The 67,731-nt window shown below is 49.7% G+C and overlaps 6 protein-coding genes across 16 annotated transcripts; 5 read left to right on the top strand and 1 right to left on the bottom strand.

Moving 5' to 3' along the window:
* The first annotated feature begins 12,302 nt into the window (after positions 1-12,302).
* Alox12 (arachidonate 12-lipoxygenase, 12S type) lies at positions 12,303-25,203 on the top strand. The gene is made up of 14 exons (XM_057775038.1): positions 12,303-12,477; positions 12,991-13,192; positions 14,243-14,324; positions 14,420-14,542; positions 14,657-14,760; positions 15,006-15,166; positions 15,969-16,112; positions 17,255-17,464; positions 20,077-20,163; positions 20,391-20,560; positions 21,041-21,162; positions 24,093-24,193; positions 24,303-24,473; positions 24,578-25,203. Exons 1-14 carry the CDS (start codon positions 12,343-12,345, stop codon positions 24,755-24,757), a joined length of 1,992 nt encoding a protein of 663 aa, XP_057631021.1. The 5' UTR covers positions 12,303-12,342; the 3' UTR covers positions 24,758-25,203.
* Positions 25,204-27,651: 2,448 nt separating this feature from the next.
* On the top strand, positions 27,652-29,441 carry Rnasek (ribonuclease K). Its single transcript, XM_057775046.1, has 3 exons — positions 27,652-27,979; positions 28,620-28,696; positions 29,154-29,441. Exons 1-3 carry the CDS (start codon positions 27,902-27,904, stop codon positions 29,293-29,295), a joined length of 297 nt encoding a protein of 98 aa, XP_057631029.1. The 5' UTR covers positions 27,652-27,901; the 3' UTR covers positions 29,296-29,441.
* A 170-nt stretch (positions 29,442-29,611) lies between these two features.
* On the top strand, positions 29,612-32,317 carry C7H17orf49 (chromosome 7 C17orf49 homolog). 6 transcript variants are annotated; one of them, XM_057775040.1, is made up of 6 exons: positions 29,612-29,784; positions 29,943-30,037; positions 30,582-30,683; positions 31,332-31,519; positions 31,732-31,836; positions 32,062-32,317. In XM_057775040.1, exons 1-6 carry the CDS (start codon positions 29,764-29,766, stop codon positions 32,064-32,066), a joined length of 516 nt encoding a protein of 171 aa, XP_057631023.1. In that variant the 5' UTR covers positions 29,612-29,763; the 3' UTR covers positions 32,067-32,317. The 6 variants fall into 6 exon arrangements, with proteins under 6 accessions (XP_057631023.1, XP_057631022.1, XP_057631024.1 ...); XM_057775039.1 differs by having other exon boundaries at positions 32,058-32,317; XM_057775041.1 differs by lacking the exon at positions 30,582-30,683 and having other exon boundaries at positions 32,058-32,317.
* A 5,351-nt stretch (positions 32,318-37,668) lies between these two features.
* Bcl6b (BCL6B transcription repressor) lies at positions 37,669-43,268 on the top strand. The gene is made up of 9 exons (XM_057775268.1): positions 37,669-37,719; positions 38,260-38,450; positions 38,740-38,961; positions 39,070-39,414; positions 39,697-39,821; positions 40,395-40,559; positions 40,633-40,763; positions 40,851-40,988; positions 41,347-43,268. The coding sequence occupies exons 2-9, from the start codon at positions 38,272-38,274 to the stop codon at positions 41,461-41,463; spliced, it is 1,422 nt and encodes a 473-aa protein (XP_057631251.1). The 5' UTR covers positions 37,669-37,719; positions 38,260-38,271; the 3' UTR covers positions 41,464-43,268.
* A 3,119-nt stretch (positions 43,269-46,387) lies between these two features.
* Positions 46,388-50,533, top strand: Slc16a13 (solute carrier family 16 member 13). 2 transcript variants are annotated; one of them, XM_057775842.1, is made up of 4 exons: positions 46,388-46,894; positions 47,039-47,182; positions 48,045-48,782; positions 49,445-50,533. In XM_057775842.1, exons 1-4 carry the CDS (start codon positions 46,696-46,698, stop codon positions 49,648-49,650), a joined length of 1,287 nt encoding a protein of 428 aa, XP_057631825.1. In that variant the 5' UTR covers positions 46,388-46,695; the 3' UTR covers positions 49,651-50,533. The 2 variants fall into 2 exon arrangements, with proteins under 2 accessions (XP_057631825.1, XP_057631826.1); XM_057775843.1 differs by lacking the exon at positions 47,039-47,182.
* Positions 50,534-50,943: 410 nt separating this feature from the next.
* Positions 50,944-53,642, bottom strand: Slc16a11 (solute carrier family 16 member 11). Of its 5 annotated transcripts, XM_057774925.1 has the most exons (6): positions 53,508-53,642; positions 53,335-53,434; positions 52,681-52,891; positions 52,296-52,439; positions 51,304-52,071; positions 50,944-51,221 (listed from the first exon to the last, which is right to left on the bottom strand). In XM_057774925.1, the coding sequence occupies exons 3-6, from the start codon at positions 52,880-52,882 to the stop codon at positions 50,992-50,994; spliced, it is 1,344 nt and encodes a 447-aa protein (XP_057630908.1). In that variant the 5' UTR covers positions 52,883-52,891; positions 53,335-53,434; positions 53,508-53,642; the 3' UTR covers positions 50,944-50,991. The 5 variants fall into 5 exon arrangements, with proteins under 5 accessions (XP_057630908.1, XP_057630905.1, XP_057630910.1 ...); XM_057774922.1 differs by lacking the exons at positions 53,335-53,434; positions 53,508-53,642 and adding an exon at positions 53,128-53,325 and having other exon boundaries at positions 52,681-53,041; XM_057774927.1 differs by lacking the exons at positions 53,335-53,434; positions 53,508-53,642 and adding an exon at positions 53,128-53,325 and having other exon boundaries at positions 52,681-53,027.
* Between the last annotated feature and the right edge of the window lie 14,089 nt (positions 53,643-67,731).

Genomic DNA, 67,731 nt, shown 5'->3' with positions numbered 1-67,731 from the left:
AGAATTACTGGCAATTACTGACTGCTGGGAGAGGAAGAATTAGCCTCTTCCAGGGGTGAGCCCCCTTATTGATTATCCAATACAAAGTGGTCAGCCCTGAAATCAAATACATGCAAACAACAAAATCGGACTCAGAAGGTTGTAGTTAAATATTTCGGAAAACATATACACACATACATACATGTAAGTAACAGTAAAAATCAAAGAGATTATTAATTTAAGAGAGGGACATGAAAAGGGATGGAGGGAGAGGATAGGGGAGGGGTTGGAGGGAGGAAAGGGAAGGGGTGCTGTATACTCCCATGGCAGCTAAGTGAGGGGCCAGCCTCCAGTCAGCACCAGGGTCTACAAAAAAACAAAAAACAAAACAAAAAAAAAAAAACAAAACCAAAACCAAACAAACAAACAAAAAAAACCCCACAAATGCAGCTAAGGCTAGACTTTTCTACCTGAGGGGTAAATAAGCAAACACAGACTTCTGACTTCTTTTACTTTATCTTAAATATGCTCTCTAAGGCTGGGCAGTGGTGGTGCATGCCTTTAATCCCAGCACTCAGGAGGCAGAGGCAGGAGTATCTCTGTGAGTTTGACGCCAGCCTGGTCTACAAGAGTGAGTTCCAGGACAGGCTCCAAAGCTACAGCAAAATCCTGCCTCAAAAAACAAAAAAACGAACAAACAACCAAACAAACGGCTCTCTAAGAATCTGTCTCTGCCCAGCTACCTTCTTTACACACAGCTACATATCTCTCTTTACACACATCGTCTCTCTCCTACACGATCGTACATCTCTACACACAGCTACATCTATTTTCACCAGGCTGCATTCTTTCCCTTACATGCCCTTCTCTTCTGAGTCTCTTCTCTGTGCACCTGCATCCTCCTTGCCTCCCCAGTTTCCAATCTCCACACAGCACAGCTGTGCATCTCATTCACACAGCACAGCTGTGCATCTCCACCACACAGCACAGCTGTGCATCTCATTCACACAGCACAGCTGTGCCTCTCATTCACACAGCACAGCTGTGCATCTCCACCACACAGCACAGCTGTGCATCTCATTCACACAGCACAGCTGTGCCTCTCATTCACACAGCTATGCATCTCATTCACACAGCTGTGCATCTCATTCACACAGCTGTGCATCTCATTCACACAGCTATGCATCTCATTCACACAGCTGTGCATCTCATTCACACAGCTGTGCATCTCATTCACACAGCTATGCATCTCATTCACACAGCTATGCATCTCATTCACACAGCTCTCCACCACACAGCACAGCTGTGCATCTCATTCACACAGCTGTGCATCTCATTCACACAGCTGTGCATCTCATTCACACAGCTCTCCACCACACAGCACTATACACCGTTCCTAGGCACAGTTCCTCTACGGAGCAGCAGCTCTCTCACACAGCTCCCTCTCTCACACTCGCACACACTCACTCTCTCACATGGTGCACGCACACACACACTCATTCTTTACTGACTCTTTCACTCATTCACTTTCTCACAATTCTTCTTCATCTTTCAAGCCTTCTCTCTCTGCCCATTCAGCTACATCCCTCACTCGGCACACACACACACACACACACACACACACACACACACTCACTCACACCTCTGCCCAGCTCTTTCAACAGCAGCCCTCTACATAGCTCTACATACCACTCCTCTCACAGCCAAACTCTGGACAATTACATGTTACATGTTCAGGGCCTGACCCATTCTCATAGCACAAGATAAGTCACGTAGTTTCTCTTAGGTTAGCGATGTCACATTGGCAGGCCAATGAATAGAGCTTGGTCATGCACATAGCTCACAGTTGACGAAGGTTCCAGACAGAAAATGACATTGGAATTTAAGACTTAACAATAACAATTAGATTGGTAAGGAGTATGTGCAGAAAGTCCATTACTGCATGAGGCTTATGTCTACCAAAGTGACCTCAAGCCTGACCTTGAGTTAGCAACAAACACCTCAAAAATGACCTCATGTAGCTGTCTCTATGGGCAACCAGATATTTGTCTCCTGGGTCAACCAGTTTGTTTTTGAATATGTTCTGAAGTCCAAAACTACTTATCTTTGTGACTGAGAAAACTATTACTTTCCTATGTCAGTCTGAATAATGAAAAATACCCTAGTGTTATTTCTATTCATCAGAATTATACAGATTAAGCAGAAATCATCTTCCTGACTACCCAGAGTTATATATGTGCTCAATAGATGGAATATTTATATGAGATAAACACACATGCAGTGGGAAAACACCCATAGCTGTTATTAGGGAAGGAATGCAGTTCTTAGGGAAGAAATGAAGTGACACATGAGAGAAATTACAGACAGGAGCAAGCGGCCATTTATAGCCAGTGACCCATGGCTTTGTCTAGTAGGGCTCCACAACAGGGAGTTTAAAGTCTGGTGGGTTGACTTGTTAAATATCAGTTGTCACCTGCTGTATACTTCCACGGCAGCACTCAGCAAAGGAGTAAAGTGATACAATTCTATTTTATTTTAAAATGCACCCAAATAATAAATAAAAAAATAATGGTGGACAATGCAATCGTGACAGGAACTGGAATTCACTAAACGAAACAATTAGAGGCCTTGGAAGTGGAAGATGACAACTGGTGGAACAGGAAGGTGGGCAAAGCTGAAGAGTCAGCTGTTGCCCTAGAAGACCTGGCTGCCAAATTCTCTAAAACTGCGACACCCAGAGATAAAGGTTTATAAATGGAGGGAGGAAATACTGAAGAAATATGAAAAGTATGTCTAAGAATTCTAACATTAATCTAAAAGTTCAAAAAGAAAAGATGAAAAACAATAGGAGGCAAGACACTCTTTTAAGAAAGAATGTTCTTCTGGACATGGTGGTTCATGCCTATAATCCCAGAACTTGAGAAGGTAGGGTTGGGAATTCAAGGTCATCACTGGATACCTCTGAGCCAACTTTCCATTGAGAGGTCACAAGTAACTTACTTGATAACCATAGGCAAGCAGATGATACTTAGCATTGCACATGCTTCTGTGACTGCAATACCTCCTAGTAAAGGAGCACAGGATGATCCAGATGGAGCGGCCTCTTCAAATTGGTCCAGGATGTCTCCTGCAGTTTTAGTTGCATCAAAATCTAAATCTGCTTTTTTAGTTGCACTGAATTCAAGGATTCATTAACATCATGCCAAATCCCTCTCAGATGAGTTCTAACCTTTTTTCCATCCATTAATACTTTTAATGTGAACAGAAGTGGTTACAAATAGTAACTGGTCAATACCATAATTCTAGTATGATAATTAACAATGGACACACAATTGGTTGAATTGCAACCCTTATAACTTAGTTCTAATCAAAGGAAATGTTTTATGGTGAGGTTCTGAGTCTTTTTCCTCTCCTAAAGTCTAATGCATTGCAGCTACCAGCTTCCAAAGATATGTTTGAGCTGCTTCAGTTCCCCAGTACCGAATGCCAACAGTAAAGCTTTTATTCCACTCCTCGTATACCGGAGGGACTTTAGTCACACATCACCTTCATAATAGTGTTTGATTGGATGATGTGAATCAAACTCTCGACAGTGTCTAAGCTATTCTACTCTTGTATTGTACGATTTTGACAGAATCCCTTCTTTGAGCTTTAGTGTCTGAGTATAAACCTGGAATAATAACTTCTCAGAAATTTGTAGGAGTAAATTAGACACATTGATTTTCTTAGTTCAAACACACCTTAGTTCAAATAAAACCTGTATGGTTTCATTTGCTTGTTTTTCAGACATGATCTCAAGCCCAGGCTGGCCTTGAACTCCTGATTTTCCTGCCTCTGCCTCTCAAACCTGGAGATTATAGGCAAGCCCCACTACCCCCTGTCTTGTTCAGTTATAGACACTGGAAGAAAACAGTTAACACCAGAGAATTTGATCTTGGAAAATCATTGGTTTAGTTGTTGTAGATGCCTTATATTTAACTTACCTTGAAGGCCATCTTGGTTTTGGAAACATGGGAAGCAAGGCAGACCTTAAAAAAGAAATAAGATTGTTTAAAAGGTAAGTTTTTTAACATAATAAAATAATATTAGGACTTACTTGGGTATAGTTCAGTGGCAGAGTACATGCTTAGGTTTATGAGGCCATGGGTTTGGTTCCTAGCACAGAGAGAGAGAGAGAGAGAGAGAGAGAGAGAGAGAGAGAGAGAGAATATTAACTGCCTTCAATTATGCCATTACTGAGGAGAAGGCCTGCAAATAAGACAAAGCAAAGCATTTTCAGGACACGGCATCTACGGTGTGGGGAATGTGGGTGTTGTAAATCAAATCAGCCAGAGGGACATTTCTGATTACAGGAATGATTAAAAACATTTTAAGAATATAAATGGCAACTGGGCATGGTGTCACTTCCTTGCTGTCAATTTCACAGGAGCACACACACACACGCACACACACACACACACACACACACGCACATGCACGCACACCACCAGACAGCTTACAAGGGCTCATCCCTGATTTTCTATCTACTGCCACTGTTGGGTATTCCCTTTGCTTCCCTGTCACGGGGAGGTGCCGTCTCCCTGCTATTTAGAGCCGCGTTTCTCTGCTCCTGGAGTCTTTAAGACATTATTTTCTAATTGCTACCTGTTCCACCTCATAAAAATTTAACACCTTCAACACGTTTACCTACTGTGCTCTTTGGGGGGGCACAAACTACGGGAATAGCTAAGATGTGTTGTCCTGCTTCCCTAATGAGAATTCATCACTGTGAGCCCATTCTTCTTCCACACATTCTCAGAATTTTCTCTCCGCCTACAGCAGTGGTTCTCAACCTGCGAGTCGCAACCCCTTTGGTGCTGAACAATCCTTTTACGGGTATCAGCCACCCTATATATCATATGTGCATCGTGGTTCATAACAATAGCAAAATTACAGTTAGAAGAAGCATCAGTGAAAATTATTTTATGGTTGGGGGTCACCACAACATGAGGAACTATATTAAAAGGTCCCAGCAATCGGAAGGTTGAGAACTGTTGTGCTACAGGGTCTTCCACCGCTTCCTACAGGGTCTTCCGTCCCTTCTGCCTCTTGCTCGTCCTCCTGATCGCCCTCTCCAGCTCTCCTCCCGTCTTCATCGTGGACTTACTTCCTGGAAGACTCACTGTGCGTCTGCCTGTCCTTTGCCTCTGTCTCCAATGAACTCTCCTTCTCCATGAACGGAAGAGCCCAGATCTCTGCATCACCCTCAGAGAGTCATCCATCTGCGCTCCCAGGTGAGAGAATGTTAGCTGTGATAGCCCGGTGAAAGCAAAACCAGGTGCCGAATGAAACTTTGCCCCTGCTCTGTGGAGGCATGATGTTGGAAAGTGAGAGTTGTATATTTTAATAGGGCATGTGTGATGGTTATGTATACCATAACCAAAATAATTAATACATCTACATATCATCTAGCAGACATTTTATTCTTTGTATACCTGGTATTGTTTATATTATGCTTATTTTAAAATGAATACTGATTCCTTATGAGAACACCTGAATTCTCGTAGTAAAATTCAGGCATACGTTATTATGTTCTGTGCAGATTTATGCATCTTATAAGTGAGGTCTTGTATACTGTGACCAATATTTCCCCTTTTCTTCTAACCCCGAGTGCTGCTGCTGCTTCTTCTTCTTCTTCTTCTTCTTCTTCTTCTTCTTCTTCTTCTTCTTCTTCTTCTTCTTCTTCTTCTTCTTCTTCCTCTTCCTCTTCCTCTTCCTCTTCCTCTCCTTCCCCTCCTCCTCCTCCTCCTCCTCCTCCTCCTCCTCCTCCTCCTCCTCCTCCTTCTCCTCCTCCTTCTCTTTTGGATTGTTGAGTCAGGGTCTCTCTGTGTAGTCCTGGCTGTCCTGAGACTCAATCTGTAGACCAGGTTAGTCTCAAATTCACAGAGATCCACCTGTCTCTGGGGCATTTTCTTTGATTGCAAACTTTGATGTAGGAGGGCTCAGTCCACTCTAGGCAGTGCTGCCCCTAGGCAGGTGAACCTGGGGTCTACACAAACGAGCTGAGTAAGGCACAGAAAGCGACCCAGTGAGCAGCTTGCCTCCATGGTTTCTGCCTCTGCTCCTGCTTGAGTTCCAGCTCTGCCTCCCCTCAGTGCCGACTATGATCAGGGTAAAGAAGCAACAAATAAATAGAAAACCAAAAAAGAAAAAAGTCCCTTTCTTCCTCAAGTTGCGTTGGGTCAGTGTTCCATGACAGCAATGTAAATCAGATGAGGACATGCTAGCTCCCAGGAACCATTTGACTGTTAGTTCAACTTTTCTTTTCTTTAGGTTCCATATAAGGTGGAAAGCAGCTAAGGAAGTCACCAGTGTCTGTCTCTGCCCCCCACATACACACAAACACACACCACCAACAAACCGATTAACAAAAATAAATAAATAAATAAATACATGAATCATATATATATAACTACAGAGCTCCAAAGATTTCTGTAAGATGAGTCAGGCCACACACACAGAGCCCTTTGTCTCTGAGACAAGGTTTTACTATACAGCCTAGCCTGGCCCTGAACTCATAGAGATATGCCTGCCTCTGCCTCCGAGGTACTGGAATTAAAAGTGTGAACCAACCACGCTCTCTAAGAAAGCTATAGGAAAAAAGGGTGGGGGGGACAGTATAGCATGGGTTTTTTTCTTTTCTTTCCTTTCTCTTTCTTTTTTCTTCCATGTTCACTATTTTATTTATTTCTCTCTCATATATTACATCCTGACCACAGTTTCCCCTTCCTCTTCTCCTCCTAGTCCTCCCTCATGCACTCCTCCTCCATTTCCCCTCAGAAAAGGACAGGTCTCCCAGGGATATCAACCAAACATGTCTTAACTAGGCTTTTTCTTTTGGGCCACAAACCAGCTCTCAAATCATGACACAGAAACTCATTAATAGCTGTTACTGTTTGGCCTAGCTTAGGCACATTTCCAGCTAGCTCTTTTAACTTAAATTAACCTGTTTCTCTTTACCTTTTACTCGGAGCTTATTACCTTTCTTATTTCTGTATATCTTACACTGCATCTCTATGCCTGGCTGGCTGGCAGTTGCCTAGCTTCTTGACCCAGGCGTGTCTGGCGTGTCCAGCATGTCCCTCGTTCTCTCTTTCTTTTCTCGTTCTTCCTCTTCTCTCTTCTTCGGAGCCTAGATTTCTCCTATTTATTCTCTCTGCCTAGCAGCCCTGCCTATCCCTCTTCTGCCTACTTATTTGCTGTCCAGCTTTTTATTAGAGCAATTGGATGTTTTATATAATTAAACAAATGCAGCATAAACAAAAGTAACACACCTTTACACTTAAAGTAATAGAACACAGCTTTGCCTAGGTAAAGTGATAGTCTACGACACGTGGCATATCAAGCTGCAATAAGATTAGGCACCTTCTCTCGAATTAAGGGTAGGTGAGTTAACCCAATGGGAGGACAAGTGTCCCAAAAGCAGGCAAAAGAGTCAGAGACCACCCCACTCCCACTGTCAGGAGTCCCACAGGAGCCAGGCTAAACAAATGAATAAAATAATTTAAAACAACCCACCAAATAAAAACAACCCTCCTGGTCTCTTCCCTGGGACTTGAGTCCCCCATGTATACTCTCCAAAGGCACACAGTGCTCTCCTTCCTGGTCCTTCCTTTTCCATGCCCTCTTCTCCACTCCAACACTCCCATCATACAGAGTTGAGGGTGAAGGAAAAGGGAAGAAATCTTCTACATCGTTCAATATTAAGTCCTCTCCGAAAGACTGAGACGTCTCAGGAGAGGGCTGCATCAGCAGAAGAGCACCCATGATCCCAAGGGAGAACCCTCCGCAACTAGACTCAACTCCAGCTCAGGACACTGTCGGAAACCAGCCGACCTGTTCAAACGTGGATGAGGAGTTCGTCCTGAAAGGTGGAGTAAGGATTGAGGAAAGAAATAGACAAGAGACAGAAGACAGAGTTGGGAGGGCATCCACTGAATACTGTATCTGCCCAAATTTATTTCTTATAGCTGGAATATACCCCAAGCCAAAGGGGGAGGGCAAAAGACCTTCCTAACAGGACACAAGGAACAAACGAGTGTTAGCTAATTTCTTAATCCTCAGAACGGCTAATAACCACACCCTAAATTAAACATTCTGTTATCTGGCCTTGAGGATCAAGGTACCTAGCAACCACACCTTAGATCAAATATCCAGTTATCTGACCTTAAGGATCAAGAATAGGTTTGAACTCTCTAACCTTAAGTCAAGATGGAACCAAGTCAAATCTGTGGGCTCCCACAACACTGTGGATGGATGGAAAGAGCCTTGACACAGCCACCTAGTGCCACAGTCACGCTTGGGGACCCTGTCCAAACTCGTGTGAACCCGGAGTTTGGAAGCTCTAGTTTGTGTCTCTGCTGTGGCCTATTCAAGGCATCCCAGAAGCACTAGGGAATGACGCTATTAGATTTCACAGGACAAAGTTTCCCTTGCCACACCACCAGACACCAGATACCAATGACCACACTCAGAGAGGGAAATTATGGTTGTCCTACAAGTAGAGACAGGTGGGTATCCAAATTAGTAATTAGAAAAGTAAATATTACATTATCTGCTTTGAAATCATATCCTATGGTCACACGCTTAAAATTACATGGTTAATAATGACTTTCTTATGAGCAAATGCCTCAAGAAACTAATATGAGTTAATATAGCCCATTGCCATACATGAACTCCAAGGAATAACACAGCAAAGACACTAGAGGCATCACCCCAAGAACTGACTGCAAAGTGAGGCACACTGGCCTGGGAGAGAGAACAAGGATGGGACTCTTGTGTTTGGAAAAAGTTTTAAGAAGCATCTTTGGCTATGGATTCAAGGGTCACCCTGCTCGTCCACATTCCCGGGGCATAACCCAGTGAAAGAAGCTTTGATCAAGAAGTTAAAAGTTGCAGAGACAGGTCATGGGAATGTAGGAGTTGGCTTTTGGCGCAGACAGCAGGCACTGGAAGTCTGGACCAAGAGTTTAAGCTTTGAAGTGTACACCTGTGCCAACGTGAACTTCCCACTGCAAAGGGCCAGACCAAACCAAGGCCTTGATCCTTCTTGTGCCAAATGTAGGTAGATCATAGCATCAGAGGACAGATTTCAAATATGATGCTGAATTCTCTTGATTAAAAAGTAAGGAAAGGAGCTAAGCATGGTGGCACACACCTTTAAGCCCAGCACTCCGAAGGCAGAGGCAGACAGATCTCTGTGAGTTCTAAGCCAGTCTGGTCTACAGAGTAAAACTCTCTCAAATAAATAAATAATAAACAAACAAATAAATAGGATGGGCGGGAGAGAGGAAGGGAGGGAGGGAAGCATCTGAGAGGATGTATTGGAAAGTTCTTTTCTATTTCTGAGGAAGTTGTGTGAATCTACAGACCTCTACAAGCCTGGAGCCAGCTTTATTACTCAGGAATGTGCGTCTCAAGGACTTGGTAGATTTGCAGTATGCATGCAAAGGGAGACAGGGCCTCTGTGTCTAAGCTTTGTTTGAGGGGGTGAGATCCTACCTAACTCAGACAGGCACTTCCTTTGCTCTGTGAACTAGTCTCCTCTCAGAAAAATACAGGAGGAGTTTGTTTTCTCACTAATCCATCTAGGCAGACACAGATGCTCACTCCAGTTCCCAAGTGGGTCTAGGATGTGCTGTGTATGACACAGGGCACCATCAAGTCCTCGTACCTGAGGCTTGAAGGAGGGGCTCATCTGTTTTATTTAGAATTTGTTATTTGTTTGTTTATTTTAAACTTTGTTTTTATTTTATGTGCATGAGTATTTTGCTTACGTGAATATCTGTGTACCACGTGCATGCCTGGTGTCCACAGAAGCCAGAAGAGGGCATCAGATCCCCTAGGAGTAGAGTTGTAGATGATTATGAACCATCCTGGGGGTGATGGGAATCGAACCCAGGTCCTCTGCAAGAACATCCAGTGCTTCCAACCTCTGAGCCATCTCTCCAGCACCTGTAACCCAGACCAGCCTGGAATTCCCTATGTAACATGAGCTGTCTTTGAAATGTTGACGGCCCTCCTGCCTTAGCCTTTCAGACACTGGCATTCTATGTGGGGTACCTGCCTTGAGGTTAGTTGTCATTTACTCTGGGGACTGCAGTGGGCTGTACCTGTGTGTCTGTATGACGTTCCTCTCATCTTCGCAATTTCTTCACCTGTGATGTACATCACACTCCTATTTAAGGCTCGCTCTGTAAAGAAAGTTGTCTTCTTCCTCTGCTACTGTTATGGAGAGGTTTCCAGGGTTGGGAGAAGATTTTAATATATATGCTCCCCGACTTGAGGCGTAGCTCAGTGGTAGAATGTTTGCGTAGCATACATGAGGTTCTGAGTTCAGTACTCAGCACTAGATAAACAATTACAACTTGAACGTATCTTCCCAGTCTACCACATTGCTTGAAAACCAGTGAAAAATGAAGGAGGGAGCAGGACTTGGGAAATGAGATCCTAGTGGGAGGCAGGGCCAGTGGAGGAAGCAGTGGGTATAAGAACTGGAAGGGACTTCCCGGAGGGATGCTGACGACCCATAGTGAACAACAGTAAGTTAGTACAGAGGGCTGTGTGTCAAACACTGTGCTAAGTGTTTGAACATACTAACTCATCACGCCTATGCAGCATCTCAGGTTCTCTCGCTCTGCATGTGACCTCATAGCACACAGAAGCAGCAGAGAACTGGTCCCAAGACGCTAGAGAAGCAGTTTTGAATTAAGGAATCATTTAGTAGATGTGAACCAAACTCTTCGAGAAGGCAAAACGGGATCAATGAAAACGTCCGAGGAAGAGGACCACATCCTGCGGGTATGAACCATGGGGAATGTACAGAAAACGTGACACCAAGACATTGAAAGAAGGGGGTCTGTCACTTGACAGACACCCAGTCCAGAACACAGAACGTATAAACAGAAACGGGCCTAGATGTAAAACAGTAATCTACCAAGGACCAAACATGCTTTAAGGTCTGGAGGCTAGAAACCCTGAAGACTGTCCCTACCAACAATCAGCATGCCAGGTCCAGGAAACGGATCTGCCTGGCCCTAGCCTATCCCAAGCCAACAAACTATAGCAAAGAATCCCTAGCAGCATCCCTCTAAGTTCACGGCTTTCTGAGACCCAAGACCAGGACATAGCTTGGGAAGAAAATCCAACCTGCCATCCACTGAAGAAGACTCACTTTTCTTACCTGAGAGGAATAAATTCACGGGACCCACCCATACCTGCTGGATGCCAGGCTGCGGTTCTTGGGTGCCTGTCCTTTTCTGCACCCACTGTCTGAATGTAGACATTCATTGTCTCTGGTCTCCCTTGAGATGTCTGGCCCATGATATCTAGCCTATTTGAAATCTTAAAGTCTTGATTGATATTCAGGTGAGTGGGGGAGAAGCTGAGGGTGGGGGAAGAAGGGAGGGGTGGGATTTTAAGTCTGAAAATGCTGTCTTTTCAGGCTCAAGGCAGCCTGGGGATCCCTGGGGATTTATTGAAGGGCAGATTTCAAAAGCAGTAGAGAGCAGGAACAGGGTTGGGGAGAACTGCAGCTGGTCTAGCAACTGGGGCATCCTCCCCGGTTCACCTTCTAGAAGCAGTCCTCTGGTTTCAGCCCAGAAAAGAGACATTTCCCCCCTCCATTTGAAAACTGGGTTCAACCCCTCTACAAGTCCTCCTAAAGACCCAGAGGCCTTGGGAAAGCTCCTAAGCCCTCTTGGCTCCAGCCAGGATGCTCCAGCCCTGAGAAACCCCTATAAGTAATTCTAGGGCAGCGGTTCTTAACTTGAGTCGCGACCCCCCTGAAGACACTTTCACAGGCATTGCCTAAGACCATTGGAAAACAAGATATTTACATTACAGTTCATAACAGTAGCAAACTTAGAGTTATGAAGTAGCAACAAAAATTATTTTATGGTTGGTGGTCACCACAACATGAGGAACTGTATTAACGGGTCGCAGTATTGGGAAAGTTGAGAAACGCTGATCTAGAGAGTCCCCTGTCATAGTTAACTGTACCCGCCCAACACGCGCGCGCGCGCGCGCGCACACACACACACACACACACACACACACACACACACACACACACACGGCTAGAGCACCTTCAGTTTCCCTCACACCAAAGCTAACTCAAAGGCACAGCCCTTCCCCAAAGCCGGCTAGACTAGCAGGTTCAGGCTAGTCTAGGGCGGGGACTAGGGAGGAGTGCCTAGAATTGTGAGGGCGGGGACACAAACCCATCTTTTAAAGCCTCGGAACTGGCCCTGAGGCCACGGTGGCCCTGGGCGGTCTTCGAATTGAGCTTCACTTGGGTTGCCTCCGGAGAGGCCAGAGAGCGCCATGGGCCGCTACCGCGTCCGTGTGGTCACTGGGGCCTGGCTCTTCTCCGGATCCCTCAACCGAGTGGAGCTGTGGCTGGTTGGGGCGCATCGGGAGGTGAAGCTGGAGCTACCGCTGAGGCCCGCGCGGGGCAAGGTTAGCGGGCAAGAGCTGGGTCCCCCAGTGTCCGGGCTGGGCGTGGGAGGTTGGCAAGGGACAGGAGGCTGTGACCTCACGACCGCAGTGGAGTTTTGTGGAGGTAGAACACCGGGAGTGAGGTCAACAACTGGCATGGGCTGGTCTCCTTTTCCCGGACCCCAGCCCAAGCAGCCTCTGATTCCTCCTGAATAAAGTGCCCCAAAGCCGATGTAAATACAGGACTTGTGGTCAGTCGTGAAGCTCTTCAGAGCTCCAATGTAGTGGGAGCTCAGCGAACAAGAGACAGGTGATGATGATGCTCCCTGGTCAGCGCGCTGTCGGCTCTGGTCTCCCCACAGAAACGGAATTCCTTAGACCCACCAGACAGGTTAGGGGTGGAAGAGGGAGGGAGAGTGGGAGTGAGAGGTGTTTGACGGTTGCGGTAAACTGAGGCTCCACAAAGGGCGGTTCCGTCTCTGAAAGGCTTCTCCCAATTCCTGCTACTAAGTCTGGCGAATCTGGTCCCCACAGGAGGAAGAGTTTGACTTCGATGTTCCTGAGGACTTGGGGCCACTGCAGTTTGTGAGGCTGCACAAACAGCACACAGTGGTGGACGACGCCTGGTTCTGCAACCTCATTACAGTTCAGGGGCCCGGAACAAGTGCAGAGGTGGTGTTCCCCTGCTACCGCTGGGTGCAGGGAGACGGAGAACTGAGTCTGCCGGAGGGGACTGGTGAGCAGGCAGCAATTCACCTTGGGCAAGTGGGCGAGCATCTGAGGGAAAGGAGGTGGGCAGGGGCAAGGTAAGGAGGGATAAGGGGGAAGTGGGGAGAAGAACCTCAAGAAAGGATGGACAGGCGCTGGCTGGTACAGTGAGTTTCCGGGATGCAAGTGAGGAAATGGGAAGAAGTTATGAATTCCCCAAGGGTCTCCAGAATAAGTGATGTTGCACTTGAATTAAAGAGGGTACTAAGCGATCTGGAGACCCTGTTTTCCTAAATAGGAAGTAGGTCACACAAAGAGAAGCAAAGAGCAGGATGAGTTCTGTGATCCAGAACAAGTTAGGACAGGGACAGGTGAAGAGCTCACAGAACAGGAGATTGACAGCGAGCAACAGACAGACAGACAGCTAGGAAGGGATGACGGGCAGTTGGTTTGATTGGAGTAGTGGGGACCACCTGGCAGCAGAGGGCATGCGTAAGAGTCACAAAACTTCAAATATTTACCATGGGAAACAAGAGAAAGAGAGGAAGGAAACCCAGGGTGGTACAGGTGGAAACCGGAAACAGCACGTTGAGACAGGTGGACCTAATCAAGGTGGCAGCAGGGACAAGTCAGTAACTGGAGAGTGGAGATCTACTCCGAAAAGTGAAGCCAGGCGAAGAGAGCAAGGGTGAGGGTGTCCGGATGCTTACGATGTGCGGTCAGCCAGCCAGAGCAACAGGCAGCAATAGATCGCTGCAGTGTCAGGGACCAAGATTTTATCACCTAATTAGGGTGAGATCCCCCAATTCTAGACATCAATGAAATAAGGTCAGGAAGGAGATTGTGAGCTTAAGGTACAAGGAAGCATGGCAGATATGTGGTCTGGGAGGAAGGTGTGGGGTGAGCCCAGGCAAGACCCGGATGAGTGCCTGGGGATCAGTCAAATGAGGCAAAGCCAGAGATAAAGACAACAGAGCCAAACAGAAAACATGGACTGGCTACAAAAAAGAGGACAGGAGACAAGCGGAAGCGTGCTCAGAACCAGACAAGAAGCATGGCTAATTTTGACTTTCCCTAGCCCGCCTGGCAGGAGACAATGCCTTGGATGTCTTCCAGAAGCATCGAGAAAAGGAACTGAAGGAAAGACAACAGGCCTACTGGTGACTCTCAGCCCACAGCCTCCCAACTGCCCCCACCGCTCCCTGCCCCACCCCCACCGCTCATCTCAAGCTGAAGCGTTGTTCCCAACTTCTAGCTGGGCCACCTGGAAGGAAGGCTTACCCCAGACCATAGCCGCAGACTGTAAGGACGACCTACCTCTGAATGTGAGATTCCATGAGGAGAAGAGACTGGACTTTGAATGGTCATTGAAGGCAGGGTAAGGAAAGGGCTAGGAAGCTTCGGGCATGGGAGCAGGGGGACCAAAGCGCGGTGGTATTTAGTGAGAAGCTAAGGGTCAGATGATGGGGTCATGTCTTAACACCTGTCCTAGGGTTCTGGAAATGGGTCTCAAACGTGTTTACACCCTCCTGAGAAGCTGGAACCGTCTGGAAGACTTTGATCAGATCTTCTGGGGCCAGAAGAGTGCCTTGGCTGGTGGGTGGCTTCCCCAGATCTCCATAATCTCCCAGTGGTCCCTTTTCATTACGAGGCATGATTCCTGGAGCTCCTTGGCAAATTAAAATATATTACGATGATATTCTCACAGAAGCCCCCAAAATGACAAAAATAAAAATGGCTGAGCGTAGGATATTCTAAATCCCCGAGGTCCAATGGGAAGAACAGAGACATCTAGGCTGCAGTAAATTCCCTCCTTTCTGTGCCCCACCCTTGCACCACAGAGAAGGTTCACCGGTGCTGGCAGGACGATGAGCTTTTTGGCTACCAGTTCCTCAATGGTGCCAACCCCATGCTGTTGAGACGCTCTACCTCTCTGCCCTCCAGGCTGGTACTGCCCTCTGGGGCAGAGGAGCTCCAAGCGCAGTTGGAAAAAGAACTCCAGGTATCTTCTCCCTGCCTGGCACTGCCCTCTCATTACTAGTGTGTAAGACCTAGTGAGGTTGAGATGCCAACATCAGATGGCAGAAAAGAAGGGACCCCTTGGTGCATGCCTTTTGCTAGGAAAAAAAAGTGTCTGAACAATGGTGACGTCATATAAAAGCCACAAGGACTCCTGTATGAATGGGGGAGAGAGATGGATCCCTAGGACACAGACTGGGTGCAGAGATGTTAAAAGGAATAATGATACACTTGCTGCTGAAATTTTTCTGGATTCCAGTGATCTTGGCAGGGAAAAGGCAATGCCTGCCTGCGCTGTGGAATGGGGAGGTTTGGGAGGTTTTCTGAAAAATTTAGGAGTTGAGTTTGGGAAGGATGGACTGGTCACTGGAGGATAAGCTGCAATGTGCTCATTGGCAAAGAAAGCTCAGGAGGCTCTCTGGAATCTTCCTCATAGAGCGGAAGAGGGATTGTTGAGCTGATGGGAGCCAAGAACAGAAGGCCACCTGGGACTGATAGGACAGGGGACTGACCACCTGCACAGGGAGTCAGGGTGCTAGTGCTTGGGAGACAGACTGGACTGGGCAGGCCTACCCCGAACCCAGATCTGCTACACATATCCCCACACAAGGCGTCTACCCTCATCTGGGTGGTTTGTGTTCTGGGCTGTTACCTTAAGATTAGAAGAACCAGACCAACCAGACACTGTAGCTATGACAATGGGACTCTGGAACCGATGGACAACAACGACAAGAAGCTGGTGTGTGACCTCTGAACTCTAAGAATGCATGCATTCCTTTCTCCAGAATGGTTCCCTGTTTGAAGTTGACTTCATTCTGCTGGATGGGATTCCAGCCAATGTGATCCGGGGAGAGCAGCAGTACCTGGCTGCCCCTCTTGTCGTGTTGAGGATGGACCCCAATGGGAAGCTGCTGCCCATGGTGATCCAGGTAAGCTCCCTGAGTACTTCATTCCTAATGCTGGTCTCGGTCACTTAAACCTCTGCATCCAGAAACCCGATGTCCAGGTGCTTGGCTCCCCGGTCCTGTCTCTTCTGAGAGCTACCCTCCTTTCACAGCCTAGTCCCCCCAACTCATCCAAATGGAAGTGCTTGTTCATGAATCACAGAAGCTGCGGGGTGTGGTGATGTATACCCATAATCCCAATACTCTGGAGGCAGAAGGATCATGAATTCAAGACTGCCCAAAGATAAATGACAAGTTTTGGGCCAGCCTGAGCTACATAGTAAGATCTTCAAACAAACAAATGGCCTCTTGAGTCCTCACCCTATCACTAACAATACTCAAATATCAGTGTGCATCTCATTCATCTCAGGTACTCGTGAAAAGCACAGGTTTCTGGGTTGGTGTAGCTCAGTGCACAGCACTTACTGCACGCGGCATCTAGGTGGGGCAGAAGGGGGTCGGAAGTTTGTTAAATCCCACCCCCAGACTTTCTGGTTCAGTGTATCAGAAATGGATGTAAAAAGTGCTTTTCTCACAGGTTCCAAATTAATGCTAAGATTAAGTAGCTGAGGACCACACTGAGAACCATTCTTTAATCTCAGTGTTCCGTGCTTCTAAGTATCCATTGTTGCTTGACTCTTTCGCCTACTGCCATCAATCATTGATCAACACTGCCAATAATCTTCACATCCACCTGTCCAGGTGTGCTGGTCTCTGAGACAGTAGTTGGCTGGCCTGGACTTTCCCATGTAAACCAGACTTGAAACTACAGAGATCCACCTGCCGCTGCTTCCTGAGTGCAGGAGATTAAAGAGGAACCACCACACCTTGCTCCCATCCTCGCAGCTTCCGCTCTCCTTCATCACCTGCTCTCTGAGCCTCTTGTTTACCCCCACACCACCACTAGGACCTCCTTTCTGGACCCCTGCTTCCTGTCTGTCCTGCATTCAGCCTGCCCATCTTGGCACTCCAGCTAGGAGAGCAGAATGACAGGTTTCTCATTCCTTCCAATTGAGTGTGAGGCACTGGAAGGAACCAGTTTAGCTTAGTCACGGGTCTCTCCAGGAACTGTGGCCGTGTCGTACAGAGGGGGAGTTCCACCAATGCTCAATTTCTATTTCTCCCAGATTCAGCCTCCCAGTCCCAGCTCCCCAGTCCCAACATTGTTCCTGCCCTCAGATCCTCCACTGGCCTGGCTCTTGGCTAAGATTTGGGTCCGAAGTTCAGATTTCCAGCTGCAGGAGCTCCAGTTCCACTTGCTGAACACCCATCTGGTGGCCGAGGTCATCGCTGTCGCCACCATGAGGTGCCTCCCGGGACTGCACCCTATCTTCAAGGTACAGACTCCACCCTCTGTCCCATCTCCCTTAGAACCTAAGTAAGATGTTCTGAGACAAAGTCTCTAGCTGGAACTGAAGCTCACCATTGTGGCTCGGCTGGCTGGTCAGCAAGTCCAGGGGATCTTCCTGTCTCCACTCTCCACAACTCAAAAGAGGTAGATACAACAGCAAAACTCTTCATAGGAATCGCTGAGTGAAAAGCGGGGGACAGAAACTGTACCAACACCTTGGAACTTACTTTAATCAAGCTGAGTCATTTAACACCTCTTAAGGACCATGATGAGGGCGATCCCTGAAATTCTCAAACATCTGGCAGTGTCACTGTGGCTTACAACACAGCGGAGACTCCGTCAGCTGGGAGTGGAGGGAGCCAGGTGGGGGTGGGGGAGACGGCCAGTGGATAAAAGGTTTGCTGCTCAAGCCTGAGGACCTGAGTTTGAATCCTCAGCACCCACGGAAAACCCAAGCATGGTGGTTCACCTATAGCCCGAGCAGCCGGTGGTGTGAGGACAAAGGAAACCAATTCCAAAGGTTGTCCTCCAACCTCCACAGGGGCACAGTGACACACATGGGCCCATACACACAGTCTCAGGCAAATAAAATAATGTAATGAAAATAAAAAGATTTGAAAAATCTTGATAACATTTCACATAAAAAGATCACAAAACTGCAAGCACGCCGGGTGGTGGTGGCACACACCTTTAATCCCAGAGGCAGAGGCAGGCGGATTTCTGTGAGTTCAAGGCCAGCCTGGTCTACCAGAGCTAGTTCCAGGACAGGCTCCAAAGCTACAGAGAAACCCTGACTCAAAAAAAAAAAAAAAAAAAAAAAAACCTGCAAGTATATAAAAGGGGGCGATTGTCAGGCTAGGGTAAAGGAAAACGGGGTGTCTGTTTTAGCTACATGGTGTAAGGGGATGATTGTCAGGCTAGGGTAAAGGAAAACGGGGTGTCTGTTTTAGCTACATGATGTAAGGGGGTGATTGTCAGGCTAGGGTAAAGGGCTACATGGCGTATAAAGCACTGTTGGAGTATTCAAGGTGGGAACGTGGTAAGGAAGACAATTAAGTCCCAAGCCTGGCCAGTCTAGCTGTGACCCCTTCGGGTAACACAGGCTGATTAATAGAATCCTGGATTTCATTTCCTCCATGATACACCTGTACCTGCATCTTCTATTCCGTGTGTACAGTTAAAACCTATACTCACACTTGACACTTTCCCCTCTGGCTCAGTCTCCTTCAGTCTCCATCCGCCCTAACGATTACATCCCATGGCAAACTGCTGTTTGTCACAGGACACACAGTAGGGCTAAATGCGCCGATGTCCCAGAGGTACCTTACTTTGACAGTCAGGGTCTAAGTCCTAAATCATACCTTGATATTTTCCAAACGTCCACTTTCTTATTTTGTTTTGATTTTGAGATGGGGGTCTCACACAACCCAGGCTGGCCTCCAGCTCTCTCTATCCAAAGACCTCCTCTGTCCTCCTCCGTCCACCTCCCTCACGCTAGGATCAGAGGCATGCACACCATACCCAGATTATGGAGTGCCAGGAATTGAACCCACAGGCTTTGTTCGCACTGCTCAGGCATTTTGCCAACCAGGTTACATCTGCAACCTAGCTGTTAGGTTGTTAAAGGACAAATGGCATAGGCTGTAATGTGACACATGCTAAATGCTATCTAAAAGTCCTTGAAATTTTTGTTTGGGGTTGTTCCCAGTCATCTTTTCTTCTCCTGTGACTTGGGGCATTCTGTGACACTCAGAATCTTGTGTGAGTTGTCCAAAAATATCTCAGACTAATGTGAGTTGCTTTGATATCTCAAAATCAAAGAGATCACTTGAGCCATTCCTGTGTTTGGCTTGAGCAATTCAGATAAATACAAAATTAGATGAAATATGAATATTAGCTGTGTAAAAAAAGAAGACAAAAAAGGATGTATGAGAATGAGGTGGAGTTTTATGAGAGCCGAGGAAAACAAGAGAGGAGACCCAACAGTACCATCAAGGCAGGGGACAGAATGGATGCTGAGACTTCTGCTGTGCAAGCAGACAGCTTCATATACCCTCCCCACAAGCCACTCCTGAAGAAACCCAAGTGTCAATAGCCGAAGAATAAAGGTGCAGTTTTGATAAGGAATAGACAGGGCTAATTTAAGCTATGAGGATATAAATGACAGAATATAAGAAAATCAAAAGGCGCTGAGAGCTCCTAAAAGACACCCACACTCAGGGTGGAAACAAAGAGAATGAATAACAGCTACTATTAGGTATTACAAACACACCACCTACATAGTCACACATGGGAGCAGCTCCCTCAGGTAAGAGCCTACTGTTGCCCCCTGTTGGCAGGTTGGAATATTGCATGCTAAGTAGTAATTAACTTGGTACCAGAGTGGTAAGGTGTGGTTTGAAATCCTAGTCACCACGGCTCTAGAGGACAACTCCTGAGGAATTTAGAGAATGTGAATAAGTGACCAGAGAAGGAAGAGTCCAGTCTGTCAAGGCCTCGGCATGAACGAAAGCACCAAGAGGACAGGAGGACCTTACACTTGGTGTCAGGTCCTACAAGGAAGGTCTCAAGCACAGCCCCCTTTAATCTCCACCCCAGCTCCTAGTTCCCCACATCCGTTACACTATGGAAATCAACACACGAAGCCGGACCCAGCTCATCTCAGATGGGGGAATATTTGATCAGGTAAGGGTCGGGGGGGTATGGTGCCACCTCATCGCCCGGCTTCCGTTGATGGTCTGAACACTTGGGGATGCCAGACCAACTTCTGTGAAATCTCAGTCTTAACCTATGAGTCCTGTCCATTCATATGTGTGACTTCAAACCTGAAAACTCCATGCCTGAGCGCCGTACAGCCCTTGGCTTTCTATCCCCGCTTCATCCATCAAGACTTGTCAACTTTCTTGTCCCAGGTAGTGAGCACAGGTGGAGGGGGCCATGTTCAGTTGCTCACTCGGGCAATGGCTCAAATGACTTACTGCTCCCTCTGTCCTCCTGATGACCTGGCCAACCGAGGCCTGCTGAGAATCCCAAATGCTCTCTATGCTCAGGACGCATTACAGCTCTGGAAAGTCACTTCCAGGTGAGTGAGATCTGGCTTGCGACAAAAAGTGTCTCTCCAGAGGTGGGGGGAAGGAACAGGTGGGGTCAGTTGTCAGGTTTAAAAGGAGAGACTAGACTAGGGGCAGGACACAGGCGAGGACGGCTGTCAGAGTGGAGGCTGGGGATCTGGAAGAACCAGGGTTTTGTCCGGAGTGACTAGCAGTCATGGGCAGTTAGAATGACTAACTTTTACCGCTTCTCCTTACATCAGTATATCCAAGTCCTGGGGTGTTAATCACGGGATGCTTGTTTAGCACGAGCAAACCCTTCATTTTGATCCCTAATGCTGCAATAAATTAATTACTTGAATTTTTAAATGAAAATTAAAACTTCAAAACACAAATGTGGTAGGATCCAATCCAGGCACAGTGAGAGTCAGCTGAGAGGTGGCCCCAGAAAAGAGGTGCAGAGGTGAGAGGTTGGAGCCCATGTTCTCAGCTCAGCTTCCTTCTCTGGGCAGGTATGTGGAGGGGATGGTCCACCTCTTCTACCAGAGTGACGAGATTGTGAGGGGAGACCCAGAGCTGCAGGCCTGGTGTTGGGAGATCACTGAGGTGGGACTGTGCCATGCCCAGGACAGAGGTAAGATCTGTCCCAGCAACAAGCGCCCCTCCTCAGACCTGGGGGACAGAACTCTCCAGTCACACCCACCCTTCCGTTCATGACAGCATCCTCCATGTCTCCAAACACCCAGTTCATGACAGCATCCTCCATACCTCCAAACACCCAGAAGCATCCTATACCTCACTTGTTCTTCTAAAGAGGCCCCAGCCATCAGCTCATACTCAGTTATATCTAGAACCTGCCATAGTTATATATTGGACTCAGCTAGAGCAGAACCACAGCCAGTGAGTTCTTCCCAGGCCCTGCTGGGGTTTATGGAGCTCTACGTTCATGGTTCCCTATTTTTCTACCTGGAGATATAAATGGAAAAAGATTTCCCACCAAAGCCCATCATGTCCCACCGTGGCTATTCCTTTCCCTCCTGCCTGCTACTGTCCATGCACAGAGGGTTCTGGCACACTGTACATTTGCCAAACTGCGATGTCATTCTTGATGCCAGACAATACCATCTGCACGCTATGGCTCAGATCTGAATTCAGGGGCTCAGGTTTCTTCGGTTAATCTGGTCCTCACTCTCCAGCACCCCTCCCACCAGTCAGGGTGCAGCCACTGCTTGCAGTCAACTTCCATCCTCCTCCCTAACTCCGGAAAGAACTAGCCTTTCCTGGGCTAAACAGAAGGCTTCCGGATCTGAGGTTTCTTCCAGCCACTTCCCCTCCACACTTGAGACTACCACCTTGAATCCCGTCCACTGCGTCTTAATGGCACAGTGGAACCACCATGGCCTGACCCTGCAGTGCAGCAAACACCTGTCCCCTGAAGAAAGCCTCTCCTTGAGGAAGCATGGGGTTTACCACCCCTACTCTTGCAGGACCAAGCTCTCTCTAGTTTCTCAGTCCTGATCCTTTGGCTTCAGACGTCCAGAAAGACGTCTCCTTTGCCATCTCCGCAAGCACTAGCTACATCTTGAAATTCACAATAAATATTCAGCGTCTCAGTCTGCTGGGACTGAAATAATGAAGTGGAACAGACGGTGTGGCTTACACATCAGAAGTTTATTTCTCACCACACTGGAAGCTAAAGTCTCAGGTCAGAGTGCCAGCATGTTCGAGTCCGGCGGGTGCTCTTCCAGGCGACACAGGTCACTCTCATGGCACCACGTGGCATAGAAAGAACAAACTAGATCTCTGTCCTGTCTCGCAAGGACACTGCCATCACTCAGGGAGCTCTAACCTCATAACACGGGCAAGCAATTTCAGAATAATAGCTTAGGGGTGGAAACACATCCATTCCATACCATAAATATTAGCTTTATCCTCACAAACAGCGACTCAGCCCCTCCTCTCTCTATTCTCTCTCAATGCACAGCTCACTTTTGCCATGTGTGCTGCTGCACTTAGAGGAAGTGTGCTAAAATCAACACAGGTGAGAGGAGAGCCGCCGGGAGCTGCGTTCAGAGCCAGTCTTTCTCCCCCTGGACAGCCTCCCTTTGATGTTCTTATCAGAAAGCAGATATAATTATGCGGACCGGCTCAAATCAAAGCTCCCACGTGCACTGCAAAATAATTGGCATGAGGCAAACTCAGAATTTTGTTTAGTTTTGTTGTTTTTTTCAAGACAGGGTTTCTCTGTATATCCTAGCTGTCCTGGAACTAGCTCTGTAGACCAGACTGGTCTCGAACTCAGAGATTCTCCTGCCTTTGTGCGCACACACACACACACACACACACACACCCGCCGAGTGCTGGGATTAAAAGCTTCACCACTACCACCCGGAAGGACTTTGTTTTGAGACAGGGTCATTTAGCCTAGCTGGGTCTCAGACTTACTTTGTAACGAAAGCTTGAACTCATGTTCTTCCCGCCTCAACCTCTGAAGTGTTGGGTTACAGACGTGTGCCACCAGGCCCAGCTCAAGACTTCTCTTATTCTCCATTGTATAACTAAGAGACTATAATTCCTTATCTAGAAATAGGAAAACAAAATATTATTATTATTTTGGTTTTTTGAGACAGGGTTTCTCTGTGTAGCCCTGGCTGTCATAAAATTAGCTCTGTAGCCCACCCAGGCTGGCCTTGAACTCACAGAGATCCACCCACCTCTGCCTCCTGAATGCTGGGATTAAAGGTGCATGCCACCACCATCTGGCACATCATTAATTCTTTTTTTTTAATTAATTTATTATGTATACAGTGTTCTGCCTGCATGTATCCCTACAGGCCAGAAGAGGGCACCAGATCTCATTACAGATGGTTGTGAGCCACCATGTAGGTATTGGGAATTGAACTCAGGACTGCTGGAAGAGCAGCCCGTGCTTTTAACTATTGAGCCATCTCTCCAGCCCCTACATTAACCGACTAGGGATGACTGAATGCCCAGCCCTTAATCTTCCACAATAACTGTATCTATTATTTGCTGAGCACTATCTAAAAACAGATCATTTTAATGCTTTTTTTGTTGTTCGTTTGTTTAAAGACATGATCTCACTGTGTAGTCCAGACAGTGGTGTGGGATGGCCAGGAACTCACGAGCCTCCTGCCTCTGAGCTGGGATTACATCACGCACCACTGCGTCCACTGTGCAGAGGGAAACTGGAGTGTGGAGAGGTGAGGTGACTGGCTGGTCTGACGCTGGGACCCCGACTACAGAATTATTTTGTGGCTACTTCATAACTGTAATTTTACTACTGCCACAAATCAAAATGTAAATATTTGACATGCAGGGCATCTGATATGGGACCCCTGTGGGGGCTGAAACCCACAAGTTGAGAACCTCTGATCTAAAGTAACCAAGATGGAAGAAATTAGGCCAGTGCTGAAACCTATATCTGATACAAATATAGCTACATAAATTAAACACACACACACACACCCGTTCTAAAATACAGAGCATCCTGCGTTTCTTTCCTCTTACTCTGTCGCCTTTAAGTCCTGTTCTTTCCCTGGCCAGGTTTCCCTGTCTCCTTCCAGACCCGGGCTCAGCTCTGCCATTTCCTTACGATGTGTGTCTTCACATGCACGTCTCAGCACGCCGCCATCAACCAGGGCCAGGTATGGAGCTCAGGGCCCCAAGAGCGCGTGTCTGGACCTTGGGCTATCCAAGGGAGAGGTGGGAATTCAAATCCTAATGTCTGGGTGCTAGAGTAGCTTTTTTCCCCAGCTGGACTGGTATGGCTGGGTACCCAATGCCCCATGCACCATGAGGATGCCTCCACCCACCAACAAGGAGGAGGTGACTATGGCGATGGTGATGGGGTCCCTACCTGACATTCAGAAGTCCTGTCTGCAAATGACCATCACATGGCATCTGGGTCGCCTCCAGCCAGACATGGTGAGTAAGGACCAAGGAGAGGGAAGTAACAACTGGGGAAAAGGTATCAGCGTGAGGGGCTGGGTGTCTTCGGGCTGGAAGCTCAATGATCCATTCTGTCGTAGGTACCTCTAGGACAACACAAAGAAAACTATTTCTCAGACCCCAGGACCAAAACTGTGCTCAGTCAATTTCAAGCAGATCTGGGAAATTTGGAAAGAGAGATCATAGCCCGGAATGAGCAACTCGACCTGCCCTATGAATACCTCAAGCCCAGCCGCATAGAGAACAGCATCACCATCTGAGCCCGAGCTGCCAGCACTCAGAACAATCCCATCAGCACCAGGGCTGCCACTGCCCTCTTGATTCTGTGCCGTTTTACGTCTGCTGCTAAGACTAATTTCTCCCTCAACTAAACACACTCCACATCAGTATTCTGCCACAGGGCACTAGATGTTCTGCTGTAAAGAGGAATAGTTTCATCTCTGTAGGCCATACACGTTCTACCACTCTTACCTAGCTCTCTCCCTGTACCACTAAAGCAGCCACTGACATTATGAGTGTGACTATGTTCCAATAAAACTGTGTGTGGACACTGAGATGTGAACCTCACAAGTCACCAGATAGGATTTTGGCTTGTTTTCCTTCAACCATTTATAAGCAAAAACAATGTCAGGTGGTGGTGGTGGTGATCAGCTTTAATCCCAGCACTTTGGAGGCAGAGGCAGGCAGACTTCTGAGTTCAAGGCCAGCCTGGTCTACAGAGAAAGTTACTGGGCAGAAATCCTGTCTCAAAAAAACAAAACAAAACAAAAACAAGCAAACAGATTAAGATAAAAGTGCACAATTTCAGATTAGATCTGGTCTAACCTCATACAGGCCTCAGGCCAGAAATTCCAGCTTAAAAAGCATCCAAGAGGCTGAAGAGAGGAAAATGATATTTCTGGGTGAAGTCCACTATTACAGCTTAGTCTCTTCTGCCAGGAGCCAGCCCTCATACTTGATGGCCAACATGTAAATTCCTGACTCTCTTCCTTGACAGTTTCCCCTCCAGCCCTATTTTTCCAGTTTGAACAAATACCCTGAATATCCCTAAAGAAGGGTGTTACTGGTCCTAGATAAAAAGCTTTCTCCAACAGCTTCCTTCTGCAACAGTCACTAGGAGAAATGGAGAACCCTTGTCTCAGGCCTGTAACACCCAGTAATCACTGTGTTTCACAAGTTATCTTTCACAACCATTTTGAGACTAATATCCACAAAATAAATTTTAAAAATGTCACAAGAGCCGGGCGGTGGTGGCGCACGCCTTTAATCCCAGCACTCGGGAGGCAGAGGCAGGCGGATCTCTGTGAGTTCGAGACCAGCCTGGTCTTCAAGAGCTAGTTCCAGGACAGGCTCCAAAACCACAGAGAAACCCTGTCTCGAAAAACGAAAAAAAAAAAAAAATGTCACAAGATTCTAGTCCATGACAGTGTTCCTCGGTTTGGTCCTGGAGTCTCGAGATTAAAATGTATTCTCGCAATCATTCTGTGACTATTGTCCTTACTAGCATGGGTACACCAATCTTGGTGCAAAGTTTTTATTCATCGGTGGCTTTGAGCTTGAACCCCAGCCCTGGAGAGGAGGGAATGTTCTTTAAACATCTGATTACCCCCAAATTGTTACCAAATCTGTTTTGGAAAGGAAGGCTTTTTTTGTTTTGTTTTGTTTTTGTTAGACAGGGTTTCTCTGCAGCAGTCGGTCCTGGAACTAGCTCTTGTAGACAAGGCTGGCCTCGAACTCACAGAGATCCACCTGTCTCTGCCTCCAAAGAGCTAGGATTAAAGGCGTGTGCCACCACCGCCCGACCTTATTCTTGGTTATAACATATCTTGTGGTGGTTTGGATGAGAATGGCCCCATAGGATCATGTATTTCTGGTCACCAGGGAGTGAAACTGTTTGAAAGGATTACAAGGATTAGCAGGTGTGGCCCTGAGAGAGGAAGTGTGTCACTGGGGTGGGATCTGCCAGGCCCAGTCAGTGCTGCCCTCCCCACCAGATCAGGATGTCTGTCTCAGCTACGGCTCCAGGCCATGCTATGTGTGCTGTCACGCCAGCCCCAGTTCAATGCTTTTTTTTTTTTTTTCTTTTTTGGTTTTTCGAGACAGGGTTTCTCTGTGGCTTTGGAGCCTGTCCTGGAACTAGCTCTGTAGACCAGGCTGGTCTCGAACTCACAGAGATCCGCCTGCCTCTGCCTCTCGAGTGCTGGGATTAAAGGCGTGCGCCACCATCGCCTGGCAGTTCAATGCTTCTTAAGCGGTGCCTTGGCCATGGTGTCTCCCCCCAGCACTGAGCGGTGACCAAGACACATTCATCTTACGTCCTGTCTTACTCGGTGTGCCTGTAGCGTTTTCAGTGGAGAGAGAGGCAACTGCGACTTCTTTGTGTCTTTTCTCCTTTCTCCCCCATATTTAGCAACTCCACTGAGCCTGCTTTTCCTAGCGCCATATTTTTCCTGAACGTGACGTCTGGAATGGTACTACTGTATTGCAAGGGAAGCATTTCCAGGGTCAAGAAGTCCGAGACTATTGAAAAGCGTTCCTTCAAGCAGGATGCTAAGGCTCAGGAAGGGGCTCCTCTTTTTTCCTCTCAAAGTGTCAAAGCACCTTTCAAAAGGGAGACCAGGATAGAGGCGATAGACCTGCCCGGCGAGTAATTTCTTTTTCTTCTTTTTTTTTTTAATATTTATTTATTTATTATATATACAATATTCCGTCTGTGTGTACACCTGCAGGCCAGAAGAGGGCACCAGATCTCATTACAGATGGTTGTGAGCCACCATGTGGTTGCTGGGAATTGAACTCAGGACCTTTGGAAGAGCAGACAATGCTCTTAACCTCTGAGCCATCTCTCCAGCCCACCGTCTCGCTTACCGTTTTCCCCACCACAGAAGACCACCGGAGACTAAGGTATGTGTGTGGGATGTGGAATTAGACGATCCCGAGCTTCTCGACCTAACGAAACTGTCCCTTACTGAACTCTGCAGGCCCCTATTCCGATTGGGTTCTTTCCTGACGCCAGGTTAAAGCTAGTTCCTGGTCATGTGATCTGTCAAGTCGGTCACGTGAGATGCCCGCGCCTTCCATTCCAAGACGGGGTAGGTGAAGAAGAATCATCAGGCCCTAGTTCCTGCAGCACTCACGTCCCTGCCACCTAGGTCAAGGAGGATTTGTAAAATTGCTGCTTTGGATTCCGACACCGCGTCCTCCGCCCGAGGCTCAGCTCGCCGCGTGGCGCAGCGCTCTTCCAATCGCCCCCCCTCGGAATGGTCCACGCCTAAGGCCACGCCCCCGCCGCTCGGTGCCTCGCAAGTCCCCGAATCCAGCTCCCTGTCCCCGGCGTCTCCAGGCTTCCCTCTCGCCGCTTCTGCGCCTCGCTCAGCCTCTAGCGGTCCTTCCCTCTCTCCTCCATGGCGTCACTCCTGTGCTGTGGGCCTAAGCTGGCCGCCTGTGGCATCGTCCTCAGCGCCTGGGGCGTGATCATGTTGGTGAGCGGGCTGCCCCGCGAGAATCGGAGCGGGCCTGCGGGGCTCCGAGGTTGACGGGTTGGGAGGCCAGGAACCCCCAGGACTTTGGAAGTGGCAGACAGATTAAGGGTCTGGCTAATGAGCCGCTGGGAAACGAGGCGGAACTTAGACCGAAAACATTGAGAACTAGAGCGAAAGGGTGATGGGGCAGGACCCTGGGAATGGGTGCCAGCGCCGGTAAATTTGCGGACCCCTTGAGGTAAGCAAGAGCTAGGCCCTCGAGACATGCTTGAGTTGGATGGAGGTGAGGAAGAAGAGTGCTTGCTTCCGAAAATGCTAGCTGAGGCCAGGGCTCACCGGGCTTCACTTTGGAAATATGAAGTGCTGGGTTCCCCTCTTCTCTTCCGCCTAGTCCCATGATAATGACGCGTCTTGGAGAGCTGCTTGCTATGCCTCCTTGAACCCAGCCCCTCTTCCCAGTGTCCCACCTGACGCCCTATTCCAGAGGCCTTTGAGGCCTCCGAAACCAGCTACAACCACCCTGCTCCTAACCCTTTCTACTGTTGTGTTGAACCAACATTAGAAATGGGAGGAGCTTAGGGAGCGACCAAGAGGTAAGGTGCCAGAGTTTGACAACCTGCCTATTCCTTTGTTCTTCCAGATAATGCTTGGGATATTTTTCAATGTCCACTCCGCTGTGTTAATTGAGGATGTTCCCTTCACAGAGAAAGATTTTGAGTAAGTGGTCGGGTACTTAGGTGAGGCTGGGTGCAAATGAGAGGGAGCCGGGTGTAGGCTCAGAATTATGTGGGGAACACTGCTGAAGGTTGGGGAGCTGCAAGAGGAGAGCTGCCCTCTATAAAGCAGTTCCGTAGCAAACTGTGCTTAACATGCAAGGTCCTAGTTTCGATCCCCAGCACTAAACCGTTTTAAACAAAATGCACTTAGGAGCAGTCTTGCAAGCCAGGCTTCCGTGGCCACCCCAATTCCACCAGCTTAGATGTGGCCTCTTCCAATATTCTGCCTGCTTGCGCCTTAATCTACCTCTGCAAAATGGATCCCATGAGAGCTGGCCCAGCATGATTGTCAGGAGGACCAAGAGAAGTCAAAGCGTTTAGCGTGGTGTCTGGCTCGAGGGCCGTGCGCACTGGTGTCTGAGTGACTGACATTTCCCTGCTTGACTCGCCACCCCCAGGAACGGCCCGCAGAACATATACAGCCTGTACGAGCAAGTCAGCTACAACTGCTTCATCGCCGCCGGCCTCTACCTCCTCCTCGGCGGCTTCTCCTTCTGCCAAGTTCGGCTCAATAAGCGAAAGGAGTACATGGTGCGCTAGAGCGCAGCCCGGCTCTCCCTCCCCACCTGCTCCCCTATTTAAAGACTCCTCAGCCCGTCTGTCCCACCCGTCTGGCGTCCCCTGGGACCTGCAAATTCTGCTCCGGGCCCGAGCGCGCCCTGGACTACAATAAAAAGAAGCGATTCTCCTAAGCCTGGTGTCCGTGTTTGCAGGGAGGGGGCGGGCCTGGGCTTTGAAAGACTGAGCACAGCTTCAAGGAGCAGTCCCGACCCTTCGACGGAAGTGGACTGAAGCCAGCCGGAAGTGAGGCGACGTCTTCCATCTCGTCTTCCTCCGCGCAGCGAGGCGACGCGAGTGACGGGGGAGAGGTCGGGCTTTGGCCAATCGGCTGCGAGGAGGGCGGGACTTCCTGCGCGGGAGCCCAGCGGCCGGCCGCCCGGCTCTCCGTGGTTTCCAGCTCGCGTGGTGGTGGCGGCGGAGCGTCTCCGTGAGGAGGTGCGCGGGGCCATGACGTCAGCGTCCACCAAGGTTCGACCTCCCTCGCGGACTGCGCTCCCTGGCGGCCACGGGAGGGTGGGCCCCCTGCCTGGTTCCCGGCTGGTGCGCGCTGGGCGAGGGGCGGGCGGATCCGAGGCTGGGCTGGGACGGCGCGCCGCCGGCCCCCCGTAATGCTGCTCCGCCCCCAGGTTGGAGAGATCTTCTCCGCGGCCGGCGCCGCCTTCACGAAGCTCGGGGAGCTGACTATGCAGCTGCATCCAGTATCGGACTCTTCCCCTGCCGGGTACGTGAGACCAGCCTAGGACCCGGACGCCGCGAGCAGACGCTTGGATTCAGTCACAGACACGACCCTCTCTAGATCTAGCAGGAAGCTGTATTAAATCCCGTGTGCCAGCACGGTGTAGTTGCTAGTCATTGTTGAGTTAGTGAATGGCAGGTGACGATACTGCCAGGTCCGCAGTCCCCCACTGCAGACCGACATACTGTCTCCCACCCACCCCGAGCCGCGTGGAATCCCACGCTGCTGCTACACATCTTTCAAGGGTTCCTTTTGTAAGGCCCCTACTTGTTGCATTCGTTTCCGTGGGTTGTTTAGAGCAGCTGTTACGTGATGGAGAGAGATGTTTTCAGGTGGCTCTGGATGCAAGTTCATGTGGCTAGCGGTTTGTCTCCAGAGCTTTTCTTAGGGAGGTCCTCTTCACGAATCTCTGAAAGGTGCCCAGAGACTAGGGGAAAGAGGCTGCTTAGCTGTGGACGGAATAGCCTGTGGGCTGGCGCCACACACTCCTCCTTCCGTTTTTGCTATCACCCTTCTCCCCTTCCGACAGCGCCAAGTGGACCGAGACGGAGATAGAGATGCTGAGGGCTGCTGTCAAGCGATTTGGGGACGATCTTAATCACATCAGCTGTGTCATCAAGGAACGGACAGTGTGAGGGAGGGTGGCTGGCAGAGAAAGGGGAGGGGCGGGCAACTTTCTTCTCCTTACCCATTGTTCTTTCTCCGACTCCCCAGCTCAGCATCTTTCCTACTTTGTTGCTAGTTTCGTTAGCATTTCCTTGAAGACTGAAAGACCATAATAATTGTGGCAATTGATCGGAAGTTGAGGAAATGCAATGGTAATTAGGACCTTCAGAGAACTTTCTTCTCAGGTGCCCAGATACTCAATGGGTGTATTTGATGAGGGTTCCCTGGCTATTTCTATAAATCCTTTGAGACTAGCATTTCCAGGGTTGCATTCTGAACCGGTTAGCTGGTCAGGATCCACAAAAAAGTCTCAATCTGTCTTTATCTCACCACAACATACCTGGTGGCCTTACACATCCACGTCTCTCTCCCAGAGGTTCATGAAAAGGGCTTTCTGGCTGCTCTGTTCAGGCAGGCCATTCTTCATAACCCTGAGTGGGCGCAGAGCTGCTGGGGTGGGGGGGGGGGGCCTTATTACACATGGATTAGGGCCTTGATCTGGATACTTACAAAACTCTAGAATTCCTTCAGAGTGGCCCATTACTCCTCCCCTCCCCTCTTCCCTGGGTTTCTCTGATGACTGCCTCCCTAATCTGCTTCCTCCTCTCTTCAGGGCTCAGATAAAGACCACTGTAAAGCGAAAAGTATATGAAGACTCTGGCGTCCCTCTGACAACTGAGTCCCCCAAGAAAGGGCCCAAGAAGATGACATCCGGGGTCCTCTCACCTCCAGCCGCCCCTCCACCCAGCAGCTCCAGTGTCCCTGAAGCTGGGGGTCCTCCCCTAAAGAAACAGAAGGCTGGTGAGGGCTGTGGAGTTGCTGCTTAGGGTAGGGGCTGAAGGTCCTATTTGAGATTCAATGAGAACTGGGCCTGGGTCAGAGAAGGATAGGTGGTGCTTCTGTACTCTGGTGATCCCAAAACGGGCAGAGGGCTGTGTAGAGCGTGAAGCTTTGAAGACTGGGAGGAGGGAAAGCAGTCAGGAGACCTAGAACCTAGCCTATGCCCCTCCCAGATGTGACACTCAGTGCTCTGAACGACTCCGATGCCAACAGTGACCTGGTGGATGTAGAAGGGCTAGGAGAAACTCCTCCAGCCAAGAAACTCAACTTTGACCAGGGTAGGAGTCCTCCTCCTCCCACACTGGCTGGGGTGGGGAAGAAGTACTCACCTGGACGGTAGGGGAGGGACCAGCAGAAGCCCCGTTCTTGTGCAAGGGCTTCAGAAGGGAAGGTACTCAGTGCAGGGGGTCGGGTCAGTTATGATGCTTGAGAAGGTGAGGGTTTTCTTAGAAACACATCCATGCTTGCTCCATCCTGGTCCATTTCCTCCCTGTTCCAGACAGCCTGACCCTAGACTCTGGCCTTCTCTCCACCTCTGCTGATGCTCCTCTCCTCTCCTGCTGAGCCTTCCAACTCTGACCCTCACTGTTCACTGTGGACCTGTGGATCACCTGGGACTCTAAGCAAGGACTGCATGAGAGAGGGTCAGAAAGCCGCTGGAGCTGGCCGCCCTGTTCCTGATAAACCTGTGCCCTCACCCTCTGACCTCCGTCTGCCGATGGACATTTTTATACAGAAAACTATAATAAAAAAACTCTCTCAGTATGGTGCTGCCAGCTGCCATTCCCTCTCCTTTGCTTCCTTGGGGCCCGGCCCCTTCTCAGTAGCTCTCACCACCCTGCCTGGAGCAGCACAGCCAATACTGGCAGACTCGCTTCCCAGTGCCAATATTTCTGTGCTGCTAGAGCCAGGAGAGCTGGGTGTGGGCAACAAAGACTCTACTTTGCTCTGGATGCCGGAACTTATTCCCAGGGTTGCTGACAGCTAACATGAGACTACCTGGGGGTTTAGAGGGGCTCTTTCCGTGTTTCATACCCCCCCACTTGCCAGGACCCCATCACTACCTCAGATGGGTTTTTTTGTGCGGCTTCTCCAGGGTGGCCTCCCAGGGCCAGGCCTCAGCGGTGCCTCCCCCACCCTCGCTCTAACACCACAGTGTGGTTTGGACGTGGCCACAGTGCCGTACAAACCACAGTGTGCTGCTGGGGCGGGAGCAGGACTTGGATGGGTTGAGAGGAAGACGGCACAAGACAGTGCCATGAAGACCCCCACCAAGAGTGAGAAGATGGATAAAGTGTGAATGGCAAACATGGCCCCAAAAAGGGTTGGAAAAAACCGGGGATCTGCAATAGCTTAGCAGGCAATAGGGAGGCTAGGGTTCAGTCTGATAAGCTTGGAACATTCTTGACTTCTGTAGGAATTCAGCTCGGGATCCTTAGGTTAGGGGCAGAAGAAATAGGGGTGACTAGGGAAGACCAACAAACTGCCTCCCGACAGAAGCAGGGACCTAAGGCTTCCTGTGTCCATTCCTCCCTCGCTAGGTCAGAACCCAAGAGAAATGCTAGAAGAGACAGGGCCAAGGACAGCAGGGTTGGGAGTTGGCAGTCCAGAGGTGGTGGGGCTGGAACACGGTTGAGAGAGGGGGGCCGGAAGTCACCCTGGGCCCTGGGCCTGCCACAAGATGGAGGCCAAAGGCAGGAAATGGAGGCCAGGGAGAAAGAGGAGCAGCAGAGCCCAGGAAGAGGCCCATCTGAACCTAAGGGCCAAGAATTCAACCCCAAGTGCTGCTGCTACTCCCCATGGTCCCCCAAGACCCACACCCCACCCCCACAGCAACACTCATTAGCCCATTCACCAGGCCCAGGCAGGCAGGCCCACCCCTGAGAGCCACGTTTAAGCAAAGACAAACATGTCTCTTCCCCACCCCCAACCCTAGGCCTTCCCTTAGCCTTTTCCTTCTGTCCAAGATTTGATTTTAAAAAGAACCTCCCAGAAAGCAAAAGTTTCTTCTAGAAATTAAAAACAAAAAACAGTGTAATACCCAAATATTAACCTCCCATCTCTCATCCTACCCTTCACCACCAGCACCACCAAGCTTCCGACACACCCCCAAAACTCTTAGCAATCGAAAAATCTAAGATGGTGAGTGTAAGCAGTCTTTTTGGGCCCCCTGAGGATGTCAGACCCTCTCCAAGACTACTACCTGTCCTATATCCATCCCTGCCAAGGCCTCCTGCTCCTTACACCCTCCAGAGCCCCCCAAACAACTGCTGCCCCCAGCTCCCATCCCAGCAAAGCTTTTGTGGGGGTAAAAAAATCAAACACTATCCTAATGTCTGGGGATATTGGGGGGCTCTCAAGTCTCAGGCTTTGGTTTCAATCTGGAGGACTACATCTTAGGGGTACAAGAGAAAGGTTCTCTGGTCATCCCCCCAATTTCAAGAGTTACAGAGCCCAACCCCACCCCAGCACGCACCTCCAAACCTCCCCCCCAACCGCCACGTCTCTCCTGAAAACAGGGGACACTTTCCTCCCCACTTACCTCAGCTACTCTCCCCTGAGATCCTGGTCCCCTATTTTGAAAGGAGCAAATTTGGGGGTGCATCCCTCACATTTGGGGTGCAGGAAAAAAGAGCCGCCCCAGTCGCATCGCTGGCCTCCTTCCTCTCAGCTGGCTCAAGGACTGGGGTGTGCCCTGGGGAGGGGGACCCCCACAAGAGAGCTCTGGAGGGGTTCCTCCACTCCCAGTCAGAACTGGGGACACCCCCCCCAAAACCCGTCCCAGCCCATCCGTCTCCAACTCGGCGGGAGAGGCAGCTGCAATGCCCCAGTCAGATTCCCCCAACACTACATTCCTCACCCCATCTAGAGGGGTCCCGGGCCCCCAAAAAATCCCAAAAAAATCTAGGATGTTGGGAAGACGGTCCTGGACTAGCTACCCAAATTTGGGGTCCTTAGATACCCCCGTTTTTTCAGGAAAATTCTGTCTTTCTCCTGCCTCCCGCCAGCCCTGCTCTGTCCCGATGCCAATTTTGGAAGTCACTCCCTCCTTCCTCCTCCCCGTTTCTCCAGGCCCCCCCGCTTGGGGGCTAGGGTCCAGGACACCTGGCTTCCAGACCGGGGGACACTCTTTAGAAGGCTAGGGGCCAAGAGGTCAAGCTCATTGCCCCTGTCTCAAGGAAGCAGGAAAGCCCGATTCTCCCCTCCCCTCCCCCCTTGCTGGTCTCGGTGGTGGTTTAGGAAAGCCTGGAGGACTGGAATCTGCCATTGCTATTGCACAGGCAGTTTTTTTTTCCTTGGGTTGGGGGGGTGGGCGGTGGGAGGGAGAGAGGGGAGGAGAGCCGAAGAGAACAGGGACCTAGGCGGGAATATCTAGCCTGGCTTGCCCTCTAGCCCCTGCTGCCGTTGGGAACCCCTCCCCCCTCAGTTCACCCTCATTCCTAGTCCTCTGTCTGCTTTCTGTTTGGGGCTTTTATCCTAAAAAACCAGGGTGCAAGAATCACCTCCTTATAGCCCACTACAGTCCCTTCTTGCCAGTTTTAGCAGCACTATATTGGTCAGAAGCACCCACTTTAACAAGAGACACCCCATTTTCCTCCACAGATTTTTTCTTCCATAAGAAACTGGGGTTCAGAGTGTGAAGCCACCTTTCCCTCTCAGCTCTGTAAGCCACGAACTGATCATTCTGTGATGAAACATACTGCTTTTTCCAGCCCTCTCCCTTCAAATTCAAACTATTTGGGGGTTCACTAAAATAGAACTTTCTGGAATCTGGGGTGAGAGAGATAACCTAAACCAGAAATGCACCCTAGAATAGGTTAGCTTCCAAATCAATCTCAATTTATGATCCATCTCCGCTTCACCAAGTGTGGCCAGTGACAAAAGACCCCGAAGTCGGACACTCCCAAACTATCCTACGAGGGGGGGTTCTTATAGTCTCTCCTCTGCAAGAGCTCCAGACCTAAACAGGTACACAGGAATATCCTCCCCTCAAAATGAGTTTCCACAAGATTCAAATATAAAACTTTGCCCCCCTATCAAGTTCTCAACTATAAAAGCCTTCGAACTTGCTCCTAGCTTCCTGCTCTGCCTCCTACTTAATGTAATTTTGCTTCCTAAAAGCTCCAAGTCCAATTTTATGTTCCCAAACAATCTCATCTAAACTTTGAAACAGAGAGCACCTGGAATACTCTACCAGTAGACCAAAATAACAAAGATGGACAGTCTCAAAATCGTGGTCATTGGAACCCCCTTCCCAAACCTTTAAGACCAGTCCCATGCTTCCAGCTTGCTCTTAGCTCTCAAGACTAAAAATTAGGCCCCATGGTCTCTATTAGCATCCTATGGCAGGTAGCACCCCAAAACTGACCACATACCTAATTCCAAGCGAACATCAAAGGGAGTCTTTGATGTTTACACCTCAAACTTGGTGGGAAAAATTAGATAGAGACCAAAATAACCCTGATAAAAGTAAGGGTAAGACACATCTTCATCCCGAATCCTTAGGTTACCCCCAATTCTCAGTTGGTCTGCTGTTTTGTTTGTTGTGGGTCTGCTCAAAAACAACAAACAATACAACAAACAAAAAAGTCCCCTGGAACAGGAGAGAAGTCTCAGGCCTAGTGACGCTGCTCCATGGTCAGTGTTCCCTCATTCTAGGCCAGCTGCGTAGACTCCTGACCCCATAACCATAGAGCTCCCGCTCTGCTCGTGGGCTCAGCTCTGACTTCTCTTTTTCAAAGGAACCTTGTCTTCCCACCACAAGGCTCCCCAAACAAAATCTAAGGGTGTGGTCACTGCCTATCTCCTGGATGAAGGACTTAAAATAAGGTTACCCGGGTTCTTCCTGCCTTTCTCCTCAGTCCTCTCGTTTACTCCACCCGATGTTCAATTAATGTTCACTCAAAACTCTACAGACATCTGGATAGCAGTGTCTATCCAATTAGAAAAAGATAACCCGGTGTTCCCAGGCTCAAGACCCCACTCCTTGTCCCAACCTCTCCCCTCATTCCAAAGTCAATTCCACACGAGTTCCAACTCGAGTTTCCTTCGGAGACCGTAACTCTCCTGTCCTCTACCTAGTGCCGCATTAAGAGACAGAGGTGCAGAGTAAACTCTTCGCCAAGGGAAGGTAGCAGAAGGTTACGGTAACCCAGACTGAACGCATCCAGCTCTCTGGTCTGAGCACATCCCCAGCCGGGAGGAGACCTAGGGGCGAAGCAAGGCTAGTGCTCGTCCGCCCCCTCGTGGAAGGATGCAGACATTGCCGAGCTTTGCCTACTTGCCGCGCTGGACCCCGGCGTCCCGCCAGACTCTAAGCGCAGCCGACCGGCGGGTGCTCGAGGCCCTAGTGAGCTAGGACTGACGGAGAGCAGCAGGGCTTTGGGCGGGAGTCTGTCTTTCTGGATTCCTAAAAGGATTCAGAAGAGAATCGGGAGTAAGAGGCCGGACGCCTAGGTCTCCCGAGTGTCTCTCGGTCCCCACCCGGGGCTTTCCCCACCTCCTCGAGGGGAAGCAGCTGCAGGAGCCGTCCGGTCGCAGGACAATGGAAGGAAACGAACTAGAAATCATATCCGCCCTCTTCTTACTCCGCCTGGTCAGGGCCCCCCCTTTTGTGGACCCTGCCTGTCAATCACGCCTCCTCCCACTGTCTGAGACCCCCTCGGGAATCCACTACCGTCTGCCCAAACCCTAGAGCTTGGGCTCTCTATTTGCTCCCTGAATTTAGTACATTAGAAAGGGGAGGTTTATGGTATTCCCTTTCTCCTTCAACAGGCTCTTCGCACCCTCTTCCAAAAGCCAGAACTCAATTCTCGCTGTCCCAGATCCTCCGACGACACAAGGCTCCCATATTACCACCTTCCATACCACTAACCGCCTCCCCAATTCTAATATCCTCATTCTCGGGTACCCATTTAACGAACCAAAGCCCCCTATGATACGACCACCCCGCGATTCTGAGATAAAGCGTTTGAGACAGAGACCCCGCCCCGGGCTCACCATCTGGAGAGCAAAAGAGGAAGGAAGGATACGAACCCACGGGTTCACCCCACCTCTACCCCCGCCCCCGACATCCCGGCCGGATAAAGGAGCCGAGGCCGAAAGAGAAGAGAGACCCCGCCCCCCTCGAGGAGAGAAGCCGCAGCCCCTGCAGGACAGGGGTAAGAACCAGACCTTGGAAAAATCAGACTTCTGGGTCCCCAAAGTGGGTAGGGGTTTGTTGATGGTAATGACTTGAATCCCAGAAATTGTTCTAAAAAGAGACTGGGGAGTATGGGATCTAGCAATGGCAGTTGCATGGGCATAGAAGGGTGTGGGCTGCAGATCATATGAGGTCCCCGGGCAAGGTCTGATACCTGTGACCCAGGCGCGCCAGAAAGCATGGAAAAGGAAAGTAGTCGATGAGGGAGCTAGAGTGGAACCAACGCGCGGCGTGTGGGAGTGCGGGAGCCCTCGCGCCCATCCTCCAGGCGGAGGTACGAGAATTTCTAACTTGCTCTAAGAACTCTGCGATCCAGCAAAGGGAAGGAAGCTACCGCTGAAGGCAGAATGAACGAGATTAATTAAGTGGGATTGTTGATGCTGGGCCCGCTATCTGATGGCGTTGGCTCTATGGACACCCCGGAAAGAAAACATCAGCAGAAAAGGGATTGTGTCCTAGGCGTGCCTGGATCCCCTAACTTTTTTCATGGCTGGCGCAGGCCTGGGTCGCTATGGGTTCCACAGCTGCTCCAGAGGGAGCGCTGGGCTACGTCCGAGAGTTCACGCGCCACTCCTCCGACGTGCTTGGCAATCTGAATGAGCTGCGCCTGCGCGGGATCCTCACTGACGTCACGCTGCTGGTTGGCGGGCAACCCCTAAGAGCGCACAAGGCAGTTCTTATTGCCTGCAGGTTCGAGGGGGTAGGGCTCCTGGGGCTAACTGGGTAGAGAACTGAGTCACAAGGCCGTTCAGAGGCAATCCAGTGCGGAAGGGAAGTTAGGAATAATGGTCAATAATGGTCCGCACCTGTAATCCAGAACTGGGGAAGCGGGGGAAGGGTTGGGAAAGAAGGAAAGAGAAGCATGGGGAAGCATCCAAGAACTGGGGTAGCAATACTAGTGGGACAGAAAGATTCTAAAGCATCCTGTGTTTCCTTCCGTCTCCCACCTCCTAACATGTCCCAAATGTCCTCTCTCCAGTGGCTTCTTCTATTCAATTTTCCGAGGCCGAGCAGGAGTTGGAGTGGATGTTCTCTCTCTGCCCGGTGGGCCAGAAGCCAGAGGCTTTGCCCCTCTTCTGGACTTCATGTACACTTCAAGGCTTCGCCTCTCTCCAGCCACTGCTCCAGCCGTCCTGGCGGCTGCTACCTATTTGCAGATGGAACATGTAGTCCAGGCATGCCACCGCTTCATCCAAGCCAGGTGAAGGATCCATGGGTTTTTGTGTTCTCCGTGAAAGTGGTGCTCCGGGTATTATGGGCAAAAGCAACGATTAGGAAACGGTGTTAATGACCATCATACTTTTTCTAGCTACGAACCTCTAGGCATCTCCCTGCGACCCTTGGAAGCAGAACCCCAAAGCCCCCCAACAGCCCCTCCACCAGGCAGCCCCAGGCGCTCCGAAGGACACCCAGACCCTCCTACTGAGTCTCGAAGCTGCAGTCAAGGCTCCCCAAGCCCAGCCAGCCCAGACCCCAAGGCCTGTAACTGGAAAAAGTACAAATTTATTGTGCTAAATTCTCAGACTTCACAAGCAGGGAGCGTGACTGGGGAGAGTTCTAGTCAACCCTGCCCCCAAGCCAGGCTCCCTAGCGGAGATGAAGCCTCCAGCAACAGCAGCAGCGAAGAAAGCCCCACGCCTGGTCTCCAGAGCAGGTAAAGAATCTGTAACTCCCAAGAGTTTTAGAGTCTGGCCTCCTTTAGCAGGCAGAACCATTAAGGTGCTACCTGGGGGTGGGTTTCAGAGGAACTAACCCACTTTAGGGACCTGACCAACTGCCAGAGGGGATGTGACTTATTGGCCAGTATTAGTTCCCTTCCAGAAGATATAGGTCCATATTTTCCATGAAAAAAGCACCCCACCCCCGTGTGTGTGTGTGTGTATGTGTGTGTGTATGTGTCCCCTAACCTTTTCTATTGCTCCTACCATCTGCCTAGACTATCTCTAGCTACTACCACTACACAGTTCAAATGTGGAGTTCCAGCAAATACTTCCTACCTCTTCACACCCCGGGCTCAAGAAACTTCTGGATCAACTTCTAAGCAGGCTCACCCACCACCAGGTCAGAGCCCTTCTTTCTTTCTCTTCTGGCTTCTCTCCTATAACTGTTTCAGGTCAACCTGGATCAGAAGACCTCAGAAAAGACCTGTTTAAAAGTCCCCAAACTTGACTGCATGTTAGACCCTTCTGTGATGTTTTCACCTCGTCAGTCAGAATGTCCGAGAGTGGGGACCAATCATCAAAAAATAAATAAATAAATAAATAAAATAAAAATTAAGATATCCGTGTCCTTCCAAAGAACAGCACAGTTTGGGAATTTCTGGCATAGTCCAATCCAGGCCTGAATAATCTGCCCAGAGTTTGGCAGGGCCTCTCTGGTAGTCTGTCACCCAGAGTGAGGCAAGAACTTGGAAGAACCTCCACATAGTGTCACCACCATTGACAATTCTAAACATACTACTGAATCAGACACCTCTCACTACTGCATGGCTGTGAGTAAGCCAAGCAAGTCCTCAAAAGCCTTCACAGGAACTTAGGGGTTAAAAGGCACACAAATCCTACTAGAGTCTGTTGTGGATTTATGGGTACCTGGGAAGGCCTTAATAAGGTTGTCATTGCTCTCCACCCTTCCCAGGAGGTGAGTTTTTCAGCTGCCAGAACTGTGAAGCTGTGGCTGGGTGCTCATCGGGGCTGGACCCCTTAGCTCCGGGGGACGAGGACAAGCCCTATAAATGCCAGCTGTGCCGATCTGCCTTCCGCTATAAGGGCAACCTGGCTAGTCACCGCACAGTGCACACAGGTAGGAGGGGGTCTTGGTCTTAGTGCCCTTCGTTCTCTCAGGACCCTCTGACTGTCTTCCTCCCTACTTACAGGGGAAAAGCCCTACCGCTGCTCCATCTGCGGAGCACGTTTTAACCGACCAGCCAACCTAAAAACGCACAGCCGCATCCATTCTGGAGAGAAACCGTACAAGTGCGAGACCTGCGGCTCGCGTTTCGTTCAGGTAAGGAGAGGGCAGGAAGGCAAGTGGGAGAAGCGGAGAGGGTTCTGCCCCTCCCCGAGGCGATCTCAAGGCTCCGCCCCTCCTCAGGTGGCACACCTCCGCGCGCACGTGCTGATCCACACCGGAGAGAAGCCCTATCCGTGTCCCACCTGCGGAACCCGCTTCCGCCACCTCCAGACCCTCAAAAGCCACGTTCGCATCCACACGGGGGAGAAGCCATACCATGTAGGTACCCTACAGGGCCTAATTGTTATCGCCCCCCCACACACACACACGCAGGCAGGGCCAGGTCTTGCTACCGCTGCTAGATTTCTAAAGAATCCAAGTGAGTCAGGGACTTGAACTGGGGAGAGAGGAAGGGATAACTATATTCTTGGACTAGGCACTGTTGTCCCAAGGGGCCAACAAGTGTTAATGTGTTTGTTAAGTAAGGCAAGGCCCATCTCCTGGGCGCCCCAAAGGAATTAGGGGTGTGAATGCTAAAGGGCTGATTGTCAGCGAGAGCTGGACAATCCCCCCTTCCCATCCCAACTGAAGGTGGTTGGGGGAAGGGTAGGGACCTAACAGATCCGTCCTCCCACAGTGCGACCCCTGCGGCCTGCATTTTCGGCACAAGAGTCAACTACGGCTGCACTTGCGTCAGAAACACGGGGCTGCTACCAATACTAAAGTGCGCTACCACATCCTCGGGGGACCATAGCTGAACCCCCACCAAGACCACAATGGCTGCCAAAGGGGGCGGCCAAAGCTGCAGGCCCAGGCTTGGCTTTCCCAGGCGGTCTTGATATGAGTGTGCCAGGCCACTCTGGTATCAGGAACTCGTCACCTTAATTTTGTACTGAGGAGAGCAGGGGTGGCAGATCCTGGCTAGATCTGCCTCTGTTTTGCTGGTCAAAACCTCTTCCTCACAATCCAGATTGGATAGCTAGGGGCTGGGGAAAAGGAGAGACGCAAGGGGCTTGCTCTCTTCCCGGGAACCTGCCCCTACTCCCCTCCCCCATTCCCAATAGTTTATCTGTAAATATAATTTATTAAGGCCCGTGGGTGGCCCCAGGGCCTTCATTCTGCTTGCTTTTCCGACTTCCCTCTTCAGAGACACAGAAGGTGAGGGCCCCGCTCTGCTGGCAGGGCTTCCTAGCACTTGGCTCTCTCCTTTGACATGAGTGTCTCGCGTTGTTTTTCTTGTAACCGTTCTCTCTGGAATCGTCCTTTTTCTGTTTGTTTGCTGGTTTGTTCCTTCAGTTCTAGGATGCGACCTTTTGCTTTTCTAGGGCAGACCCTGAGAACATGTATGATTGAGTAAGAAATCCTCTCTGGTATTCTGGATGGTGCAAGTCCGGTAGCAAACTAGACATGGAAAGAAAACGTTCAGCTCTTCGAGGGTGATGGGAACCTTTTTAGATGAACACAAAATGTGGATAATAAATTCCTCCTGAAGGCTGGGAAAGTGGGGCCTAGATTCCTCATCATTTTAAATGGAGGTGGGTAGTCTTTCCAGCTAGAAAGCATAGCAGCTAAACCGTGCCATTGCTCTTTCCACCTGGGTTTGAATGCACTGTGCCCATCTCAGAGTCTGCCTCAGGGTCTGAGCTGAGCCCATGATCCTCCCACTGAGGTTGAATTAGTATTTTCATGGGGAGAGAGCTAAAGATCTGTACCAGAGATTATAGAACCTGTTCTTATCTGTCCAGTTTCTGAGAATGTTATGGCCTAGGGAGAACTCATGCCATTCCTTACCTTGACTACCAGTCTGACCCATCCTTTGCTGCAGGAGAAGCTGCAGCAAATGTTCCTTGGGGTTCAATATGCCCTTCGTCTTTGAATGTGGTTTTTTTTTGTTTGTTTGTTTTTTAATTTTGGTTTTGGACAGCTTCTGGAAAGTGACCAGATTCTAAAAATTTCCTCTTACCTGAGAGTCTGGGTCTGTGACTCAGTCTTCTTCCACTTTGTTCCTGTCTGTGACATTGGACTTTACATGGTAGACAAAGGGGCTGAGTTCCATGCTGGCCATTGAGGATTGTCATTGGAATTACATGTTTCAAGGCTTTAAAAGCCTGGTTGATGGGTTGGCCAAAGACCCCTCCCATGTGAACAGGTTGCCAGATGGTGCATGAGGTTAGCCAAGGGCTGCAGATTCTGGTGTAGGCCATGCAGATAAAAATGTTAGGGATGGAGTTCCTCGGTTAGATGGAGTATCTGGAATGTTAGATGATATTCGGGAGCCTCGATTTGTAGTCCTGCTTCTTGCTGCCCCAGGACCTTAGTTGATGATAGGACTTGGGTAAGAAGACTTGAATCTGCAAGGCAGAGCTTCTGGAATTAAACCATCAGCTGGGGGTTGGTGAGAAAGCCATTCCCTTCCCCTCCCCATCACCTGAATACAGAATTGAAGGGGGGGGGGGAGAACAGAGGAGAGATTGCGAAGGTATTACGGTTTCTGTTCAGCAGACTGAATGGGCATGTGGGAAGTGCCGGCGTGAGATGTTCGATCCTGCAAGATCAGATCCATGGAATAAAGAAGCCTCTCTTGCCCTCTGTGTGTCCTAGCTTGTTTGTGGGGGGAGGGTCACCTGGGAACTTGGAAAGCGGTTCCAAAAAAAATAACAGCTTGGATTCTGTGTTCATTTCACTGTTGTGTCCCACTAGCCCTCTTCAATGGTCCTTATTCTCCCTTCCCTGCCCTAGCCTTCCGGCTCATTGTGTAGGAACTAGTGACTTCACGAAGCTTATCCGGAGCCACCTGCATCCTGCTGGTCTGAAGTCACTTCCTGGCCAAGGTGTGGAGGATGCAGAGAGAAAGTAGGAAAGCAAGAGCCTGGGAAATGCATCTGCAAGCACGGGTTCTTGTGACCCAGGCACCCCTCACACAACCATCACCAGAGAAAATGGGTAGGGCTCGGGTCCCCTAAGAACAGAGGTGAGTTAGAGCAGCTAGGAGAAGGCCGAGTGCATTAGTGCCCGTGTGCCTGCTCCATCTCCCAGCCCTAGTATCTTGGGATCTAGCTAATGTCCAATACACGAGTCTTTTTTTCCCCCTGACCTGTGTGTCCAGGGCGTACAGGTGTGTTCTATCTAGTCCAAGGATAAAAGTCACTGATTCTAATGTTGCCTCCCTCTGGACATTGCCTCACCTGTTGCAAAGGTGAGTGTGGTTGTGCTTCTTCAGTCTGATGTTCTCCCTGATAATCTAGTTTAGTGACTGTTTAAGTTTCTTTTTCTTTCTTTCTTTCTTTCTTTCTTTCTTTCTTTCTTTCTTTCTTTCTTTCATAACCTAGGTTATACTTGAAAAACAAAAAGCAGCAGAAGTCCCCATGGCCTTCCATTCTAGCTTGTCCCCCAATGAAGATAAAACCAGCTACTGTTACTTACTGCTTATTGAATGGCGGATCCTAAATAAAGCATTCTAGTGCACAGACTTACTCATTAACTCTGGGCAGCCCTAAAAAGTAGGAAGTGTTCTCCCCGGATTACAGGTGAGGAAACCAACTGAGAAATTAACTATTTTGACCAAGTAATAAGTCATAAAGTCGGACTGGAGAGATGGCTCAGAGATTAAGAGTACTGACTGCTCTTCCAGAGGTCCGGAGTTCAATTCCCAGCAATCACATGGTGGCTCACAACCATCTGTAATGAGATCTGGTGCTATCTTCTGGCCTGCAAGTATACATGGAAGCAGAACACTGTATATGTAATAAATAAATCTTAAAAAAAAAAAAGGTCATAAAGTCAAGGTTGGGACTGTGCCTTGGATCTAGAGATCTCAAGACTGGACTCTTGACTCCTGAGATCCGACTATTTCCTAGACCACTGGCAGATCCCTTCTTTTGAGTCTACTTATAACAAGACTGCAGATCCATAGTGTTTTGGTATAGTTATTTCATTTTCCATCTATGCAACTGAAAAAATATGGTTTGGTTTGGTTTTGCTTAGTGCAAAGGATTGAACCTGGGGACTTCCACATGTTAAACCAAAAACCTCTTGGGTTTAGGAAGGGGGCTTTTAGTTTTATAAATTTAATGAGCTAATTTATTATTGTGCATATGTGTATGATGTTTTTGTGTACATGTACATGTCATGGGTACATGTGGAGGTCAGAGGACAACTTTGTGGAGTCAGTTCTCTCTTTCCATGTTTCTGTATGTTCCAGGGATTGAACTCAGGACATCAGTACTTTACCTGCTAAGCCATCTCTCCAGCCCCTCCCTGGGTCTTTGAGACTCAGGCTGGCCTTTTCATTCCTTCTGTAGTCCAGGCAAGCCTTGAGCTTGCTATCCTCTGGGGTTGCAGGCAGGCCTGTGCAATCAAACTTGGTCCATATGCTTATTTTTATGTGCATGAGTTTCTTTGCCCCTGTGAATTTAAGTGACCCACATGGGTACAGTGCCTGTGGAGGCCAGAAGAGGGTGTCAGATCTCCTGGAACAGGAGTTCCAGGCCACTGTGTTGACCAGTGTGGGTGCAGGCAAGAGTTGAACCCTGCTGCTTTGAAAAGCCGGACGAGCCATGTCTCCAGCCCTTACAGTATGATTTCTTAAAAGCATACTTCCTTGGCCCATGCCCCTCTTTTGCCTCCTTCCCCATTGGTCTGGATATGAATTCTGAACCCAAGGTTTCAAGGTCAGAGTCCTGGGGAGCCAGAGGTATACAATAAAGGAACAGAAAAGCCCAAGCCATTGCTGTCATGAGGTGAGGGCGTGCTAGTGGCCTGGCGAAACGTAGGAGGCTGACTGACTGCTCCAGTGATCGGGGTTATGGCATGTCTCCTGTGTACATCAGTCTGAGATCAAAAACTGGTTAGGAAAAGGCCATTACTAGAAGACACAGGGAAAGCTTCCAGCGCCGCGGAGGAAAGGGTAGGTGGTACTGGGCAACTCTGGATGGTCTGATGGCCGCCCTTCCTCTCCCCCGTTATTTTTGGTCTCTATGACCTGCAAGTTTCCTGTCGGTGGGTTCAGTAATCCTCATTACAGAAATGAATGTCAGGAGTCCAACAAGTCTGTCCCCCCCCCCCAACATAGCACTAGGGATTGAACCGGGATCTACACAAAACTGTATAATACCTTTAATTATTTTAAAGTTTTGGGACAGGGTTTAGGTTTGCCCACGCTGACCCATGAGTTTGCCTCTGCCTCTGGAACAGCTGGAATAACAGGCTGGGCTCTCCCGTCTTCCCTCTGCCTCTGTTCCTCTCGGACCCAGCGGTCTAGAATTTTCAAGGCTTTGCTAGCCGCCCCAGGTACTATCAGTTTTACTCTTACCTCATAACCTATCCCTTCGTACCCACGCTCCCTAGCAATTCTTAGATGCCTCACTAAGCAAGTGAGTTCCTGCCTGGCCAGGACCAGTTTATCCACCACCAGCTCTCAGATGCAAGTCTTGAAAAGTGAATGATCCCTGCACCCGCAGAACCCTCCCCGTAGGTCCCTTGTCACGTGGGGCCTATCTTCGGCTAGTCCCTCCTTACGCATGCGCCCCTCTCACTGCAGGTTCGGAACAATGCTGTAAATCCCGCCCACCCCCTCCGGACCCACCCCCTGCTCCGGAGACCCGCAGCCTAATTGGCGAGCTCGGGGTTGGATGTTTGCCCACTTAGGCAGGTGCTGAATCCTCAAAAGATAACACAATCCCTAACCAGACTCTCTCCTTGGGGTTGTGGCTCGAACCCAGTTCTATTCTCTGGCTTCTAAAGAAATCATCTGGCACGAGTCTGGATTCTAGCTGCGGGCTAATCGGTGGCAGTGGCAGGTCCGAGCTCGTAGGCCTCCCTCCTCTTGAGGGAAAGGCGCAGGCGCCCCATGCTTTCTCAGTAACTTCCTAGCGACCAGCCACGTTTCGGCGCCCGGGCGTCCTGCGGGGTGGGTCGGTCAATGTGGGCGGTTTGAAGCCTTGATCTCGCTAGGGCTCTCAGGGGCTGCAGCTTTGTTCCTTCCCGAATGGCGCGCAGGGCTGAGCCCCCTGATGGGGGCTGGGGATGGATGGTGGTGCTCTCAGCGTTCTTCCAGTCGGCGCTCGTATTTGGGGTGCTCCGTTCCTTCGGTGTCTTCTTCGTGGAATTTGTGGCAGCGTTTGAGGAACAGGCAGCCAGAGTCTCCTGGATCGCTTCCATAGGGATCGCGGTGCAGCAGTTTGGGAGTGAGTGCTGCGCCTGGGTGCGGTGGTCTACGACCCTCGGAAAAGAGGGAATTTGGGGACCAGAACAGGGAAAGGCGAAGGGTCGGGAGGATGCTGAGGGAGGACGGCGAAGACCACCTCGCAGAACCCCTTCCAATTCCCCAGGCCCAATAGGTAGTGCCCTGAGCACGAAGTTGGGGCCCAGGCCTGTGGTGATGACTGGGGGCATCTTGGCTGCGCTGGGAATGCTGCTTGCTTCATTTGCTACTTCCTTGACCCACCTATACCTGAGTATTGGGCTGCTGTCAGGTGAGACCCTGGGCAAGGGCAGAAGTCCAAGGCCTAGATCTTAAGCCTCCGGATTTTCACCTTCTTCCACGGCTTTCCAGAAAGGCTTAGGGAGAACCTGTGCCCTGAAGGGAATTCTTAAGCTGAATGACTAAATCAAAGATAATGAATCCAGAAACTACTACAAGCCCAAACCCATCGGAATGGAGTGTAGTGGGAGAATTTCTTTAAGATTGTGCTAGGTATTGACTGAAATAGAAATATCATTGGCCTATTTTAAAATAATAATAATAATAAGGCTTACAATGCTTTTCGATGTTTGTACACCCGGGCAAAGGAAGTTTAACGCAGCCAGACATGGTAGAGATGGGGCTCTAATTCCAAAGCTCTGTTTTAGTTACTCTAGGAGCATTATCTCTTGTCTTCCCAGATCCCAGAAAGCAGTGGTTCTCAACCTGCCGGTCGTGCCCCTTGGGAATTGAACGACCCTTTCCCAGGGCTGCATTCAGATATCCCGCATATCAGATATTTACATTACGATTCATAACAGTTATGAAGTAGCAACGAAAATAATTTTATGGTTGGGAGGATCACCACCGCATGAGGAACTGGGTTAAAGGGTCACAGCATTAGGAAGGTTGAGAACCACTGCCCTAAAGTGTGTTAACCCCATTTTGCAGAACAAGTAAATGAGCTTGGGAGATTAAGCAGAACAGGCAAGTTCACACAGCTAGAAAGTATCAAAACCAGCACTAAAATACCCAGGTCTGTGGAGTCCAAAGTAGGAACTGGTCTTCTGCTAGGTAGTATTGGAATTACTGGGTGTTTTCTGAGCACCCCCAAAGTCCACAGCCACCACCCCCCTTTTTTTTCTTTTTGACAGGCTCTGGCTGGGCCCTGACCTTCACTCCGACTCTGGCCTGCCTCTCCCGTTACTTCTCCCGACGTCGATCTCTGGCCATGGGGCTGGCATTGACTGGAGTGGGCCTCTCTTCTTTTGCATTTGCCCCCCTCTTCCAGTGGCTGATAAGCAACTATGCCTGGAGGGGAGCCCTCTTGCTAGTGTCTGCCCTCTCCTTACACCTGATGGCCTGCGGTGCTCTCCTCCGCCCACTCTCCCTGACTGAAGACACTTCTGTGGGTGGCCCTGGGGCCCAGCTCACTTCCCTCCTCCATCATGGCCCCTTCCTCCGTTACACTGTTGCCCTTACTCTGATCAACACTGGCTACTTCATTCCCTACGTCCATCTGGTGGCCCATCTGCAGGACCTGGGCTGGGACCCACTGCCTGCTGCCTTCCTGCTCTCAGTGGCTGCGATTTCTGACCTCGTGGGCCGGGTGGCCTCTGGTTGGCTGGGAGATGCAGTTCCAGGGCCTGTGGCACGACTGCTGATGCTCTGGACCACCCTGACTGGGGTGTCACTAGCCCTGTTCCCTGTGGCTCAGGCTCCCACAACCCTGGTGGTTCTGGCTGTGGCCTACGGCTTCACGTCAGGGGCCCTGACCCCAGTGGCCTTCTCCGTGCTTCCTGAGCTGGTGGGGACTGCAAGGATTTACTGTGGCCTGGGACTGGTACAGATGATAGAGAGCATTGGGGGGCTATTGGGAGCGCCTCTCTCAGGTAAGGGGAATGGGGCTGCCAGCTGGGCCAGGGATGTCATGCTGCATAATCGGAGGAAGGAACTATTCCCACATATTAACATATGGCATATGTTAATATTGCCCTCTAGTATGTTACAGCATACAACCTGCAGAACCAATCCTAACAGCCCTGAGGTGGGTTCGCAGGAGGACAGAACTTGGGTCTGAGAAGGTCTGAGTGGGAAGACAAAAAGCAACCCAGTGAACTGCAGATTGGGTTTTTAGAAGACCTAGACTGACCTAACATTGTCTTTTTTTCCCTTTGACCCACTGGGCCCCTGCCCAAATGTCTGGTTAAAGGTCTCCATGCTCAAGATGCTAGAACCTTCTGATCTTTAAACACCTCCCTCTTAACTATTAACTGAAGGTTTAGAAGAGTCACTGCTGCAGAAACCACACAGATCTGCCTGACTTAACATGGCTCCCCAAATACCTACAGGCTGGTCTACCTACAGGGAGGTTCGTAGCTGAGAAACCATTGGAGGCTGTTGAGAAACCAGAGTCTTGTATTCATTCAGTCTTACCTTGGGAATTGCATCTCTTCTAAGACAATGGATCTTCCTTGCCCCCAAGTGGGATCTAGGCCATTAGCCCCAGTGTGCAGGTCACCCATGTGTATTTCTTTTTCTCTCTTGGACCCAGGCTACCTCCGGGATGTGACGGGCAACTACATGGCTTCTTTTATGGTGGCCGGGGCCTTCCTTCTTGCAGGGAGTGGGGTTCTTATCACCTTGCCCCATTTCTTCTCCTGCATCTCAGCTTCCACCTCCAGACCCCAGGACCTTGTAATAGAGGCACTGGAGACCAAAATTCCCCTGCCCAAGGAGGAGGGCTTGGGAGAGGACTGAACTCCATCCAGGAGGCAGTGTTCATGGAAAACCGGAGTTGACAGCACCAGGTCCTCTGCCCCGTCAAGGCGTCCGCAGAAACACAGTGCCTTAGGATTCTTGATCTGCCTCCACCAGAGCAGACCTGGGGTTCCTGCAATTGATGTGCCAACCCTCTGTATTTTGTTGATGACTTTCACATCACCTCCTCTGTTCTCCCCAACTTTTCTGAAGGATCCAGGAGATCTCAGCCCACTGAGTTCTGGATCAAATCTGAAAATCAAAGGCCAAGAGTCTTCTCATGTTTTATATGTGATTTCTGGTCTCGCTTGGATATAAAGCAAATAAGTAAACTGAACAATAATTGTAACCTCAAAAAGAACTGGAGGTCCAGGTGCTTGGGGCAGCTAAGAGGTCACCGCTGAACAAAGGAGCGGAGATGTCCGTGAGCCTGCTGACCCAGAGTTCTTCCCTCCCGTCAATTCCCTCCCTCTTCTCCACCACTCCTGTGATACAGAGGGAAGAAAATGAAGAGAAAAGTCTGTGTGTGGAGGAAGGGGGCTTGGGGGCAAAAGCTGCAACCTAAGATCCTTGTACTTTTGAGACAGAGCCTCACCATGTAGCTCAGGCTGCTCTTGAACTTGAGACCTGGCCTCCACCCAAGTACTGGGATTACAGGTGCTCACAACTGTACCGATGGGTTTTTGTTTCTCTTAGGCTAACAAAGGCAGATCAAAATGCAAGAAAAAGCATGAAGTTTGGGAACTGGAAAAAAAATAATAAGCTCAGCAGTTAAAAGCACTTCCTGCTCTTACAGAGGGCCAAAGCCACCCACATGGTGGCTCACAACCACCTATTAATCCAGATCCAGGGGATCCGATGTCCTCTTCTGGCTTCTGTGGACACCCACACATATGTGGCATACATTCACACAAACACACACACACATAGCGTAAATAAAAATCAATCTTTTTAAAAGTAGGTCTGGAGAGAGAACTCAGCAAATTGCTGCTCCTTGTGGTGACCTGTTTGGCTCAGGGCATTCACACCAGGCAGCTCACAACTGCCTGAAGTCCAGCTCCAAGATCTCCAAGAGATCTGGCCACCACAAACCCACATAAATAAACATTTGAAGTATGAGATTTATATATGCCTGTTAGCAAACTGAAACTGATAAGCTCACAACTTCTCAAAGACCTTAAGGCAAGGATTTGAGCAAAGGAAAACTGGATAGGCATCCTCCTCACCACCAGGGCCGCTGGGGTCCTGTTGCTTTCAGATGGTTTTTGTTTTTGTTGTTGCTTTTCAACAGAGTCAGATAAAAAGCCTTTATTAGGGAAGGGGGCTCAAACAAGAAAGCGATCAACAAGTGGTTTCCCGGGTGGAATCAGCGCCCCCTGCCGAGAGCAGGGATGCCTGTGGAACTGGGAGCAGCTCCCCTCTCTCAGGGGGAGGGGTAGGTGGAGGTGAGACTGGACGGCAGGTTGGGAGGGCTCTGGGCAGCCCCATGTAGATGAAGCTGCCAGAGAGGATGAAAGAGCTGCACACCAGGAAAGAGGCACTGAAGTCTCCTGTCTTATCCCTTAGGAAACCTGAGAAGAGGGATAAAGGAATTTAGAGGCCTGACATCCCAGGGGCAGACATCTTGAGCGAATCTTCAGACTCATCCCTTACCTGACAGGGGAGGGCCCAGGAGTCCCCCGAGGCTCATCAGCATCATCACCAGCCCTGTAGCCTGTACCACACCTCCAATGCCCACCAGTCCCGGGAGCACACCGAAAACCAGTGGGGCATAACTCCCGGCGCTCAGGCCGTAGGCCCCGGCCGCGGCTAGCAGGGGAACCCCCCAACCCTCCTCCGTCTCCCCAGTGGGCACTAGTCCTACTGCCAGTACCCCTAACCCAGTCAGAGACCCAAACACAACCAGAAGGCGCGGAAGGGGCACCCAGCCCTGGTCTGCAAGCCATCCGCTGACCAGTCGGGCACTCGCATCTCCCACTGCGGCAACAGCCACCACCAACGCTGCCCCGTAACCCCCCATACCCTGATCTAAAGCGTGCGGACCCAAGTGCACGTAGGGGACGAAGTATCCAGCCCCAATCAAGGCGGTGCCCAAAGCAAAGATTGTAAAGGCTCGGCGCCTGAAGAGACCTAGGCCAAGGGCAGCTAAGGGAGTTCGAGGTGGGGCTAGGGGGTCACCAGAAAGAGCCAAGGGTCGTAGCAAGGCGCCACAGGGTGTGAGGTGGAGGGTGACAGCGCCAAGGAGGAGCAAGGCACCCCGCCAGCCGAAAGTATCAAGGAGGAACTGCAAAGCAGGTGCTAGGAGCAGCGAGGATGCCCCATTACCGGTGAGCGCCAACCCTACCGCCAAGACCCGACGGCGGGAGAAGTACCGAGAGAGGGTACCCAAGGTAGGGGCGAACACCAGGGCCCAGCCGGAACCTGCAAATGGGTAGGACAGGATAGGGGTACAAGGATGATTTTCCTAGCACTTAGCCCTGCTTCTCTACTCCATGCGCACGAACACACACACACACACACACACACACACAGAGAGAGAGAGAGAGAGAGAGAGAGAGAGAGCGCTTTGTTCGGCCCCCTACCCCACAAGAAGCTCCTGTCCGCATTATCATCCCTGAAGCATACGAGCATCCCATTCTTCTTACCAGCGAGGAGGCCCAGGCCGAGGTAGAGATGTAGGAGGCTTCGGGCGAAAGCCGAGAAGACCAAGCCAAGCGAGGTTAGGACGCCCCCAACCATCACCACCGGGCGTGCCCCCCAGCGAGTGCTCAGGGCGCTGCCCACTGGGCCTAGAAGGGGGCGAAGTCAACGAAGACATGCCCCGGGACCCCCAAACTATCTCCAACACTTCTCATTGGCTGTTTTGCTTGACCTGGTAACTCCTCCCTTTGACCTCAAGACCCACTCTTCTAGAACTTGGTTCCACCAGTAGCTCTCAGGTTGTCTGGTAATCAAGTCTGCTGTCTCCCATCACTACCTTCACGGCCTCTCCACCCGGTTCCCGCCTCCCACCTCGGGGCCCCCCCTCACTGGCTGCCTGCTGCACGGCCAAGGCCAGGGCGCTGACCCACGCAGTGTCCTGGGCGCTTCGTTCAAAGTGCTCGGCGAGGTCGGGGAGGGCAAGGCCCAGGGAACGTAAGAGCCCGTAGGAAAGCCCGTTCACGGCGAATGCTGCGGCCGCCACCACCCAGCCCCAGCCCCCGTCCGGGGGTCCGACCGGCTTGGGGGTCATCGCCGTCTGCTGGGGTGGGGAAACACCTGTGAATGAAGTCTCCACGCCTGGGCCTCCGCTAGGGAGCTGACGTCCCTGAGATCCAGCCTCGGGCTGCTCGCCCAGGGTGGGCACGTCGCCCCGAGCATGGGCGCGGGAACCAGGCCTAGGGATAGAAGTCTTGGGTGCGCGTGAGGTCCTGGAATGGGGGAACAACAGGATCCACCAGGCCAAGGCTCCTCCTTCCCGCACCCTCTTTCTCTTACCCGACCTCTCCCGGCGTTGGGAGTAGGGACAGGGCGAAGGTGGGTTCGGCCGGTTTTTCTCCGCGCGTTCCTGGCAGGCAGGGTTCTGCCGAGCCGCCAGCCAGTGCAGAGATGGAGCCCAACTTGGACCCGCTCTCTCCGTAAACAGAGATCACCACAGGGGCCCGAGCCACCTGGGACACGGGGTGGGGGTGGGGGTGTGAGTACCGAGGGCGGGGGCAAGCGAGACAGCCAATCCACCGAGCCTGGGCCGAGGTCTGACGCCGAGTCCCACGGGGATTGAATTATCCACACGCAACCCCCAGTCCTGGATAGGGAACCGTGAGGAATGAGTGGCCGCGCCCCGCCCATCCCGGCGCCCGGGGCTCACGCCCACGCACCTGCAGCCGACTGCGCACGCAAGAAGAGCCGGGTTGCAATCCGTGCTCGGCCGCCTACCCACGCGTGAAAATAACGGTGGTCTCTAAAGCCTGAAAGAGTTCTTCCATTCTCGGATTTGTTGCTGAGGATCCTGTAAATCTCCAACATCAAATCACTGGGCCTCCAATGGACAATACTAGCAAGCCCTCACGGGGAATATGACTTCCCACTACCAAGACCTGTGATGTTTACACACACACACACACACTTTGTCATTTCATTCTTACAATAGCCCTATGACGAAGTTGCTATCCCACTTTACAAACGGATGGAGTAACTGATGCTTAAAGACTTAGCTGACATACCCCCCAAATCGTTCAGTTTCAAAAAAGAAAGCGGAAATATTTGAATTTAGGTTTAGCCTACCGTGGGAGGATACAGGGCGAACAGACCTAGGAGTGGAAACAGAGCCTGCGCTAGCCTAGGGAAATAGCCTGGAGACAGATTGATGTGAACTTCCCTGGAAAGGGCAGCGTCTAAGCAGAGCCACCGTGCGTAGGATTCTAAACCAACGGTGGCTGGGAATAGATGACATCTTTGCCGCCAGAATCGCTAGAGGCTTAGGCTAGATTTTTAAAAGCAAAATCAGAGTTCAGAGAAATGAATCCAGATGTCTTTTCGTTTGTTTGTTCTTTGAAGACTCCAGCGAGCATCCTTCTTTACAAGGTCACTCTGGCTTTCCTTCAGTCATTGGACTCAATAAGTGTGCTCTTTTGGTTTAATCATTAAACAAAGCCATTGAAATTTCAGCAATTTGCAGGTTGGAGCATATATCAACTCATAGCCACAGGATGGCAGTGTTTCCTAATTGATGAGAAAGCATCTGCCTAGAAAGGGAAGAAAAATAGCTCCAAAGTTGTGAAAGAACTAGAAGAAGGCCGACTAGAGAAGGCAGACAGACTCTCAGCAGCACAACCTTGTGGGTAAGGCCCCCAGTCACCAAGGGCAAGCCGAGCTACTTTTCCATCTCACCCTCCCACCCTGGGGAATTAGCTTCCTCCCTACTCCCCTCTACTCTTTTCTCAGCTCTGGGTTTTAGCATAAGTGGTTTCTATCTGCTGAAATGTCCTAGTACAGTAGACCGTAGGAAAGCAGCCTCACTGGTTTCACCAGCCAGGGTCACCAGGGAGGCAGGGAACTGGTTTTCCGAGAAGGCTGCGGGGGACTCTGCTGTAAGTTGAATCAGGCCAAGTGAAAGGAATCACTCTCTCCATGGTGAAGTAGAAATATAGCCAGGGAGGAGACTGGGGGCCTCTGGGTCTGGGTTGTACCAAGTAATGCTGTGTACCATGGCAGGACGAGAAACCCAGAAGCCTGGGATTATCAGTTGTGAAAGGGTGCATTCTTCTTCTGCCTGATGTTCTTAGCCGGAGCTGTGTGTTGTTCGTGGAGGTAATATAGCATTGGAAAAGCGGACCCCCAGCAAGGCTTACTGAGCCTGACTCTCAGCTCTCTCGCTTAGCTATCTGATTGCAAACAAGAGTCTGTTTCCTTGTTTTCTTTGAAATGATTATAATAATAGTTACCTGATAGGGTTGTTATGAGGATTAACTTTGTCATGGTGTGTGCATGCGCAAGAGACTTAGAACAGTGTCTGAATGTGATCTGTGCTAGTCCCACCGTCAACACAGTAACTCAGGGCAACTTGACTGGACTCCACAACGTCGTTTTCCTTTGCCAGGTGGTTACTACGGACTCAACCTGCTCTAGTAAATTCAAGGTCAATGAACCACATCAATCCGGGGAGCTTTGGTAGAATCACATGGGTTATAAAGCATGAATATTTATAGGGAAATTAAATGGAAATTGTGACACCTTTCCTGGGGGGCAGGGCAGGAGCTCATGAAGCCCAGACTGACCCCAAGTTCACTACATAGCAAAGGATGACTTTGAACTTCTGCTACCTCCCACGTGGATCAGTAGAAAAATCCCACATCTGGCCATTTCTCCTTCCAAGCAAAACATATGACCATTGTCCGTTCTGTCCACTGTAAGGATTTCCCTTTACATGTGCCCTTTAAGGCCCCCTAGCCCCAGACAGAGACAGGAAGGCTGCAGCTGTCTACTCTTTGGCAGTGCCTGCACAGCATGCATACTGTCTGTAAACCAGAGCCTAGTCTTCTCTTCCTTAGTCAACAAGCCATAAGGTATACCCCATGAAGCTGTCAGTGTGTGCTTGAGAACAGAAAGCATTGGAAAAGAAGCAGAAAGCAGAGGCATTTGGGCAACTTCTTCATGGAACTTGCTTGTGCCTTCAGTGCTCGCTCGGTCCCAATTACATATACCACTTCTGTTTGATAATGGAGGGCAGCTGTGTATAGCCAGCTTTGTGGCTTGGTGGGCCAGATAACATCCAGCTCGTGACGAACAGCTCAGGCCACACGGTAATCTGGTAGTCCGTCATCAAAAGTTCAGTTTCTGGGGCTGGAGAGCTGTCTTAGGAGTTATGAGCACTAGCTACTCTTCCAGAAGACCTGGGTTCAATTCCCAGCACCCACATGGTGGCTCACGACTGTCTGTGATTACAACTTCAGGCGTTCTGACACCTTCACACAGACATACGTGCAGGCAAAACAGCAATGGGTATAAGATAAAAAGTAAAAAATATATTTTTTTAAAGTTTAATTTCCACTAAAGCTCAGTAGCAGGCCAACAGTTGTCTGCAGATGGTGGAGAGCCAAGGGCCTCCACTGTGATTCACCTCTAGGGGCTGCCAAAGGCTCCAAACCATGTCCCTATCTGCCACTGCCACTTCAAGTACCGTCACGGCTGCCAGATCATATGGTCCAAGTGATAGAGCAGCCAGCACAGCAGCCCAGACCTGTTGAAGAGCCTTCTCCTGTCCCAGGCCCCACACTAAGCTAGCAGCTTTCCAAGTCAGCTGGTCCATGGACCAGAGTAACACACCCAAATGAGGAATGTGCTGTGTCCAGAATCCAAATGGGCCTGCTAAACCTTGTGCTTCTGTCTAGGTGGTGGGAAGGGTCAGGTGCAATTACTTATCCTTCACCTTAGAAGGAATATCTCTGCATGTTCCACGCTGGACTCCTAAAAAAATTCACTAAGGTAGAAGACCCTTGAGTTTTGGTTGGATTTATTTCCCATCCTCTGATTTGCATATGTTACCAATGAGCTCAAAGTGGTTGCTACCCTCTGCTTACTTGGCTCAAACAGCATAATGTTGTCAATATAGCGGACCATTTTGTGGAAGGAAAATGTGATCAAGATCGCTTTGAACGAGGCTAGAGAATCGATATACCTTTGAGGTATATCTGTAAAGGTGTACTACTGGCCTTGTTAAATGAATACAGTCTAGCGGTCCTTATGTACATGAGCTAAGGAAAAAGCATCTTCTTGGTCACTACCTGCATCCTTGGTGTCAGGAGATGTGTTAATTTGTGCAAATAAGGACACTCACATCTAACAGCAATTACAGTTGAAATCTTTGCTTCATTACGTTTGTGATATTCAACTGCCGTTCTTCATGATCTGTCTTCTGCAGAGATCAAATGGAAGAGTTAAAGGGCGGTGTAAGGATCGCCACCGCTGCATCTTTCAAGTCCTTGATGGTGGCACTCATTTCTGTCACCCCCATCAAGATGTGCCGTTGGTTTTGGTTTACTTTTGTAGTGCTGAGGATAAAACCTGAGACTTCGTGCATGTCACCTCCAGTCCACAGAATCATTGTCACACACACACACACACGTATGAATGCGTGTTTATTCTGTTCCTCCAGAGACCCCTGCTTGATACAAAGAATTATGCTTTTTCATTGTGACGATTTTGTTTTCCTCACATTTTCCAAGTCTGTGAGAACTTGACGACTTCCTTATCTTGACTCTAAAACCAAAAGAGAAGTCAAAATAAGCTGTATTCATTTTTATAAAAGATATCTATAGAGTAATAATATACACCTATAATCCTAGCACTCAGGTGGTAGGAATAGGGGGGTCACAAGTTCAAGGCCAGCCTGAGCTACAAAAATAGTTCCTGGACAGCTGTCTTGCTGTAGAACACTGTCCTTAAAGGATGACATGGCCATTACCATCTTTGACATCAGAGTACCCGTGTGAGAGGCACACTAGCATATCCTTATGGAAGTGCAAGGGCTCGCAAAACTCACGTGGAGACGTGGATAGATCACCAGGAGGCACCATGACAATGTGTGAGATACTCACCAGATCGCAGCACCTCTCAAGAACATACAAGGGCCGAGTCACTGTCGCAGAAAAAGATTCTTCGCTGCTAATGCTGCTGCCCTTTCACCCCTTCAGGGCATGTGATGCAGGCTTGGGTTTGTTTTTGCAGTGATGAAGATGAAACCTGAGCTTTCTTAAATTCTTCCTCAACCATGCTTCTGTAAATAATCCCAATTAAATTCGTTGACTCACCAAGCTAGATTTCAATGGCACCTTTTTGGGGGGAGGGTGGTGGAGATGACAACAGAATCTCGCCATGTAACTCTGACTGGCCTGGAATCTGCGCATGTAGTAGGCTGTGCCGGCCTCAGATTCACAGAGCTCCATCTGATGATGAAACCGGGTTTAAAGTATTGGGGCTAAAGGTGTTTACCGCCATGCCTGCCTGAAACGTTTCTTTTGTCTGTCCCAAGTGTCCTTTGGGGGTGAGCAGAATTTTTTTTAACATCTCCCCTGGAAAATTATCTCTAGTTGGCAGCCAAATAACCATATGAAAAAACCAAAGAGGAGCCTTGTCTCCCGCTCTGGGTGGCACGCAACTGCAGATGCAGGTGGAGCGGTTTGCAGGTGGAGCAGTTTCAGAGGTGACTTCGACACAAGCGCCCTTCCCTGCTGAGTACCCATGGTACCCTTCTTGGCTGGAGCTAGGACTGTGTCCTCTGAGGTGTCTGTGGAGGGATCCCAGCATGGCCACACACCTCCTTGATGAGTAGAGTCCGCCACATAAGTGTGAGAACCATTGCCCGACGCCATCGAATGGTTGACTGTAGAGAATAGTTTGCAGTCCCCTAAAATAAGTTCCTAAGAAGGCTATGGTTTCAGTTGTGTGACCTTTGCTGTGACAATAAGGCATGGGGATCCTGAGAAACAGCTCACTGGGCAGACACTGTCACCATGCATGGTGACCTGAACTTGTCCCCTACACCCACATGGTTGAAGGAGAAAACTGAGTGCCACAAGCTCTCCTCTGACTACATACGTGCGCACGCACACGTAAGTGTGGGGAGTGGAGGGAAGCCGTACATGCTACTGTGGCTCAATTGTCTGCCCAGGAAGAAGTTGCTCACCTAAGGGAGAATCTGCAACCTGAAAACCATGTTTGGATTCTATCGTTTTCAATAGCCTCTTAATTGGCAGGACATGTGGAAAACAAGAGGGAAGAAGGGAAGGCATTGACTTGCTGCTGCTTGGGGTGAGGCATGTGAAGAATCTAAGGGAAAGAGAAGACAAATTAGATCTGTTAAATAGTCCCTCCTGAGATCCCAAAACTTGGAGCCCATAGGAACAATCTGACAGTGAGGGGTGAGGGGGAGAGAGAACAGGAAATGCCCTTCAGGGCCAGCCTTTAATCCAGAGGAAGAGAAAGCCCATAATTTAGCAAGCAGCTAGAGGCCTTACACATGGTCCAGTGCAGGAAACCCTGACTGACAATCACAGACTCCTCTGGACTGCTTTAACTAGAAAAGACTTCACCAAAATATCATACAGTGCCTGCAACCTTAGCTGGAGAGAATATGGAACGTGGGGTTGGGCGGGGTCAGTCTGAATGCTGTGGAAGCAAAGAAACTGAGCAAGACAGCTCACGACTCCTGCATCCTTGACTCAGAGGTTGCGTATCGGAGTTGATATGAGAGAAACCAGGCCTGTTAGGGGCACTTGGTTATTACTGACTCGGGTCCTGTGAGTATCAGGGCTGGATGATCATGAAAGGAGGAGAAGCATAACCGAGGCCCTTGGGTGCAGGAGAGGCAGTGTTTGTGGTAAAGATCCCTTGACCTGATAGGAGGAGCCCTGGCGGATCTGAGTGACTGTTGCTGGCGCATAAAGCATGCCCATGAAGTGCTAAAGCAAGCAATACAGGACGAGAAAAAGGAAGAGCAGACCCAGGGATTTTCCAGGTCACTCAAAAGCGAATGTGGCAAGATTTTTGTGGAATTGGAGTCCCTAGAGGGAAAAGCTGTCAGAAAGCCAGAGTCAGGGCTTGTGAGCCTCCTTGGGGGTAACAGGAGTGAATGACAGCACAGTAAATGTGAAACGGAGTAAGTTGTTCCCAGGGGTGGGCAGTTCTCTCCCCAGAGGATGCTGGATACATTTTTCCCCCTCCGAGGGCGGAGGTTACTCACCAAGCCCAGGCAAATGTGACCAATAGGAAGGAAGCAACCACTCTAGAGCCTATCAGAGCAGGAAGCCAGAGCCTGTGTGGCAAAGGATAGTGCAGTCCCACTCCCGATGGCCTCATAGCGGATAAAGCCATGGGAGCCAGACTTACTAAGCCCTTCTGGAGTGAGGACATGTGTGGGGACATTGCATCCGCATTCAAGGTGGGGAAATGGAATGGCTGTGGAGAATGGGCGTGGGTATAGAAACCTGAATCAGGCCACGTCACTCATCTTCGGAGGGAACAGCTGGTGCAAAGTGATGAGATTTTTTTCAAGCGGTTATGAACCTTCCTATTTTCTAGCATCACCTTAGCTGCCAAATCTCAAGATCAGTTGGCACTTGCTTGAAATGGTTGGCGGTGGGACAACGGAGATCCTGCCCACCCTTTGCAAAAAGGTTTCATTATCTGATGTTCAATGTGTTTCACAGGTTTAGAAAAGCATTGAGAGTGGAGTAAGCACCTAAAGGAGCAAGGGTGAGAAGCAGTTCACACAGGGTGCAAGGATCGGGCATCATGGTGGTATTCAGGGGGTTTATGGTTGCCTAAGATGTAAGTGACATCCAACAAGATGATTGACAAGAATCCTATAACCCAGTACCTAGCAGGTAAAATAATGGTTAAATACTTTGCGTTAAGATACCTTGCCTGGATGAGAAAAAAACTGTAAAGGTCTTTTGGTTTGGTTTTGGTTTTGGTTTTTTTTTTTTGAGACAGGGTTACTCTGTGTATTCCTGGCTGTCCTAGAACTAGCTCTTGTAGATCAGGCTGGCCTCAAACTCAGAGATCCACCTGCCTCTGCCTCCTGAGTGCTGGGATTAAAGGTATGCACCACCACCGCCCGGTGCTGTAAGGTTATTGAATGAAAATCTCAGTGCCAGAAATGGGCCTCCACCTTATGAGATGTTGGTCAGAGATGTCCTTGAGGCCTCCTACACAAGACTGGCTATTACCACTGTCTTTGGGTGCATGCCAGCACTGGACTTGGAGACCCTACTGCTGAAGATACCATACACTTTAGTGGCAAGCTATGGAGAAATCAGATTGGAGTTAAACTCAGAGATCCTTCCTTGATCCCTGGCTGTTGTGGTGCTGGAAGGAACTCTGCAGACGGCTGTGGGGACTGTCATCCACGATCTTGTTCGGTAAGGACTCTGCATGCGATACTATGACATGCGAGGCAAGATGCGCCCACTGGCACAACAGGGGCACAACCGTTATGAGAGCAACCACCTGCTTTCTAGTTGAATCTCAGGCCCACTTTCCAGAAAGGGGCTCATGTTTGGTGTCTTAGGACAAATGTCCCTAGTGGAGAAGTTACTGCGGCTGTCTCATGAAATGACTATGAGAGGCCTGTCCGCCTGCTTTCTAAACAGTATGTTTACACCCTAGGTTACTGCTCTTGTGGTTCTCGGACACAGAAGTGTCTTTGTAGAGAGGTGGAGGTTACTGCTGAGAGTGGTGGAGTGGAACCATGCTCAGCTTTAAGTGGGAGAAAGCTCCTACGTTCATATCATCTCCAAGGCTCAGGGAACGTGGAGAAGAGAGAGTGGGAAAGCGTAGGAGCTGGAGAGAAGAGTGGAGTGTTGTGGAACTGTGTGCTCGGGGCACGACAGGGCTGCTTCTGTATTGGAATGGTGTGATGGCATGAGGTGCTCACATAGTTGGGCCCACTAATACCCCCCATGTGGAAGTGCTCAGAGCTCACAGGGGTCACGAGGTAGCATGAGTGGGGTGTGAGGGACATTTTCCTTTGACGAATATTTATAGTAAACTAATACTTATCATTGTCTCCTCATTTCTTCAAGAAAAAGGAAACTCCAGGAAGATGTACACATTTGTTTCAGGCTTTTGTTTGCCCTGGCACACTGCCATTAGGGTGACATTAGGGTGACATACCCATAGATTAGCAGAAGGACTCCTCGGCCACACCGACACCAAATCTGCCTACGGCAGTGGCTCTCACCCTTCCTAATGCTGTGATCCTTTAATACGGTTCCTCAGGTTATGGTGACCCCAACCATGAAATTACTTCATAACTGTAATTTTGCTACTGTTACGAATCGTAATGTAAATACCTGTGTTTTCAGATGGTTTTAGGCGGCCCTTGTGAAAAGGTCATTTGACAACCGCCCCCAAAGGTCGCAACCCACAGGTTGAGAATTGTTGGCCTCCTATATTTGTTTGTTTGCTTAAGACAGGGTCTTGTTATGTAACCATGGCTGTTCTGAAACTCACTTTGTAAGCCAGGCTGGCCCCAAACTCGTGATCCTCCTGCCTCAGCCTCCTGTGTGTTGGGATTATTAGTATCACCAGCAGGCACTGGCTTAGTCGGCCTCTGTTAACCTCCCTCAGAACCCTTCTAGCCTGCCAGGACACTCTGCTTTTGTCTTTGTCTTCCTTCCCCTATGTTTTATTGTTTTTACAACACCAGGCCCCGGAGGTTGGACCTCAGATTCTCAACCTCTGGGTTGTTCACATGTAAAGACAGTAAAGGTGAAGGGTGGGCTTCTCAACCTCTGGGTCGCTCACATGTGGAGATGGTAAAGGTGAGGATGAGCTGCCGAATGGGACAAGACCCTGAAAATGAATGACTTACTGAGTGAGTGGGCTCGGTGCCCGAAGTGCCGCAGCCTGTGGAGAAGGCACAGAACTAGCTGAGGAGCCAGACAAGGGCTTTAGGGAAGCCATAGGGAGATCAAGGACTGTATAGACGTTATTTATTTTGGGGTCACAGGATCTAGGAGCATGACTACATTAGTGAACTCTAAAGTGGCTTTCATAAGAACCCTTCTGCCTGCAGCCTCTGTGAAGCTCCGTGCAGCCCAGCTCTTCCTGTGCCCACGTACCAGGGGCACGATCTGTAGAGGTGGCTAGAAGTCGAAGAGCAGGCATGCATGCCATCCACAAGAAACACAAAAAAGACAAGTATCCTATGATTGGCTTGGCTAATCTTGACTTTCTAGAACTTAACAGATGTGCCTCTACCCTCTCATTCCCCAGTCGTCCCCACCCCCTGTCACCCCAACTCATCCAGTGACCAGGTCACAGGAAGTGAGCATGGAATTCAGACTTCAGATACACAGCCTACAAAAGAACATGGCTTGGGAAGGAAGTAAGGCGTATTGGCCCAGGTTTCAGGTTCAGGACCACAGGAACACCACTGAGATAGGGAACGGTGCAGGACGGTTGTGGGGCCCATTGTGCCATCACAAATCTGTCTGGTGACTACATGAATTAGCTGGATAGAAAACCACATTGAGTCCCCTGAGCCTCTGTGTGTGTGTGTGCGCGTGTGTGTGTTGGGGGTGTTGTTGATTGGGTTGACCAAAGCCTATGCTGGGATAGTAGTCCTACCCTGCATGACCACCCTCTCAGCTCCTTTATCAAATCTGTTACTATTGCCTCTTCCCACGCAGTCCCCATCCGTTTCCCTCTGTCATCTCACCCCACTTCCCACCCCCATTAACATGCTAGCAGTTTGTACGAAGGAACTGCGTCCTGAATTCCTCATGAAGGCAATCTCTGCTCTGACTTTATTTATTTGAAATATTTTGGTTCTAGGACTTTGGCCAATGTCTATGTTAGAGTTTAAGGTCTGTGTCAGATTGTTAAAAATCCATGGACCCGGTTAGAGAGCTGGTTCAGTGCTCTTGCAAGAGGGTGGGTTCCCAGCACCCACATCAAGCAGAGCACAACCAACTGGAACTCCAGTTCCAGGGATTCCAGGGGATCTGACACCCTCTTCTGGTCTCCCCAGGCACCTGCATGCATATGGTGCGCATAAACTCACACGGGCACTCACACATACACATATAGATAAATCCTTTTAAAAACCTATAGATACAAACTCTAACATTGTTCATGAACAACATGATGGTTACTCACAAAACCACCAAGAAGGCTGCAGACAGGTCTGGCAGGATGGGACTGGCACTAGACTAAAAGTTGCTCAAGCCACCACTAGGACACTAGGTGTCGCTGCTGGCAGCCGGCTGCAAACACTGGGTCTCATGACCTTTGCTTCTCTTTGGAGATAAATGTTTTTTCAGCCGGGCGGTGGTGGCGCACGCCTTTAATCCCAGCACTCGGGAGGCAGAGGCAGGTGGATCTCTGTGAGTTCGAGACCAGCCTGGTCTACAAGAGCTAGTTCCAGGACAGGCTCCAAAACCACAGAGAAACCCTGTCTCGAAAAACCAAAAAACCAAAAAAAAAAAAAAAAAAAAAAAAAAAAAAAAAAAAGTTTTCTGCGTCTTGGCAGAGGAGCTCCCAAATTCAAGTTCAAAGCCATGGCCCTGGCCCCTCCGGCTTTAGTCCTGTGTGCTCCTCCTCTGTCGACAGAGCACCAGGAAGGCATATGTTCCCTGTCTGCAGATAGATGGTTCTGCCTCCTATTAAACTAAGGTAGAGCCCCACGCGGAAGTGCGCACTAGTTGGTCCAGCTGCTCTGGAGGCCGAGGCCGGAGAACAGGTTAAGTCAGGAGCTTAGGGCCAGAGTAGGAAACACAGCAAGGCATTTTCTCTGAAAATTAAATGGATTAAAGACAAACAAATGTAACAAACAAGCAAACTAACAAACAAAAATGTCATGAGGTGTATGCGTGTGATCCCAGGACTCAGGAGGCTGAGAAGAGGGGGAGAGGTCCCAAGGCCAGCCTGGGCTACATGATAAGATCTTGTCTTAAAAATAATACACAAAAAGCCGAACAATAGGTGGGGGGTTTCTACAAGAAAGGGGCTTGGATTCAAGGTAGCTTACGATGCTAACTATTTTAGTCCAAGTAAACAAATTGTCTCAATCCGAGGACCGGAGGGCTCTGAGTCCTGGCAATGGCATATGTGTATCCTGCAATGACATCCGGGACCTGGTGACTTATGAAGAGTATTGTTTCTGACTCCCACAGTTCCTTGGCATCTCTAAAAGCAGGTTAACCTAGGATGGCCCTCTAGTGGGAGGAAGCCCAGGTGCGCAGTAGGGTCACTACTTCCTCCAATTCATTTCATCCTAATTTTCTCTCTACCAGTTCTCACCCCCTACATCGCCCCCCAGTTCTCTCTCTGCCTCAGGCTGTGCTGCTTTTCCTGTTTGAAATGAGAAGGGCATCAGACTAGAAGGAGCCAAGAAGTGGGTCTGTCGTTTTCCTCTCTGCTGGGCCCACCTTTTCGGTTACCACTGGGTTTTCTGTGCCTATTTACCTAACTTCCCAGTCCCAAACTGGCACCTCAGCACCTAACTTACTTGGCCTCTTAGAGGATGTGTTTAGATAAACCTTAGATAACCCCACTAGGGTGCAGGGGCTTGGCCTGGCCAGTATCTCTACTTAGCTGCGTCAACCAGGACTAGAAGCCAGGAGTGGGAAGAGACAGGGAGTCGGGTAACAGGTTTCCCTGCAGCTGTGGGAATGTAAACGAGACACCCTGTGGGCACTGACAAACCAGAGCATGCCCGAGGTCAGTCAGCCCGGCTTGAAATAACAATACTCCAGGCAAAAACATGCCTAGTCCAACACTCCAACCAAACAAGTGTGCATAGCTCCCCAGGACTGAGGAAGCAGGGGACCCTGCTTTCCTTATCGAGGCAGATGCCTGCCTGGGTGAAACTGGAGCCTTGACTAAGCCGGGAAAGTCCCCAGTCCGCAGGTTTCAGGACCTGGAGGCGGTCACACCCTCTTTTTGTTTATCCACTGGTGCTCTTTTCCCTCTCAGCGCTCCTGCTCCTGAACTGAGTTCCTCTTATCTGTCACAGATCTCCTCTGCCCTCGTCCGACCTGGTGCTATTTCCTCTGAAAGCTTTCTTCTGCCTGCTCTGTTTTTCAACCTTTCAAATACCCTGGCAGCCACTCTCCCTAGAGATTCCTTCTCTCTAGCACATTCGGACAAATGGCTTCACCGAGCTTTATGTAACCGAATCTCACACTCTCACCGGCGGTGGGCGCTGCTCTTTGCTTGAGCCCTAACCAGGACTCATTTGCATGGAGGCTGCTCCTCAGTCAAAACGTATTCCTGAGGGTGGTGTCAGGATCTTACCGGGAGGTGAGGTGAGGCAAGACATTTGGCAACTGGATACCTGGTTTATAGGAAATGCGCTTACACCTCACTGGATCTAGGGATTTGGGAGATAAGAAGCTGATGCCAAAGGCTTTGGAGCAGATGGAGTGGGGCCAGAGAGGTCTCAGAGCAGCAGAGTCAAGCGTGGCTAAGAGTCTGTACTGAACACCACCATATATAAAGCCTGCTAGCTATCCTTTCTTTTTTCCTCCTTCCTTTCTCTCTTCCTCCTCCTCTCCCTTCTTTTTTTTTGGAGGGAAGATCTCACTGTGTTGCCCAAGCTGACCCCAAACTCTTGGGCTCAAATGATCTTCAACTTCATGAGTAGCTGGAACCTCCAGGTGTGTGCCACCTCCCCTGACTTCTGGGTGGCTCTCGGGAGGTTTGTGGTTTCTGAGTTTATTTCCTTGTTGTCCTTAGGCAGAAGTGACTTGCCCCTTGGGTAATCAGGGCTTAGAGCTAACCTTTCTCCAGTGTTTACAGAGCTAACCTTTCTCCAGTGTTTACATAAATGCTTGAGGGGTGGACACCTTTATGGGCTCTAAAGTATGGAAAGGAAAATTCTAAAATATCGCATGCTTAGATACATGTCTGCAAAACATAATAGTAGCCCATCAACGCCTTTGGTAGATTCTGTGTTTCTAAAGTGTCTGTGGAAAGTTACTTAAAGGCTGAATTTCTTTTCTCTTTGTCCAAGACTCCGCTTCATTACGATCCATAACCATTGCTGGGAAATCAGTCAACGCTAGGTTCAGGGAACCCTCTGTAAACAAATGTGTGTTAATAATACACGTCTTTTCAAAAACTTAACAGCCGCTGAGCTGGGCAGTGCAGGCTGATAAGCCTAGTTACTTGAGAGCCCAAGGCAGGGAAATTAACATTTTAAGACTTGCCTGGGCTACAGAGTGAGCTCCTGGTCAGCCTGGGCAATTTAGTAAACCTTTGTCCCCAAATAAAAGGTGAAAAGAGCCAGGCGTGATGGTGCATGCCTTCAATCCCAGCACTCTGGAGTCTGTAACTGGATGACATACTGAACTCCAGGCCAGCCAGGGCTACACACTGAGGCCCCGTCTCAAACAAGCAAAAGTAAAAGGCCCAGAGAGACAGCTTAGCAGCAGAGTACTTGTTTAAGGTGTGTGAGGCTCCGGGTGCCACAGGAAATGCATTAGCAGTAAAAATATTATAGTCAGCATGGAATATGAGTTTCAATACATGCAGTCTCAAGTGGCACTGCTGAGTGGTGGTTAGAACATGAATCCAGAAAGGAGGCCAGCTGGCTTCCGCCTCTGTCTTAGTCAATTAGCTGCGGTATGAATGGGAGACAGTGTTTACTCGTACTGTGTCACGGTTCCCTGATCCATGAAAAAAGGATGGTAAATTCTGTGATCTGAATGTCTGCATCCCTCCAAACCCCATATGCTGAGATCTAATCCCCAGCACAACAGTATCAAGAAGTGGGGACTTTAGGAAGCAATTAAGCGAAGCCCAGGTGAATGAAATTACTGTCTTTGTAAAAGATCTGGGAGCTTGTGCGGCCTCCTGCTATGTGAGTCCTTAGCTGGAAGGTACCATCTGTGAGACAGAGAAATGGCTCTTGAGAGGGCTGGAGAGATGGCTCAGTTGTTAAGAGCACTGACTGCTCTTCCAGAGGACCTGGGTTCAATTCCCAGCTCCCACATGACAGCTCACAACTGTCTGAAGATCCAGTTCCAGGGGATCTGACACCCTCACACCAATGCACATAAAATAAAAAGTTAAATTAACTATAGAAATGGCTCT

Source organism: Chionomys nivalis, chromosome 7 (genome assembly GCF_950005125.1).
Source record: "Chionomys nivalis chromosome 7, mChiNiv1.1, whole genome shotgun sequence".
In the NCBI taxonomy this organism is placed as follows: Eukaryota; Metazoa; Chordata; class Mammalia; order Rodentia; family Cricetidae; genus Chionomys; species Chionomys nivalis.
This window is presented reverse-complemented; position numbering and strand designations above follow the sequence as displayed.

Bases quoted from the DNA above. Each gene is read 5' to 3' on its own strand.
- Alox12 (XM_057775038.1), top strand. From the start codon at position 12,343: ATGGGCCGCTACCGCGTCCGTGTGGTCACTGGGGCCTGGCTCTTCTCC. The intron at 12,478-12,990 runs GTTAGCGGGCAA...TGGTCCCCACAG, and splicing joins TGAGGCCCGCGCGGGGCAAG to GAGGAAGAGTTTGACTTCGA. The intron at 20,164-20,390 runs GTAAGGGTCGGG...TTCTTGTCCCAG, and splicing joins ATGGGGGAATATTTGATCAG to GTAGTGAGCACAGGTGGAGG.
- Rnasek (XM_057775046.1), top strand. From the start codon at position 27,902: ATGGCGTCACTCCTGTGCTGTGGGCCTAAGCTGGCCGCCTGTGGCATC. The intron at 27,980-28,619 runs GTGAGCGGGCTG...TTGTTCTTCCAG, and splicing joins CCTGGGGCGTGATCATGTTG to ATAATGCTTGGGATATTTTT. The intron at 28,697-29,153 runs GTAAGTGGTCGG...CGCCACCCCCAG, and splicing joins TTCACAGAGAAAGATTTTGA to GAACGGCCCGCAGAACATAT.
- C7H17orf49 (XM_057775039.1), top strand. From the start codon at position 29,764: ATGACGTCAGCGTCCACCAAG. The intron at 30,684-31,331 runs GTGAGGGAGGGT...TCCTCTCTTCAG, and splicing joins GTCATCAAGGAACGGACAGT to GGCTCAGATAAAGACCACTG. The intron at 31,837-32,057 runs GTAGGAGTCCTC...TCCCTGTTCCAG, and splicing joins GAAACTCAACTTTGACCAGG to ACAGCCTGACCCTAGACTCT.
- Bcl6b (XM_057775268.1), top strand. From the start codon at position 38,272: ATGGGTTCCACAGCTGCTCCAGAGGGAGCGCTGGGCTACGTCCGAGAG. The intron at 40,560-40,632 runs GTAGGAGGGGGT...CCCTACTTACAG, and splicing joins TCACCGCACAGTGCACACAG to GGGAAAAGCCCTACCGCTGC. The intron at 40,764-40,850 runs GTAAGGAGAGGG...GCCCCTCCTCAG, and splicing joins GCGGCTCGCGTTTCGTTCAG to GTGGCACACCTCCGCGCGCA.
- Slc16a13 (XM_057775842.1), top strand. From the start codon at position 46,696: ATGGCGCGCAGGGCTGAGCCCCCTGATGGGGGCTGGGGATGGATGGTG. The intron at 47,183-48,044 runs GTGAGACCCTGG...TCTTTTTGACAG, and splicing joins GAGTATTGGGCTGCTGTCAG to GCTCTGGCTGGGCCCTGACC. The intron at 48,783-49,444 runs GTAAGGGGAATG...TCTTGGACCCAG, and splicing joins ATTGGGAGCGCCTCTCTCAG to GCTACCTCCGGGATGTGACG.
- Slc16a11 (XM_057774925.1), bottom strand. From the start codon at position 52,882: ATGACCCCCAAGCCGGTCGGACCCCCGGACGGGGGCTGGGGCTGGGTG. The intron at 52,072-52,295 runs GTAAGAAGAATG...ACCCATTTGCAG, and splicing joins CGGCCTGGGCCTCCTCGCTG to GTTCCGGCTGGGCCCTGGTG. The intron at 51,222-51,303 runs GTAAGGGATGAG...CCCTCTTCTCAG, and splicing joins CCTGGGCCCTCCCCTGTCAG to GTTTCCTAAGGGATAAGACA.